Source organism: Somniosus microcephalus, chromosome 2 (assembly GCF_052327205.1).
Source record: "Somniosus microcephalus isolate GS21.2 chromosome 2, FLI_Smic_1.0, whole genome shotgun sequence".
Taxonomy (NCBI): Eukaryota; Metazoa; Chordata; class Chondrichthyes; order Squaliformes; family Somniosidae; genus Somniosus; species Somniosus microcephalus.
Genome location: NC_140988.1, coordinates 48,720,642 through 48,792,730, shown reverse-complemented (window position 1 = coordinate 48,792,730; position 72,089 = coordinate 48,720,642).

Genomic DNA, 72,089 nt, shown 5'->3' with positions numbered 1-72,089 from the left:
CGTCTCATTCACCGTCCGACCCGAACACACCTCATTCACCGTCCGACCCGAACACGTCTAATTCACCGTCTGACCCGAACATGCCTCATTCACCGTCCGACCCGAACACGTCTCATTCACTGTCCGACTTGAACACGCGTCATTCACCGACAGGCAGGTTGGGTTAAAATTAGGGCTAAAGTATTAAAATAATTTCTAAAAACACATTTCCTAACATGGGTGCTAAACTCCTCCCTGACAACTGTCTTGAATGGGTTAGAAAAGCAGGACCTGGGTAGGTGAAATTTGTTCCTTTAAAAATGGAAACACCAAAATAAACCCAAAATGTTTCAAGCTCAGCTATTTGGAAATGAATCAAAACTGGTCAAATTTGAACCTTTTTCCTAATATTTAAGGACTCACTGAGAATTCCTCCCTCCCCCAGCATTCTATCCTTAAATGCTGCAGAAATACAGGCAGAATTATAGCTTAATGCAGGATACATTGGTGGAGGTTTCCCCTATTCACTATTTGCAGGAAAATTGTGAACAAGGCCATAAAGAACATGTTTATGATTTGACTAAAAATAGCAAAGAGGGAATCTTCCCCCAAACTCAAATGTAGGTTTGTGCAGGTGAACAAACTTAAGATGCTCTGGATATGTAGAATAACAAAAGCAGCAATACAAAAAAAAACAAAAGCTAGAAATTACTATTGGTGATATTAGTGGGCAAACACTTAGAAATTAAGCCTTGGCTAAAATATCTGATGAAGGAAAATCATATTAACACATTAAGCATTCATCCATTAAAATAGCCAACAGTAGTTTCTAGGCTCAAAGGAAAATAAAGGGCAGTGGATAGTAGAACATTTTACATTTTGTGCAAAACATATTAGTGATATTTCACTTTTTTATGTTGGCCTCAATTACTCACCACAATATTGGAAGGCATCTGATTTGAATCTGCTTAACATAACTTTTCCCAAATGAGATCTGCCTATAATATAAAATTCAGATTTACTCTTTCGTCACAGTATCATCTTTTGGTTACAGTCCCTACCGGCCAGTTGTGGCCCTTTTGGTTCAGTAGTCTCTGTTACTCATTGTATTATAGGTTATTTTCAAGTTATTTTTGAACATTTGTATTTTGTTTTCCTGTCAGCCACCGATTGCTGTTTTATAAAATGATCCTTAACTTATTTCCATCAGGATCCATAAGCACAATCACAAATTTGGGCTGCACCTTCATGCAAGGTTTCATGACCTGTAAAGCTAAGAAATGCATCAACTGCGCTACTGCAATTCAGCATTTTTGACAGCCATGCATATACACCATGGGCTGGATTTTTCCAACCTCAACGGGTCCATGGCAGACGACGTCCGTGGCATGTTGGGACCCCGCATCATTCTCGATCCCGGTCTCCAACATGATTTTCCGTTGATTGGGCTTGTTAAGCCCGCCCTATGAGGTTCCCAGACAACTAATAGGAAGCGGGTCTGATGACATCATTTGATGACGCGCCATCAGCCGGTTTCCTTAAAGGGGCCATGGCCACATTCATTTTGACAGTTGTAAGACGTTCTGATTATCTGACAGTTTATAGAGTTCAGGCCCGTGGAACAGACAACACAAAACCCAATGAATTTGTGAAACTTCTTTCACTTAAAAACCAACAAGAGGTTACAAATAATTACCAGAATACAAACTGTACTCAATCCATGTACTTACCACAAGCAAACATCTAAAATCATTTACTTTAAGCTCAGATGATTATAAGCCAAACCACATACGTACTAACACCAGATGAGAGGCCAATTCAATGATGACTAGACGTATGACTTTAACTGACAACTGACCAGGTCTCCATCGACTACAGCCATGAATGTCAGTCCAAAATATCCCTTATACCCCAAAATTGGCAACTCGTCCACAGCATTTGTGTCCCAAACTGTGATTAATGTTGGTTTTCTCTCTCTCCACAGGGGAGAGGGGAGGCACCACAGAGCTACAGCACACCGGAGGCGATACCCCCAACACAGGGTATACAGGCAGAGGATGAGCTTCCTCAACATGACTGGGCGGCAGTCCTTCAGGAGGCTCAGGCTATCACGCCAGGTCATCGCAGACATTTGTAGCTTGCTGGAACAAGACCTGCTGCCCAGAGGTCCTGGTGGACACTCCTTACCAGTGGCTGTCAAAGTCACCACCACCCTCAACTTCTTCACTTCAGGCTCCTTCCAGGGATCAGCAGTAGATATTTGCAGGATCTCACAGTCGGCCGCCCACAGATGCATCACCCAGGTGACCGATGCTATTTTTCACAAGTCAGCCAATTATATTAACTTTGCCACAGATGGAGCCAGTTTTACAGAGCGGGTGCTCGGCTTTGCGGCTCTGGCTGTCTTTCCACAGGTGCAGGGCATTATTGACTGCAGACATGTGACCATGAAGGCACCCCATCACCACCCAGGAGTGTTTGTGAACCGCAAGGCCATCCACTCCCTCAATGTGCAGCCCGTCTGCAACCATAAAATGATCATCATGCATGTGTGCGCCAGATTCCCTGGCAGCTGTCATGACTCTTTTGGTCTGCGCCAGTCCACCCTCCCTCAGCTCTTCGCAATTCCAAACAGACTTACTGGCTGGCTGCTTGGAGACAAGGGCTATGCACTGAAGACACCCTTGAGGATGCCAGGTAATGAGGCCAAGGAGCGTTATAATGAAAGCCATATCTCCACCAGATGTGTCATAGAGCAAACAATAGGCATGCTGAAGATGTGCTTCAGATACCTTGACAGATCTGGAGGAGCCCTTCAGTACACACCAGCCAGGGTCTCCAGAATCATCGCCATCTGCTGCGCGCTGCACAACATCGTGCAGCAGTGAGGATTGGAGCTGCAGGAGGAGCATGGCACAGAGTGCACAGCCTCTTCAGAGGAGGAGGAGGAAGCTGAGGAGCAGTGGCACACATTGCTGCCAGGAGGCCCGGGATGGCCTCAACATGGCCAGATTTACTTAACTTGCTCCAATGCAGCCACATGCTGCCTCGTGCTGTACTAACTTCCCCCTCCCCAACAACACCATAAAGCATCCCTACAATGACCAAGCCATTGCTCTTACCCAAAGGCCAAATGCTCCAGTTTAAATAATATGTCACCATTCACTCCAAGTGACAAAGCCACTTCCAAGGTTTGAGGCAAACATGGACAAGATCAGAAAGTGGTGCAAAGAAAAACATTTATGAGTCCAATCAAAACAACTGAAAATTTGTTGATACACCCATGTGCTTACCGTTGTGCATCTACTTTGTGTCATTTTTTATTTGCGAGTGCTTCTATGAGGTGCTACCCCTGTGGCTTCAGCAGAGGTATAGGCAGAGTGCTCACTTTCCTGCTGCAACTGCGTAGACACTTTTGGCAGATGTCCTCTGGGTTTAGAACCTGTGATGGTCCCGCCAAGGTCTGCACCTCCTGCGATTGTGCAGGGACAGACTCGGTCATCGGGATCCAAGGAAGCATGTGGGGCTCAGACTGAGGGGGAGGTAATGGGGGAGAAGGGTGAGCGCTTTGAGAGGAGCCCCCACTTCCATGTCCCCTCTCAGCATCATCCATCACTCCCCTGCTAGAAAGGCGCTGGAGAGCACCTTGCTGCACAGCAGTGGGGCGATGAAGGCCCAAGTCAGCGTTTACATCCCTCCCAGAGAGGAGGTCTATGAGCATCTGCCATCTGTTGCCCACAGCTAGCATGTGCCCATGTGACTGGCGCATTAGATGCTCCATGCAGGTGACCAACCATTCCATGGAACAGCACATTGTCGCCATCGCCTGCGACATGGTGCTGCTCATGTTGGAGATGGACTCCTCCATTCTCTGAACATTTGCAGACATCGTGGCTGCAAAAGCTGCCAGAGCCTCATGCAATTGTTGCTGCCCCTCCAAGATCACCCTCTCTCCCAATGGCCACCGAGGTTCAGCATCTGCATGCAGCTCAGCAGAGCTTGGCGCATCTTGCGCCCTCCAATGAGGAGTCTCCACTGCTGTCCTTGTCAATGCCATCTGCTGATCATAGTCAGAGGAGGAAGAGGAAGAGTGAATTGTGAGTCACCAGGTGCAATTATACCCTATTGCACAAAGGACCCATGGAGGTGTGCATATCTGCGCTGGTGCTGGCTGCGTTTGGGGCTGCTGGCGATGCATCCTCAGAGGCTGGAGGTTCCTCTGAGAAGTCGTCTTCCTCCTCTGGCTGGACAGTGAGGGGGCAGTTGATGGACCTAAGGGAGAATAAAGAGATGAATTAGAAGTGTTATAATAAGAATTGGCAACATTACCATTATACACATGATGGCATTGACTGGCTGCTGACATCAGTCACCATATGAGTGACTGCTGTATGCCACATGGCTGTATGAGATGTGATTCTGTCACCAGGTTGCTGGGATGTCCCCCTCTCTCTGTCTCCCACCACCAGCCTCTCTCTCTCTCGAGCTCCTGAAATTTCCAAAGCCCCCTCCTCTGCTGCTGTGAGGTGTGCAATCACTGGAGGGCCACCTCCGGTTCTCTCCCTCTCCCTGTTGTTGAGGGCTCTCTTCTCCTTAAAGGAGGGAACGAAGATAAGTTTGAGTGAGAGTGATGGAATGAGTGTAAGGAATGGATGGGTTATATCTGTAGAGGGTGACTATGTGGGACTGGAGTGCCAAGGCCAAATGGCCTGCTTCTGTGGTGTTACTTGCTATGATTGCATTAGGATGAGGGTGAGTGTGAGGGGTGGTTAGTCAGAGGGGGATGTGCTGGCTGTGCTTGGGTCTGCTGACACTTCACCCTCATAGGCTGGAGGTTCCTCTGAGTAGTCCTCTTCCTCCTCTGGCTGGACAGTAGAAGGGGGGCGGGGAGAGGGCAGTTGATGGACCTGTGGGTCACATAGGATTACATAGGATATATGGCACAGAAGCAGGCCATTTGGCCCAACCAGTCCATGCCGGCATTTATGCTCCACTCGAGCCTCCTCCTGTCTTTCCTCATCTAAATCTATCAGCATAACCCACTATTCACTTCTCCCTCATATGCTTGTCTAGCCTCCCCTTAAACGTATCTATACTTTTCACTTCAACCACTCCCTGTGATAGCGAGTTTCACATTCTCACCACTCTCTGGGTAAGGAAGTTTCTTCTGAATTCCCTATTGGATTTCTTGGTGACTATCTTATATTGATGGCCTCTATTATGGTCTTCCCCACAAGTGGAAACATTCTCTCAGTATCCACTCTATCAAAATCTTTCATAATTTTAAAGACCTCTATTAAGTCACCCCTCCCCGCTCCCCTCCCACGGTAGGAGAGTAAAGAGATGAATTTGAAATGTTATAATAAGAATGGATAACGTTGCCATTATGCACATGATGACATTTCACTGGCTGCTGACATCAGTCCCCAGGGGTGGTTAGTCAGATGGGGACCTGAGTATGTACATAGAGAGAGAGAGTGCTGGGTGGACCCGGAAGGTATGTTGGTGTGTGGAATGGGCTTGACAAGGCAGAGTGATGGGGATGGGGTGACAGGCATGTCAGGATGAGGTTGAGTGTGACATCGCACTCACCTTTCCTGACCTCATCAGATCATTGAATCTCTTCCTGCAGTGGACCCAGGTCCTGCTTACGACCTTCCTGCTGTAGACCTCCTCTGCTATTTCCAGCCAGGCCCTTTTAGTCTCTTGAGGAGGTCTCTTGGGCCCATCTGCTGTGCTGTAGAATTCGCAAAATTGAACATTGTCCTATAAGGGTCTATTGGCAGAAAAAGGCCCTGATTTTAAAGACTGTTTTAAAAGAAGCCCAGGAAAAGGGGGCACACAAAATGGCCACCAGACCCCATGACCAGCCTTTTGGGACATTTTAAAATGGTTCCTGCAGTCCCCAGACAGCTTTTGTGGATTCAGCCCACAGTAAGTTCTGGAAGGCAGTTTTGGAGAAAACGAAACCAGACAGAGCCCCATACATATAGATTGGATGCAGATTCGATCAGATCGGCCTGTAGATAAAGGCCATCTAAATGTTTACCCAGACAAAGGGGAACAGATTCAAGTTCAAAGGGGGACATTAAAGACAATACAAGGTCATTCTAGACCAGAGATGGCAGTTACCGGCCATCCCGAAGATACTTTAAACACAAAGACTACCCCGCTGTGCTACAAGCCCGCCAAAAGTTAAACAAAGTATAACTGGAGACCTGGGGAGTCATCTTTGGACTGCGGAGTTGGGAGGCAGCTTCATCAGGTGGCGATTGAGGTAGCCATTGAGGAGCATCAGCTTCATTGGTGCAGAGTTCGAGTGGAGACGATCGAGGAGAGGATCGGGTTCGGAGGATCGAGATTCGAGTTCGGAGAGAAGCTCGAGAGGGAGAGAAAGGGAGAGAGGGGAGATCAAGTCAGCATCCAGCCCCGGGGTAACTGTCGGGAGATCATCAACCAACCCCGGGACGTTGACGAGACGAGAAGAAACCCATGTGATAATGGTAAAACAGATGGCCTCTCTCCACACCGATGTCCAGGCCTGCTAACATCCAGCCTGTCCGAGTCCATTACCTCGAGGGAGGAAAGAGTGTGTCACAGCCCGTTGCATTCCGCTGACCACGTGGAGACAGGACGCCTGAGAGGACCAAAACGCAGACTTCAAAACCTCTGTTTTCTAACTGGGATTGGCGAGCATGTTTCTGGCCCCTCATAATCTAATCTAGCTAGGCTTAGGGGGTGGGCAATTTAGGGGATAATTAGCAATGAGTTGTTGTCCCTCGATGTTCCGTGTGCTTCCCTATTTCCTGATGAACCTTGTAAAGCATAATATGCCTGTAGATATGTTGGTTAGTACTGTATTATGACTTGTTTTTCCCTCCCATGTACCTTATTTTGGCTTACATTCAATTTTTCCTTTATGAAATAAAATTTCATTTTGTTTCATTAAACTTGGTCTATAGAGTATTCTCTGCATTGTAGTTCCTGCCTCAAAGTCCAGTGTATAGAACCTAAGGGGTGAGTGGGTCGAACCACTCGGTAAATTACTGTGCAAGAGAGAGAGAGGCCTCTAAAGCGAGAGAGAGACCTCGGCGATCGAAAACCCCTTACAGTGCAGAGGGCCTCCCTGCATGCTCTTACTGCCTCGACCAGAATATACAGCGAGGCATCTGTAAAGCGGGGTGCAGCCCTCTGCCTTTCAGTATTCATACTTTTCACTTTGCACAATAACTGCAACCTTACCAATGCTCCTTCCACACTTCTTTACCAACCTTCAAATGAGCTATGTACAAAGCTGCTTTAAATATGGGTGCTGGAAATGAGTCATCGATGATGTCATCAGACCTGCACCCTTTAATAAGGCTGGGAAATGGGCATGGCTGGTTTAATTGGGGCCATTACGCTAAAGTCGCTCTGAAGAGTGGGCTGATCAAGTTATCGGGCCCGATTTTCTGGATCGTGCGGGAAATGTGCGGGTTCCCCGAATGTGAGGTTCCGACCCAAAAAAAAATGGGTCAGCCAGCTGCCTGCAATTTTCCCTCAAGTGGCCAATTAAGTTCCAGCGTGTGGGCAGCCTTGCTAATTGTCCATTTCCAGTCAGAAAGCCCCACAGTATGATGTCATCATTCGTGGTGCTTTCAAGGTCCACAGCAAGCATTGCTTCCTCTGTTGGCTTCCAAACGAACCATGCAGGATGGCAGAGGAGCCTGCAGCAGCTGTGGCCAGTGCCAGACCGCGAGCTGCCTCCAAATTCAACGAGACGTCACTGCTGACCTTGGTGGATGGGGTTAGGGCCCACAGGGAGGTCCTCTACACTCGCTCAGGGAGGCAGAGGCCTCCCAAAGAGTCCAGGGCTGCCTGGATGGAGGTGGCAGCTGAGGTAAACTCTCTGGGAGTCACCCGTCTCACCTGGATGCAGTGCAGGAAGTGCTTCCATGACCTTCACCGCACAGGGAAAGCAAGTACGAAGTTTCCATCACCCTCAACCTGATCCCCATTGCCTTTCCCCAACAGCACTCAGCTTCAGCAATCTCTTCCTCCACATCCCACTTCACAGTCACATCTATGCACCCTTATCCATTCCATTTCTCTCTATGCTCACATTCACATAACTATTCCACCATCCAGTCTTGTAAATAGTTTTAATGCCATCATTTTCCTGTACATAAAAAATCTGGTGGAAGCTGCTGCAGTTATGGCATCTGTCATTTGGCAAATGGGGATATCACATAGAGGCCTTAGGATAACTTGCAGATGTCAGCAAGCTTGTCAAATAGGTAGGAAAGTGTAGGCATTGGCCACTTTCCATGGTTAGTTAAGAAGCAGTGAGGCTGCAGTGTTTGATGTACCAGGCTACACAAATCTGCCCAGGATAAGTGCGTTCCTTACATTCTGCCCAGCAATGTTCTCGTACACTGGTGCCGCTGGTTGGCGGGCCTCTGCAGGATGCTTGTTTACGTCCTCCTCCTCCTCCTCCTCCTCAGCATCATCCTCATCTGAGACGGCTCTGTGAGGAGCCTCTTGGTTCTGCGGAATCGGCAAGCCACAACACTGTGCCATGTTGTGAAGCACACAGCATACCACGACGGTTTTGGAGAGCCTGGCTGATGAGTACTGCAGGGCTCCACCTGATCTATCGAGGCATCTGAAGCGCATCTTCAGCAATCCGATGGTTTGCTCGATAATGCATCTGGTGGTAATGTGGCTGGAGTTGTAGCGCTCCTCAGCTTCGCTGACTGGTCTCCTTAACGGCGTCATTAGCCAAGAGCGCAGGGGATATCCCTTGTCTCCAAGTAGCCATTCTTGAAGTTCACTTGGCGGACTGAATAGCGGAGGCACAGTAGACTGGCGCAGTATGAAGGAGTCATGGCAGCTGCCAGGGAACCTGGCACAAACATGCAAAATCATCTTCTTGTGGTCACACACCAGCTGAACGTTAAGGGAGTGGAAGCCCTTTTGGTTGACAAAAACTCCTGGATTACGGTGGGGTGCCCTAAGGGCCACATGTGTGCAGTCAATGATACCCTGCACCCTTGGAAAGTCTGCCAGCTGAGCTAATCCAAGCGCTCGCGCCGTCACGCTTGCGCGATCCCTGGTGAAATGGATGTGATTGTGCGCGAGGGCAAAGAGGGCATCGGTTACCTGCGTGATGCAAGTGTATGCGGCCACCTGGGAGATGCCGCTGATGTCTGCTGCTGATCCCTGGAAGGAGCCTGAGGCATAAAAGTTGAGTGCGGTGGTGACTTTGATGGCCACTGGTAAGTAGTGTGGACTGGTGCTCTGGGCTCCAGGTCTTGCTGCAGCATTGCGCAGATGTCAGTCACAACCTCTCGCGAAAGTCACAGCCGCCTCTGGCACTGTTGCTCAGTCATGTTGAGGTAGCTGACCCTGTGTCTGTAGACCCTGTTTGGGGGGTATCTCCTGCGCCAATGGCCTTCCATGCGCTGGCCCCTTCTGGCCTGTGATGCCCCAGGTCACTGAGCCGCAGCCTGCCGCTCCTGCTGGTGCTGCTGTTGTTGCTGGTGATGCTGTTGCTGGAGTTGCTCCAGCCTCCTCTGCTGTTGGAGATCCTCTAATGCCAGGAAGGGAAGGAACAAAAGGCCTCCCATGCTTCTGGCAGATGCCTCCGTTGAGGAGGCGCTGAGTTAGGGTGGTGAGAGGGGCTTCCCAGGAGCTCACACTGGAGAAGTGTGTGAGGCTCCAACCTTCCACAGCTGTGCCTAAGCCTTCAAAAAGTTGCCCCAAGCCTTCAGCAACAAGGTCCTGCAGCCTGCAAATGCTGCCTGTTTAAATCTCTTCAGTCCTGATTGACCTGTAGCTGAAAGCAAGCAAGCCAACTCTGTTCACGCCAGGTTTCATCAGCGGTGTTCCCGCCAGGCGTGTTTTACGCGGGGAAAGCCAGAAAATTGCAAGGGCCATTGCAAATAGGATTAAACATGCTAATAATTGATCATTAGGCTCCCGCCGACCATTCCCGCCTGTGGCTGGCGGGACTGATTCGGGTCCCGCTGAAACACGGGGGTGAAAGTCGGGCGGGGCGGGGAATCGGGCGGGGTCGCGACCCCCTATTTCTGCGATTTTCGGCTCCCGCCCGCCTGAAAACCCGCCCGACGGCTGGGAGAAAATCGGGGCCCTCGTGTCCAAATCCACTAAGCAACCTGCACGCACCCGACCCAACTCAGAAGTAAAAATTCCGGCCATCAACCCCAAATTCAGATAATGAAGCGGTCCACATACAGCAAGACCTGGACAACATTCAGACTTGGGCTGATAAGTGGCAAGTAACATTCGTGCCACACAAGTGCCAGACAATGACTATCTCCAACAAGTGAGTGTCTAACCACCGCCCCTTGACATTCAATGGCATTACCATCGCCGAATCCCCCACCATCAACATCCTGTGGGTCACCATTGACCAGAAACTTAACTGGACCAGCCACATAAATACTGTGGCAACAAGAGCAGGTCAGAGGCTAGGTATTCTGTGGCAAGTCTCACTTCCTGACTCCCAAAGACTTTCCACCATCTACAAGTCACAAGTCAGGAGTGTGATGGAATACTCTCCACTTGCCTGAATGAGTGCAGCTTCAACAACATTCAAGAAGCTCGACACCACCCAGGACAAAGCAACCCATTTGATTGGCACCCCATTCACCACCTTAAATATTCACTCCCTCCACCACTGGCATACCGTGGCTGCAGTGTCTACCATCTACAAGATGCACTGCAGCAACTCGTTAGGGCTTCTTCGACAGCACCTCCCAAACCCACGATCTCTACCACCTAGAAGGACAAGGGCAGTAGGTGCATGGGATCACTATCACCTATAAGTTCCCCTCCAAGTTACACACCATCCTGACTTGGAAATATATTGCCGTTCCTTCATAGTCGGTGGGTCAAAATCCTGGAACTCCCTCCCTAAGAGCACTATGGGAGTACCTTCACCACTCGGACTGCAGCGGTTCAAGAAGGTGTCTCACCACCACATCCTCATGGAAAACTAGGGATGGGCAATAAATGCTGGCCTTGCTAGCGATGCCCACATCCCAGTAACAATTTTTTTTAAATTCCCATTCACCAACAGTCCCACACTCCTTACCTTTCCTCTATCACTGACCTTCGCATCCTTCACTTTCTGACAACACAAAAATAAAAGCCACCAGAAAATGTACATTCCCATCCAAAATTTATAAATTAATCCTTGACATGTTGCATAAAAAATAAACTGATCACCGTTGTGCATTCCCTTAGTGCCTCTTCCGTGTGCCTTTGCTTCTCCTAGTGCTCGTATGAGGTGCTTCCACAGTGACTGTAGCAAGGATGGTGGAAGGCTGTTTACTTTAAGTGGCGAGACCGCAGATGGCCTTGAAGGGTGACCTTGAGCAACTCTGGTCCTAGAAGGCCCAGCTGCGGACTGCACCATCTCGGCCTGGGCTGCAGCGGTTTGTGCTGGCCAGCTGACAGGCAACCGCAAAGGCACTGGCGGAGCGACAGAGGTACAAGCACAAATGCTGTCATCCTGAGAGAGGACAGCAGGTTCGTATTCCATGGAGCCACTGCCACTCACCCGGGGCGACGCCTCTGCGTTCCTAGTAATCTGTTGGAGAGCAGATTGGTAGAGTGCTGCGAAACCCTGGAAGACCCTATGAACAGTGGTTTCCAGAGCCATGATGGCAGCAGTCTGAGCATGCATGGCAGCACTCAGATGTTGGGTGGCTGCTGCTTGTGCTGCAATGGAAGCTGAGACATCGGTATCAGATGCTTCATCCTGATTGGTTCCATAGGTCTGCTGCTGGAGGTAGCCAGCCATTCCATGTTGGACAGGGTGGGCTCCAAGCTCTGTGCAAATGCCTGTGCCAAGTTGATGCTGGTCTCCTCCATGCTCCTTGGCATTGAACGCAGGCTTTCTGGCAGGCACCAAGCATTCGGGTGTGTACACCCATCAGCCTTCTCTGTAGCCTGGCCCATCGAAGTCATCATCTGAGTCCTCCGCAGCAGAACTAGTGTGAGCCCTTGCCCTCCGGCAAGCTGGCACCTACATTACCTTTTCCCCCTGCCCTGGCTGCAGCGCACTTGTGCCTGGTGTCTCACCACATGCAGATCTCACCTTTATCCTATCCTCTAAATTATGTGCAGTGTCAATATCTAAGCTCGTGGTTGTGACTGTGAAATCAAGTGGGCAGGTTGCAGTTCTTGGTTATCTGAAAGGAGAAAGGGACAAGGGTAGGGTTGTGGTGAGGAAGAGGAGAAAGTAATCATAGAATCATAGAAAGTTACAGCACGGAAGGAGGCCATTTTGGCCCAACGTGTCCACGCCGACCAACAAAGAGCTATCCAGCCTAATCCCACATCCCAGCTTGAAGGGGGTGGTGTGGGGTGGCGTGTACGCCCAGTCAGTTATGCCTCTGACTGTTTATGAGTGGTTCAAATCGCTCCCACACCCCTGGGTTCTAGACATCGGACTTAGGTACAGGTGGCGATACAGAAAAGACTCGAGTAGACAGGTGGTTTGGATGTAAGCAAAACCAAGATTTTATTGAAATGGAAATTAACACAATCTTATGAAAAGTTACTAGTATAAAATTTACAGGCAAATACAAAATAACTATTATACTTATACAGGGAATGGGGAACACACAGCACAGTGAGGGGAAATGACTATCTTAACAATCCCCTTATCCTTATCCCACCCCCTATACCTAACTAGATTAAGCTATGAGGGGCCAGAATTCATGCTCACCAATCAAAAGATCTGCTGAATTCAAAACGGCGGAGCGGACCTGGGTGTGAGGAGCATGGCGAGGCGAGTATAAAAGCAACGGCATCAGCGAGGCTTACCAATTCAGCAGCGGGAGAGAAAGGTAAAAAGTAATCAAAGTGTGACGTCACCAGGAAGCAGCTAAGTGATTGGTTGGTGAGTATTTCTCTCTTTTTAAACTTAAACTCTGTGGTTTATAGTTGCTAAGGTCTCTCTGGTGTAGCGGGGACTGTTGGTAAACCATTTAACTGTAGTGTGATTAGTGGGATTGATTGATTTAATTTTATTTCAATTAATTCAAGTGTAAGACATGGCAGGACAGCCCGGCCATGTGGTATGCTCCTCCTGCGCTATGTGGGAACTCAGGGACACTTCCTGCACCCCTGACAACTACGTGTGCAGGAAGTGCATCCAGCTGCAGCTACTAACAGACCGCATTGCGGCACTGGAGCTGCAATTGGATGCATACTGGAGCGTTCATGATGCTCGGGACATCGTGAATAGCACGTTTACAGAGTTGGACACACCGCAGGTAGAGGTTGGACAGGCAGAAAGGGAAGGGGTGACCAACAGGCAGAGTACGAGGCGCAGGCAGGTATTGCAGGGGTCCCCTGTGGACATCCCCCTCTCAAACAGATACACCACTTTGAGTACTGTTGGGGGGGATGGCTTATCAGAGGAAAGCAGCAGCAGCCAACTTCCTGACAACAGGGGTGGCTCTGCTGCACAGGATGGGAGGAAAAAGAGGGGTAGAGCTATAGTAATAGGGGATTCTATTGTAAGGGGAATAGATAGGCGTTTCTGCAGCCACAAATGAGACTCCAGGATGGTGTGTTGCCTCCCTGGTGCAAGGGTCAAGGATGTCTCAGAGCGGCTGCAGAACATCTTGGAAGATGAGGGTGAACAGCCAGTTGTCGTGGTGCATATAGGCACCAACGATATAGGTAAAAACCGGGATGAGGTCCTAAAAGCTGAATATAGGGAGTTAGGAGGTAAATTATAAAATAGGACCTCAAAGGTAGTAATCTCAGGATTGCTACCAGTGCCACGTGCCAGGCAGAGTAGAAATAGAAGGATATTTCAGATGAATACGTGGCTAGAGAAATTATGCAATGGGGAGGAATTCAAGTTCCTGGGACATTGGAAACGGTTCTGGGGGAGGTGGGACCAGTTCAAACCAGATGGTTTGCACCTGGGCAGGGCTGGAACCGATGTCCTAGGGGGAGTGTTTGCTAGTGCTCTGGGGGAGGACTTAAACTAAAATGGCAGGGGGTTGGGAACCTGAGCAGGGAGACAGAGGAAAGGGAAACAAGAATAAAAGCAAAAGATAGGAAGGAGCAAAACAAAAGTGGCAGTCAGAGAAATCAACGGTTTAAATCAAACGTGGCCACAGTAAATAATAATTCTAATAATTAAAACAAAACAAGCCTGAAGGCTTTGTGTCTTAATGCGAGGTGCATTCGTAATAAAGTGGATGAATTGACTGCGCAAATAGAGGTAAACGAATATGATTTGGTTGGGATTACAGAAACATGGCTCAAGGATGGCCAAGGCTGGGAACTCAACATGCAGGGGTATTTGATATTCAGGAAAGGTAGGCAAAAAGGAAAGGGAGGCGGGGTAGCATTACTGGTTAAAGAAGGGATTAACACAATTGTAAGGAAGGATATTAACTCTGATGATGTGGAATCTGTATGGGTAGAATTGAGAAATACCAAGGGGCAGAAAACGTTAGTGGGAGTGGTATATAGACCTCCAAACAGTAAGGCGGAGGTTGGGGATGGCATTAAAAGGGAACTTAAAGAAGCATGCAATAAGGGCACAGCAGTCATCATTGGTGACTTTAATCTACATATAGATTGGGCTAACCAAATTAGTAACAATACTGTGGAGGAGGAATTCCTGGAGTGTTTATGGGATGGTTTCCTGGACCAATATGTTAAGGAACCAACCAGAGATCAGGCCATCTTAGACTGGGTATTATGTAATGAGAAAGAATTAATTAGCAATCTTGTTGTACGAGGCCCCTTGGGTCGGCGCGATCAGAATATGATCGAATTCTTCATTAAGATGGAGAATGAAGTAGTTGACTCAGAGACTAGGGTCCTAAATTTAAATAAAGGAAACTACGATGGTCTGAGGCGCGAGTTGGGTAGGATTGATTGGGGAATGTCACTCAAAGGGTTGACGGTGGATAAGCAATGGCAAACATTCAAAGACCGCATGGATGAACTACAGAATTTGTTCATCCCAGTTTGGCATAAAATAAAACAAAAAGGGTGACTCAACCATGGCTAACAAGGGAAATTAGGGATAGCATAAGATCCAAAGAGAGGACATATAAATTGGCCAGAAAAAGCAATAATCCTGAGGATTGGGAGCAGTTTAGGATTCAACAAAGGAGGACAAAGGGATTAATTAAGAAGGGGAAAATAGAATATGAGAGTAGGCTTGCAGGGAACATAAAAACTGACTGTAAAAGCTTTTATAGATATGTAAAGAGAAAAAGATTGGTGAAGTCAAGCGTAGGTCCCTTGCAGTCTGAATCAGGGGAATTTATAATGGGGAACAAAGAAATGGCAGACCAACTAAATACATATTTTGGTTCTGTCTTCACAAAGGAGGACACAAATAACCTCCCAGAGATGTCGGGGAACATATGGTCTGATGAAAGGGTGGAACTGAAAGAAATCAGTATTTGTAGGGAAATGGTGTTAGGGAAATTGATGGGATTGAAGGCCAATAAATCCCTAGGGCCTGATAATCTACATCGTAGGGTACTTAAGGAAGTGGCCCTAGAAATAGTAGATGAATTGCTGATCATTTTCCAACATTCGATGGAATCTGGAACAGTACCCATGGATTGGAGGGTAGCTAATGTTACCCCACTATTCAAAAAAGGTGGTAGAAAGAAAACAGGGAATTACAGACCGGTAAGCCTGACATCGGTAGTGGGGAAAATGCTAGAGTCCATTATCTATATATATAAAACGGTTGGTCTGTCTGTCTTTCTGTCTTTCTGTCTGTCTGTTTGTCTTTCTGTCTGTCTGTCCGGCTATACAATCAAAAGTTATAGAGCGTACCTACACATATGTTATATCAAAAGAAAGCTTATCATTAGGGGAGTCTAAAAGGTGTATTTACTTATTGGTCAGACAAAAATTGTTCAGACAGTATACAAAAAAGTTTCAAAAAACGGCAACATTCCGCTCATTAGCGTTTAGTGACGTGATGGTTGACCAATCATACAGGGGATTAACCTGATGGTTGACCAATTGGTGCATCACAGGGGGCATTTCATTGCGTGTGTCGGCGGGCCTAATCGTTCTGAGCTGAGGTGAGTGGCCGCCATCTTGATTCCTAACTATTCATTTATTTTTCACACTTTCTGCATGTTTATTTTCAAATATAGATTTCCAGCAAAAAAAAAAGTTGCTTTAAAAACACAATTAAATTGTTTTTAAAAAAGTTAATTAATTTGTAAATATTTTCTCTAACCTCATGAATTTTCCTACCTTTCACCCTTTTTTTTTCCTCTTGACTCGCTACCTCCGCCGGGCGCCACAACCTTCCAGGGTTACCCCGCTTGCAGGCCTCGAAGCCTCGGTCTCTCCTCCCCAGCCACGCCTGAGCTAGGCACCTTCCGTCCTGCTCAACAAGCGGCCCGCGATCGCCGCCATCTTTGTAAAGGCTGGCAGGGCGGGACTGAGCCGAGCGTAGCCACCGCCGCCATCTTTGTAAAGGCTGGCGGGGCGGTATGGAGGTCCGCGGAGCCATCACCGGTGCTGGGCTCGGGTGCTTTGCGGCCTGCGGCCGAACGGCGGCTGCGGAGCTCGGGCTGCCCGGGGCGCTGGGCTCGGCTGGGCCGTGTCAATGTGGGTGCCCGAGGCCCCGGGGCCTAGCCTTCTCCAACCGCCGGCAGCGCAACTCTCAACACTGGCAGAGGGGAGAGGGTCTGCTGGCTCACCCTCCCTTTCCCCCGTTCCCCCTCCTTCCCCCACACCCCCTTCCCCCCACACCCCATTCCCACCCCCCTTCCCCCCCACACCCACTTCCCACCCCCCTTCCCCCCTCCCACACCCCCTTCCCACCCCCCTCCCACACACCCCTTCCCCCCCTTCCCCCTCCCCTTCCCCCCCTCCCATTTCCCCTTCCCTCCCCCTTCCCCCTTCCCTCCCACCCCCGCTTTCCCCCTCCCCCTTCCTTCCCTCCCCCTCCCCCATTCCCTCCCCCTCCCCCTTCCCTCCCCCTCCCCCTTCCCTCCCCCTCCCCCCACCCTTCCCCCCTTTCCCTTCCCCCCCTTTCCCTTCCCCCCTTTCCCTTCCCCCTTTCCCTTCCCCCCTCTTTCCCTTCCCCCCCTTTCCCTTCCCCCCACCTTTCCCTTCCCACTTTCCCTTCCCCCCCTTTCCCTTCCCCCCTTTCCCTTCCCCCCTTTCCCTTCCCCCCTTTGCCTTCCCCCCTTTCCCTTCCCCCTTTCCCTTCCCCCCTTTCCCTTCCCCCCTTTCCCTTCCCACCCTTTCCCTTCCCCCCTGTCCCTTCTCCTTCCCCCCTTTCCCTTCCCCTTCCCCCCTTTCCCTTCCCCCCCTTTCCCTTCCCCTTTCCCCCTCCCTTCCCCTTCCCCCTCCCTCCCCCCCTCCCTTCCCCCTCCCTTCCCCTTCCTCCCCTTCCACCCCACCCCTTTCCCCCCAACCCTTTCCCCCACCCCTTCCCCCACCCCTTCCCCCCACCCCTTTCCCCTTTCTCTCCTTCCCTCTCTGTCTCTCTCTTTCCTTCCCTCTGTCTCTGTCTCTCTCTCCCTCTCTCTCTCTGTCTCTCTCTCCCTCTCTCTCTCTGTCTCTCTCTCCCTCTCTCTCTCTGTCTCTCTCTCATTCCCTCTCTCCTTCACTCTCTGTCTCTCTCTCCTTCCCTCTCTCTCTCCTTCCCTCTCTCTCCTTCCCTCTCTCTCTCCTTCCCTCTCTCTCTCTCTCTCTCTATCCTTCCCCCCCTCTCTCTCTGCTTCCCCCCCTCTCTCTGTCTGGCACAGGATTCTTGAGTTCCCTCGGCACCGCCGGGCACTCCAGCTAGTAAAAGATGTAATAGCAGAGCACTTGGAAAACAGTGACAGGATCGGACAAAGTCAACATGGATTCACAAAAGGTAAATCATGCTTGACTAATCTACTGGAATTTTTTGAGGATGTAACTGGTAAAATAGATAAGGGAGAACCAGTGGATGTGGTGTATCTGGACTTTCAGAAGGCCTTCGATAAGATCCCGCATAGGAGATTAGCATGTAAAGTTAAGGCACATGGGATTGGGGGCAAGGTATTGACTTGGATAGAGAACTGCTTGGCAGACAGAAAGAAAAGAGTTGGAATAAACGGGTCTTTTTCCGAATGGCAGGCAGTGACTAGTGGGGTACCACAGGGATCGGTCCTTGGACCCCAGCTATTCACAATATATATAAATGATCTGGACAAAGGAACTAGATGTAATAGCTCCAAATTTGCAGATGACACAAAGCTGGGTGGGCATGTGTGCTGTGAGGAGGATGTCGAGAAACTCCAGGATGATTTGGACATGTTGGGTGAATGGGCAGAACCATGGCAGGTGCAATATAACGTGGATAAATGTGAGGTTATCCACTTTATGGCAAAAACAGGAAGGCAGATTATTATCTAAATGGCAATAGATTGGGAGAAGGGAAAGTGCAACGAGACCTGGGTGTCCTTGTGCACCAGTCGCTGAAGGTAAGCATGCAGGTGCAGCAGGCGGTTAAGAGGGCAAATGGTATGTTGGCCTTCGTAGCGAGAAGGTTTGAGTACAGGAACAAGGATGTCTTGCTGCAGTTGTACAGGGCCTTGGTGAGACCACATCTTGAGTATTGTGTGCAGTTTTGGTCACCTTATCTGAGGAAGGATATTCTTGCCATGGAAGGAGTTCAATGAAGATTCACCAGGCTGATACCTGGGATGGCAGGAATGACGTATGAGGAGTGATTGGGTCGATTGGACTTGTACTTGCTGGAGTTTAAGAGAATGAGAGGTGATCTCATTGATACTTATAAAATTCTGACCGGACTGGACAGACTAGATGCAGGAAGGATGTTCCCGATTGTCGGGGAGTCCAGTACCAGGGGACACAGTCTAAGGATAAAGGGTAGGCCATTTAAGACAGAAATGAGGAGGAATTTCTTCACCCAGAGAGTGGTGAACCTGTGGAACTCTTTACCACAGAAGGCGGTGGAGGCCAGTTCATTAAATATATTCCAGAAGGAGTTGGATATATTTCTTAAGGCTAAAGGGATCAAGTGGTATGGGGAGAAATCAGGGACCGGGCACTGAATTTGGATGATCAGCCATGATCGCATTGAATGGCGGAGCAGGCTCGAGGGGCCGAATGGCCTACTCCTGCTCCTATCTTCTATGTTTCTATGTTAAAACAGCGGTGGGGTTTGGGGTTCGCGCTTTGTGCTCTCTGGAGACTGCCGTCGTCACGTGGTCTCGGGGTGCTGCAAGGGCGTTGTCCAGGTACAAGTACCCCAAAGTTAAAGTCTCTGCTCGGGTACTTTACCTCGCAGGGATGATGGTTCCTCTTCCTGGGCCGGCAGTTGGAGTTTACATGAAGATAGTTGACGGTGAGCTGGATTGAAGGCCTGATTATTCGAAGCTGTTCTTCAATCGTCTTCCCATTCGTCTTTTTCACCACCTCGCCTCGTCGCCTGGCCTGGTTTGTCCGTGTCCGCCTGGCACAATGCCGGGCGTCCCTGATGGAATGGGGAAGGCATGGGCAGTGGCCGGGCGGTAAGCGCGGGACGGGGGAAGAGCAGTAGCCACGAGGGCGAGGGCTGGAGCAGGAGCCGGGAGCAAGGGCAGAGAGCAGAGAGAGAAGGTTGCCAGTGGGCGTACAATTATACTCCTTCGGATGGCCCTTATCTGCGCGCCAAATCAGGTTAGTTGTTTGTTCCAATCTTGGCGGGCTAGTTTAAATAATTGTAGCAATCTAAACTAACTATTTTTAGATGGCCGGTAATCGCACCTACCGGCCCGATTCCTGAGTTGCTTTTGTTATTAATACATCTTAATCGGCCTGCCCAGCTTCGATGGCTTCCCTAAGCTGTTTCCGATTATTTATGCAAACAACTTGATGGCATTAAGTATAGGCCTCACCGGTTTTGATCTGTCTCCAATTTGACTTAATGCATAATTCAAAGTCCTGCCTGCTTTCAAAACACAAAAAGTCTCTCTTCACAGAAACTGCAGCTTGGGTTTCGATTTCCCAAGAACTGCTTGTCCCACTGAGTCCAAGCTTTTAAAATTTTGCAGGCTTTTAGCCACGAGGCGCGGACGCCATCTTTGGGTACCCTTTTCATTAAAATGTCCATGCAGGGTCCCTTTTATTAACAATAACCTTTTGGGAAATGTAGAAATTTTGCGAATCCTACAAGCTCCAGGCTACCTCCAGCAGCAGCTTCTCAATCAGAAGAGATTGTGGGATGAGGGAGATGTGGGATGAGAGAAGGAGCATTAGGTATGCAGACACCATCATCTTCAATCATTTCAGCCCTCCAGTGGCCACAGCTTCAGCAATGGCCCTTCTTATAATGGACAGCACTGTCTCCTCCATGTGGGTTAGAACATGCAGGCCGCCTCTCCCCCTCCGGTTTGTTCCTGCTGCATCCAGTTATGTGCCACATTCTCCTGCAAGAGAGAGGGAAGTGTGTCAGCGAGTGGCATGCAATCTGTTTGGGTGATGTGGCTGTCATGGTTGAATAGCTGCCAGTATGTGCAAGCTGTGAGATGTGAGTTTGAGGCTTGCAACAGTGCTAAGTTTGTGAGGGTGAGGTGAAACATATGAATGTTAGGTATGGGTCCTGATTGATAGAGATTGTGGGTAGGTGAGTGATGGGGGTGTGGTGAATTGAGCAGTGTGTGAGACTAGTGGCACAATTGGTAGGATATGACATTTGAAGATGCATTTACTGACCTTGACAACTCGTGTGAGATCATTCAACCTCTTCCTCCACTGCATCCATGTTCTTGGAGCTATACTCCTCGTATTGACCTCCGTGGCTTTCTCTTGCCACTGCCTTCTGATCAAGTGCCTGGAGGGCCTCCTGCCCACCAGCCCCCCACCCTAAGGATACAAGACATCTCTCCTCTGTTCCACCTCTTCAATCAAGGCCTCCAGTGCAGCGTCGGAAAACCTTGGTGCTCGCGCTCTCCCACGGTCAGCCATTGTTGATTGTTGCATAGCACACTATTCCCAATGATCTCAGCACCTCCAACAGCCACAATGCACCTCCCCTTTCAGAGGTGCCGGCTAACTTTAAGTACTGCTAGGCGCTCACGATATTTCCCCCGGCTGATGAAAAGTACAGGGAGCACTGGCTGCACGCAGAAATCAAGGTAATGTGCAGGCAGCGCGAAGCTGACGTCCTGCCTGCATTTCAGTCAACGTGCACGGGTTAATCACACATCATGGGAACCCTGTGTGATGAAATATGCCATTCATCACTCACAGTATTCTCTGCCTGTGACTGTGGTTTAGTTGCGGTTTCATTTCCCTTACCTCAGTTCCGTTTCCTCACCATTGTATTGTATATTGTAATGTATTGTGTGTAGGGCTCCGCCCATACCTGGCCCCTATGTAAGCTGGCTCAGCCTGCCTCGCATCCAGTACAGCAGACCTCTGGATGGAAGATACCTCTCCACTGTGTGTTACCTTCTAAGTTAATAAAAGCCTTGTTTTGTTCCGCTAACATTGAGTCTCGGATTTATTGAGGCACATCAATTTTATTAATTTACTTTTCAACACAATGGATCAACTCTTGAAACCCGAATGTTTGGATTTGGACCAGCATGCTTCGGACGCATCGGCACGCTTCGGACACTGGTTTATGTGTATGGAATTCTTCCTGGACAATTCCGCAGCCGTCAAAGGCGCCACGGACGCTGCAAGTATGAAACTCGGAATCCTGCGGAATTGGGTAAGCCACCGGGTTTACCCCCTCATCCAAGACGCCGACACGTACCCGGCCGCCTGCGACATCTTAAAGGCACATTACCAGCAGCCTACGAATGAGGTGTATACTAGGCATCTGCTCGCTACTCGCGCACAGCGACCTGGGGAATCGCTGGATGAGTTCCTAGGCACCCTGAAAACGCTTGGCAAAGACTGCAAGTGCCAAGATGTAAAAGCCGCAGTGTACACTGACGAGCTTCTTCGCGATGCCTTTATCACAGGCCTCAGCTCCACTTACATCCGGCAGAGACTGCTGGAAAAAACGGGATTGGACCTGAAACAGGCTGTGGACACAGCGCGATCCCTGGATGTGGCCCAGAGAAACTCGGACGCCTACTCTTCAGCCCGCGCCGTCCACGCCGCCACGTGTGCACCAAGGGCGCCGCCATCTTGGAAGGCATCTTCCCCGCCCGGCAGCCCGACACCGTCAGGGCCCCGCTCTCCCCCCAGAAGCCCTACGACAGCCGCGACGCGTCGGGGACCCAACTGCTACTTCAGCGGGCAGCCGAAGCACACCAGAAACCTGTGCCCGGCGAAAGGCACCACCTGCTTTAAGTGCGGTAAGAAGGGGCACTTCGGGAAGGTGTGCAGAGGGAACCCCGCCGGAAAACCCGCCACCGCCGCGTGTGCGCCGTGGGAGCGGCCATCTTGGACGCCATCTTGCCCGACCTCGTGGGGTCCGCCATCTTGTGAGCAGACAGCGTGGACGCCATCTTGTCTCGATCAGGGCCCTACAGTGGCATCGGTCACAGTGGACCAGACCAGGCCGCACCCGCTATCCAAATCAATGGTGGACATCGAGGTAAACGGGTGCGGGGTTAAATGTTTAATTGACAGTGGAAGCACGGAGAGTTTTATCCACCCTGAACTGGCACAACAACTCTCCCTAAAGGTGGTCCCTACTCGGGGTACCATCTCTATGGCTGATAAAACCCAGACATCGACCATTATGGGTTACTGCACGGTACAATTGTCCGTTAACGGAACTGTATACGATAATTTTAAAGTACTAATCATGAAGAATCTATGTGCGAGCGTGATCTTGGGCCTGGATTTCCAGTGCAACCACCAAAGCATCACGCTCAAGTACGGTGGGTCCCAGCCGCCCCTCACAGTGTGCTACCCTGAAGGTAAAGCCGCCTTCGCTATTCGCGAACCTTACTCCCAACTGTCGGCCAATAGCGACCAAAAGCAGGAGGTACAGCTGGGAGGACAGGCGGTTTATCGCGACCGAGGTAGACAGGCTCCTGAAGGAGCGCATTATTGAACGCAGCAACAGCCCGTGGCGCGCCCAAGTGGTGGTGGTAAGGGGTAGCGAGAAGAAACGGATGGTGATCGACTATAGCCAAACGATCAACAGGCACACCCAACTAAACGCCTACCCGCTACCCCGCATATCAGAAATGGTGAACCAAATCGCCCAATACCGGGTGTTCTCCACCATTGACCTCAAGTCAGCGTACCACCAGCTCCCTATCAGACCAGAGGACCGCCCGTACACCGCCTTCGAGGCGAACGGATGCCTCTACCAATTCCTCAGAGTCCCCTTTGGGTGACGAATGGGGTCTCGGTCTTCCAGAGGGAGATGGACCGCATGGTCGATGACCACCACTTGCAGGCAACCTTCCCCTACCTCGACAACGTCACCATCTGCGGTCACAACCAGCAGGATCACGACTCGAACCTCGAGAGGTTCCTGAAAACCGCACAAAAACTCAACCTCACCTACAACGAGGACAAGTGCGTTTTCAACACCACGCGCCTCTGCATCATAGGCAGCGTGGTGGAGAATGGGGAAATCGGACCAGACCCCGACCGATTGCGCCCCCTACGGGAGCTGCCCCTGCCCAACACTCCCAAAGCCCTGAAAAGGTGCCTGGGGTTATTTTCTTATTATTCCCAATGGGTCCCCAACTACTCCGACAAAGCCCGCCCCCTCTTGAAAGCATCCTCTTATCCGCTCTCTGCTGAGGCCCACGCCGCCTTGAAAAGCATTAAGCAGGATATTGAGCGGGCCACGCTACAGGCAGTGGACGAGAACACTCCATTTCAAGTGGAAAGTGATGCGTCTGACTTTGCCTTGGTGGCCACCCTCAACCAGGCAGGGCGGCCCGTAGCTTTCTTCTCGAGGACCCTCCAAGGGCCCGAGATCAGACACTCCTCCGTGGAAAAGGAGGCCCAAGCCATCGTGGAGGCAGTGCGCCACTGGCGCCACTACCTAGCCGGCAAACGCTTCACCCTACTTACCGACCAGCGGTCGGTAGCGTTTATGTTCAATAATAAACAGAAGGGGAAGATTAAAAATGATAAGATTCTTAGGTGGCGGATCGAGCTCTCCACCTTCGATTATGACATCATTTACTGGCCAGGGGCCCTTAACGAATCCCCCGACGCCCTCTCACGAGGGATGTGTGCCAGCGCCACCGGGGATCGGCTACAGACCCTCCACAACGACCTCTGCCACCCAGGGGTCACGCGGCTGTTCCACTTCATAAAGTCCCGCAACTTACCCTACTCGATTGAGGAAGTTCGGTCTCTGACCAGGAACTGCCGCACTTGCGCTGAGTGCAAGCCTCGGTTCTACCGCCCAGATAGAGCCCACTTAATCAAAGCTACACGGCCCTTTGAGCGGCTCAGCTTAGATTTCAAGGGCCCCCTCCCGTCCGTCGACCGCAATGTTTACTTCCTGAACATTGTGGACGAATACTCCCGGTTCCCATTCGCCTTCCCCTGCCCAGACATGACCAGCACCACGGTCATTAAATGCCTCAACAGCCTGTTCTGCCTGTTCGGTATGCCGAGCTACATCCATACGGATAGGGGGGCGTCCTTCATGAGTGAAGAGCTACGCCAGTACATGCTGTCCAGGGGGATCGCCACGAGCCGTACCACCAGCTACAACCCCCGGGGTAACGGTCAAGTGGAGTGAGAGAGCGGGACAGTATGGAAAGCAGTCACTCTAGCTCTAAGGACCAAGAGCCTCCCTATCTCCCGCTGGCAGGAAGTCCTCCCAGATGTGCTCCATTCGATACGGTCGCTATTGTGTACTGCCACTAATGCCACGCCTCATGAACGAATGTTTGTCTTTCCCCGGAAATCCACCTCAGGCGTATCCATGCCGTCATGGCTCTCCACCCCAGGTCTGGTATTCGTGCGAAGGCATGTGAGGGGCCACAAGACGGACCCTCTCGTGGAGTCAGTGCACCTACTCCACGCCAACCCCCAATACGCGTATGTCCGGCACGCCGACGGAAGGGAGGACACCGTGTCCATAAAAGACGTCGCCCCAGCCGGTAATGACAACAACCACGACAACAGCAGCAACAACGATCACAGCAACTCTTACCCACCCACTACTTACCCACCCACTACTCTTTCATCACCCCCGGAAGAACATCAACCAACGGTACCCCCACCAACTACCCCTTCAACAACCCTGGAGGCACCCCGGGCAGAGACCAAGGAGGCCACCGGGGACACCCAGCCGACACCCGCGGCACCACAACAGCCACGTCGGTCACAGAGGACTATCAAACCCCTGAACAGACTAAATCTATAGAAGGGGTGAATGTGATGAAATATGCCATTCATCACTCACAGTATTCTCTGCCTGTGACTGTGGTTTAGTTTCGGTTTCATTTCCCTTACCTCAGTTCCGTTTCCTCACCATTGTATTGTATTGTAATGTATTGTGTGCAGGGCTGGCCCCTATGTAAGCTGGCTCAGCCTGCCTTGCATCCAGTACAGCAGACCTCTGGATGGAAGATACCTCTCCACTGTGTGTTACCTTCTAAGTTAATAAAAGCCTTGTTTTGTTCCACTAACATTGAGTCTCGGATTTATTGAGGCACATCACCCTGCACCCGTTTTCGGGGGTTATCCAGTTTAACCCCCTAAGTCATTCTATAAAGAAAGCAATGATTACTGAAATGAATTGAGCAAATCAGAGTCTGGACTTGGGTGATGCATAGGTGCTTCGTGTGGCAGATGATGAAGAGTATATTGGTGCTCGTCTCCAGCTGAGGAAGCATGCAAGCAACAGAAGGCTTGCTCAGTGTAAGGGGAGAATGCCCAAGCTGGTAACACTCTGACCATGGGAACAGTTGGAGTGACAGCATTACTTACTGAAATTAACCTGCATCATTCGGGCAAATAATATGAGGTGTACCATTTAAGATCATAGGAAATAAGTCCCAGTTTATTGATGTATACAACTTTCTCTCTAGCATAGCTACTTAGCAATAATAAAAGTTTAGAAGGAAACGTTCCCTTAACAGTTCTAAAGGCAATGTAGACAACCAGGTGACCAACGGGTCACATTCTGTTCAAAAATCATTGACAGCAAATGTGTTCAAAAATCTATTCAGGATATGTAGAATAAAGAAAAGTAATATAAAGAAATCAGGAGAATAAAGGGCACTGGAAATTAGAATATTTTGACATTATACTTAAAATATGTTATTGACAGTCTACTTTTCATGTTGGCCTCAATCACTTTACCGCAATACTGAAAGGCATTTAATTTGAAACTGCTCCACAAAACTTTCCACAAACCAGATCTGCCCAAAGTATGAAATCCAGACAGTGCATTTCCCACAGAAAGGGAGGGGAAAATTGGCAAGTGAGTCACCATTGCACCATTCTCACTTTCCTCCTTACGGAAGGTTACGGTGCATCATTTGTGGAGACCCGTAGGCAGGCTGCAGGCCCAAGGTTTAGGCAAAGGAGCTGCATGTGAAAAAGAAGGATGCTCAAGAGAGGAACAAATAATTGCATTATACTGTATATTTTTTCAAGATTCTAGGGACTCGCTAACCATTGTTTGATGCTCTATTCTTTCAGCTCTAGGACCTGGGTTACATTCCAGCCTAGACTGATGGAAGGAAAGTCCCATTCCCAGGACCCAGTTAAAATGGCCTATAAATATGGACATACAGTGCCCAGTTTTTGGGCATGAAGCGGCCTACTAAGTCCCCAATATGACAGGAAGTGCGTACACATTTCCCTCTGGAAATGCACCACCTGCCATATTGGGAAAGGAGTTGATGCTGGCGGCAGGAGCGCACGCTGGCAACATTGAAAATGAAGAATAATTTATGTAAATTAGGGTCCTGCGCTTCTTGCAGGACCCGTTGTAGATTTTCGATGGCCCCAGCGCTTTACTCGCCAAGTGCTGAACTCGCACAGCACAACACGGTGCTAACCGACAGAAAAGCCCCCATACTTGCCCGAATGCGGAGCCAGGAGCAGCAGGAGTGCTCCTGCCAACCCCACATTAAAAGAAGACGGGCTGCTCCCCTCACCCAACAGGCCACCGATCCACCCCGACCCGCCCACCAATCGTACCCACCTTGGCTACTGATCCACCTAGCCTGAGGCCCCATTGCGCGCCCCCCACCGGCCACCACTACCTCTCCCTGCTTGCTGATTATCTACCTCCCTGGCCAATGATCAGTCACCCTTCGACCAACAATTTGACGGCCGGAGGGCCGTTGCAACGCCAGCAGCAACCCGGCCTTCATTGACGATTCACCGCCAACTCTACGCAGCACACCAGCTCCATTGACATGAGGCCTGAGGCCCAATATCAGGGGTGCCTCAGGCCGCACCATTGAAGCACAGGGTTTGTACCCTGAACCCGAATTTCTACCCCAAAATGTTCGGTCAGCTTCAGTCTAATTTCTCGAGGGTATAGGCATAATTTGACAGAAATGAGTGCACTTCCTGAGAGAGATTATAAAGATGGCAGGTGATACAAATGCACATGTCATACCAGTGCAATAGAGGATATTCTACACAGTTGGTGGTTAAGCCACGTTATTGAGGCTAAGTAAAGTAAGTTTTACTCTCCAAACTCCCTTTCCTCTCCAAAATTCTTGAATGTGTTGTTGCCTCCTAAATCCGTGCCCACCTTTCCCACAACTCCATGTTTGAACCCCTCCAATCAGATTTCCGCCCCTGCAACAGCACTGAAAAAGCTATTATCAAAGTCACAAATGACAGCCTATGTGACTGCAACCATGGTAAACTATTCCTCCTCATGCTTCTTGATCTGTCTGCAACCTTTGATATGGTTGACCACATCATCCTACTCCAATGCCTCTCCTCCGTTGTCAAGCTGGGTAGGACTCTAGCCTGCTTCCATTCCTGTCTATCCAGTCGTAGCCAGGGAATCAACTGCAACGGCTTCTCTTCCCGCTCGCGCACAGTTACCTCTGGAGTCCCCCAGGATCTATCATTGGACCCCTCCTAGTTCCCATCTACATGCTGCCCCTTGACAAAAACACAATAGGTTTCACATGTATGCTGACGACACCCAGCTCCATCTCACCACCACCTCTCTTGACCCCTCCACTGTCTCTGATTTGTCACGCTGTTTGCCTGACATCCAGTATTGGATGATCAGAAATTTCCTCCAATTAAATATTGGGAAGACTGAAGCCATTGTCTTTGGTCCCCGCCAGAAACTCCGTTCCCTAGCCAGTGACTCCATCCCTCTCCCTGGCCAATGTCTGAGGCTAAACCAGACTGTTCGCAACCTTAGCGTCCTATATGACCCTGAGCTGAACATCTGACCCCATATCCCCTCCATCATGATGACCACTTACTTCCACCTCCGTAACATCACCCATTTCCGCCCCTGCCTCAACTCATCTCCTGCAGAAACACTCATCTATGCCTCTGTTACCTCTAGACTCGACTATTCCAGTGGCCTCCAGGCTGGCCTCCCACCTTGCTCCCTCCATAAACTTGAGCTCATCCAAATTCCTGCTGCCCGTATCCTAACTCACACCGTCCCTTTCACCCATCACCCCTGTGCTGACTGAACTACATTCTCATCCTTGTTTTCAAATCTCTCCACGGCCTTGCCCCTCCCTATCTCTGTAACCTCCTTCAGCCATACAACCCTCTGAGATATCTGCACTCCTCTAATTCTGGCCTCTTGCACCTCCCCGATTTTATCACTCCTCCATTGACCACCGTGCCTTCAGCTGCCTAGGCCCTCAGTTCTGGAATTCCCTCCCTAAATGTCTCCACCTCTCTACACCTCTCTACATCTTTCTATATCTTCAAGACACTCCGAGTGTAACATATCAAAGTTTGCAGATGATACTAAGATGGGAGGGAAAGTAGTGAGTGAGGAGGACATAAAAAACCTGCAAGGGGACATAGACAGGCTAAGTAAGTGGGCAGAGATTTGGCAGATGGAATACAATACTGGAATGTGTGAGGTTATGCACTTTGGCAGGAAAAATCGTAGAGCAAGTTATTGTCTTAATGGCAAGAAACTGGAAAGTACTGAAGTACAAAGGGATCTGGGGGTCCTGGTGCACGAAACTCAAAAGGTTAGTATGCAGGTGCAGCAAGTGATTAAGAAGGCCAATGGAATGTTGGCTTTCATTGCTAGGGGGATAGAATATAAAAATAGGGAGGTATTGCTTCAGTTGTACAAGGTATTGGTGAGACCGCACCTGGAATACTGCATACAGTTTTGGTGTCCATACTTAAGAAAAGACATACTTGCTCTCGAGTCAGTACAAAGAAGGTTCACTCGGTTAATCCCGGGTGTAATGTCCATGTGTAATTGAGACACGGACTGCAGAAGTTGGTTATAACAGGTGTTTACTGAATGGAGACAAAACTGGAACTACTATACAAAGTTATTACACAGGCTTATATACAGGGGTGGTCACTACTGGTACTGCAGTATACAGGGGCTGCAGAATATAGTTCCTTCTTCAAGGTACATACACTACAATTCCTCCCCTTTTAGCTAAACAGTACATAACATTCGATTAATAATTAAATAACATATTTACAATTACAGTTGCTATATACATCAGCTGAAGTTAATCAATTATAAATTCAGTCTTTGAGGAGGCTTCCTGATTCTGTCTGGATAACGCCTCTTTGGGGTATCAGGTTCTTCTGGCAAAGTTGATTCGGGATCAACGTTGTTGTTTGGTTCATCTGCTTCCAATATCACTGATTCTGAGGTAGATGCAATTGGTACTTCGGTTTCATCACCAGGTGTATAGGATCGTGGTGTAGATTTGACGTTTTCCAGTGGACTCTAGAATCTGGTCAGCATGGCGTCTTACAATGCTCTCTCCAACGTCCATGGTATACATTAGAGGTCCTTGCCGTGTGCAGATCGTTCCTGGCTGCCATTTCTCTGTGCGGTAGTCCCGGGCCAAAACTGGCTGACCTATCTTGAAACTCCTGGTTGGCCTTTCATTCATATTCTGAAACTGCCTGTTCTCCACATCTCTTCTGATGTTTGGCTTAACCAAATCCAAGCGGCATCTTAGTCTTCGATTGAAGAACATCATGGCTGGAGTTTGGTTGGTAACCGCATGTGTCGCATTCCGGTAGGCAAACAAGAAGTTATCCACCTTGTGTTGTAGGGGTATGTCTTCATTATACATTGCCTTGATAGCCTTCTTGAATGTTTGAACGAACCTCTCAGCCAATCCATTGGTGGCTGGATGATATGGGGCGGATGTGTAATGCTTAACACCATTGTTCTTTAAGAACCTCCGGAACTCTTCAGACACAAACTGTGGTCCATTGTCGGAGCAAATCTGTTCAGGCAGCCCATTTCTGGCGAATATGGTTCGTAAGACTGTGATAGGTTTTTCTGTGGTGGTTGAGGACATTTTTATTACCTCTGGCCACTTTGAATGTGCATCCACCGAAATTAAAAACATCGAGTCCATAAATGGACCAGCAAAATCAATGTGTACCCTTTGCCATGGAGATGAGGGCCACTCCCATGGATGTAGAGGGGCTTGTGGTGGGGCGTTTTGGACCTTCTGGCATCCTGTACAGCTCTTGGTCATCTCTTCGATTTCTCTATCGATTCCCGGCCACCACACAAACGCTCTGGCTAAGTTCTTCATTTTTACCCCTCCCAGATGACCCTCATGAAGCTCATTGAGCACTCTATCCTTCAATTTGGGTGGAATTACTACTCTGGATCCACACATCAAGGTTCCTCGGCACACTAACAGCTGTTCTCTTCTCGGCGAGAATGCTGGCAACAGTGGTTCGCCATGTGCTGGCCATCCCTTCACCGTTAAGTCATAGACCCTGGAGAGTGTCGGGTCATTTCGTGTTTCCTTTTCTATGTTTGCATTCGTCACAGGTAGACCTTCGACTATGGTCGAGTGGAATATCTCCACAGGATCCACTGCAGGTGCTTCTTCCACCGTCGGCAATGGTAGGCGCGGCAATCCATCAGCATTCCCATGCTGTTTAGTTCCTTTGTACTCAATGTCATATTGGTGTGCCCCTAGGAAAAGGGACCACCTCTGTAGCCGGTGTGCTGTCATTATCAGGATGCCCTTCTTAGGGTTGAAAATGGAGACAAGAGGTTGATGATCAGTTAGTAGAGTAAATTTCTGTCCGTGCAGGTAGTGATTGAACTTCTTCACCCCCCACACCAGGCTGAGGGCCTCTCTGTCAATCTGGGCGTAGTTACGCTCGGTTGCAGTTAACGCGCGTGACGCAAAAGCTATCGGCATCTCTGAACCATCAAGGGATTTATGTGACAGTACCGCTCCAACGCCATAGGGAGACGCATCACACGCCAGTCTTATCAGTAGTGATGGGTTGCAGTGAGCCAATACTTCTCTTGAAGTGATCAGGCCTTTACACTTCTGAAAGGCCCGCTTACATTCATCGCTCCATTTCCATGCTACTCCAGTTTGTAGCAGGGCGTTCAGTGGGTGCAGAATTGTGGACAAATTCGGCAAAAACTTATGGTAGTAATTCACCAATCCGAGGAATGACCTCAGTTGCGACACATTTTCAGGTGCTGGAGCATTAACTACCGCTTCAATTTTGTCAGGGGACTTATGTAACCCTCTTCATCAATCACGTGGCCACAATACGATACTTGTTTCTTAAAAAACTCGCACTTGGGGTGATTGGCTCGTATCCCATGTTCTCTTAGTCTAGTGAGCACCTGCTCTAGGTTGGCAAGGTGTTCACTGTCATTTTCACCTGTCACTAGGGTGTCGTCCAAGTAACACTGAGTCCCCGGAATCCTTTGCAGGACTTGTTCCATCGCTCTTTGCCATATAGCCGGAGCTGATGCAACTCCGAATACCAGTCGATTATACTGGTAAAGACCTTTGTGAGTGTTTATCGTGAGATATTTCCTAGAGGATTCTTCAACCTCCATCTGCAAATATGCTTGCGCTAGGTCAATTTTTGTAAAACGTTTCCCTCCAGATAGTGAGGCGAACATATCTTCTATCCTCGGAAGAGGATACTGTACTGTGTGAAGGACTGGGTTCACAGTCACCTTGAAGTCCCCACAGATGCGAACCTTCCTTGGCTCCTCAGACTTATTGTTTAACGTTTTCTTCATGACAGGAACGATGGGTGTCGCCCACTCGCTCCAGTCTACCTTAGTTAACACGCCTGCATTCTCCAGATTCTCCAGCTCTGCCTCGACGGCTGGGCGAATTGCATACGGTACCGGTCTTGCTTTGAAAAACTTGGGAATTGCATTCTCTTCTATTTTTATCGAGGCGGTTACGCCTTTAAGAGTTCCCAGTTCTTGTTGAAATACCTCTTTAGCGTTAGCCAAGATTTTTGACAATTGGCCAGGTGTGACGTCGTCATCCTTTTTACCAGCCACAGTCAGTGCCTGAATGGGGTGCCAGTCTAAACTTATCTTTCTGATCCATTCACGTCCAATAACGGTGGTCCATCATCTTGCAGTATGTACAGATATAATTTCTGTATTTCCTTGCCATTGCATTCAACAGGCACCCTTATTTTCCCTCTGGGGTATACTTTCTGTCCCGTATATGTCTTCAAGACAATGGATGTGTCTTTCAAGGGTATGTCTGAGAATAGCCGCTCGTAGTCTCATCGATTGATGACGGTCAGAGCTGATCCTGTATCCAATTCCATTTTGACTTGGGACCCTGCTATTGTGAGGGTGACCCAAATGGTTCGGTGATCCTCTTTTGTGATTACGTTGTGTAGTTTGAGACAGCTTAGTCTCTTGTTCCCGGATTCACTATCGCTCTTCTGGTCTTCGGAACTACTGTCCGTCATCTTTTGTACTTTCCTGTACTTTTCCTTAGTAGTCTTTTTGTTGTCGTTAGTCTTCTTCCCAGACCTGCAAACTCGTGCAATGTGTCCCATCTTTCCGCATTGCCTGCATGTTTTGTCCTTAGACCAGCAGTCCTTCTGGTCATGGGTTGTTCTGCCGCAGCGATAACATTTTTCAAATCCCCGTGTCATTTCATGGGTGCCGTATTCCTGTGGCTTTTGCTGTATTTCCGCAGCTCCCCTTGCTGCTGCTTTGTACGATACTGCCACGCTGAAAGCCTTATCTAGCGTCAGCTCTTTCTCTTAGAGTAACCTCTTCTGGGTTCCTTCACTCAGGAGTCCACGGACAAATTTTTCCCGTAGGGTATCTGCCAGTCTTGCTCCGAACTGGCAGTGCTTTGATAGATTGCATAGTTCCGTAAGGTAATCAGCATTGCTCTCATCTTTATGCCGATTTCTCTTGTGGAATTTAAATCTTTCTGCTATCAGCAGCGGTGTAGGATTTAGGTGTTCCTGTAGGATATGAACAATTTCGTTAAAACTCTTCTCCATTGGGTTGACTGGAGTGATCAGGTTCCGCAATAGGCCGTACATTCTTGCGCCCATTAAGTTTAGTAGTACCGCTGCCGTTTTCTCATCGGCTACTTCATTTGCCTTGCAATATACTTCGACTCTTTCCACATACGTGGTCCAGTCTTCTATTGCATTATCGAAGGCAGTGATATTGCCAGTCTTCGGCATCTTGGAGATCTAAGATGGCGCCTCCCGCGCTTTGCCTTCTTCCCCGATGGATCAAAATGGCACCTCCCGCGCTTTGCCTTCTTCCACGCTGGATTAAGATGGCGCCTCCCGTGCTTTCTGCCTTTTCTGCTGCTGCCAGCGCTGTTGCTGGAGTTTTTATGCCTTGATGGTGATGCCCTATGGTCTTCGCGCGCTTCCCCCCGCGCTGCTGCCAACGCCGCTCTCCGCGGTCCCCGTGGCAAACTGCAGCTCCTCGTGGCTTTCTGCGCTTCTAATTTCTTTTTATTTTCTTTTAATTACTGTTCCCTTCGTCAGAGCAGACCCTATGGGACACTTCCCTCCCTCTTCTCGGGTCTGTACGCTGCCCGGCTTCGTAGCACCGGCCGCGCCCTGTGTGCTGCACCCTCTCTCTCTCTCTCCTCTTCCCGACAATGCTGCTCGGCCCCGTTGAAAAGCCACCCGATCGAGCTCTAGCCCGCCGCAGCCCAGGAAGGGTCAGTGTACTACCTGCCACCAGCCCGTTTAGCTGGAACACCATAGACTGGATAACCAAGTCCAGCTCTCGACAGCCTCTCCTGCAAATCTTCGAATTTGATGAATCAGAGGCGGTTGCGCACGGTTGACACCCGTTTCTTCTGTTTGTTTTTTGTTTCTTTTTGGATTTCTTCCTCCTGGCTTCGACCTCTAATAAATTCGCTTCAGGGATGGATCCCCGTGAGGTGGTGCAGAACTGTAGGTAAGTTCGGATCTGTTCGTCGCCAATGTAATGTCCGTGTGTAATTGAGACATGGACTGCAGAAGTTGGTTATAACAGGTGTTTACTGAATGGAGACAAAACTGGAACTACTATACAAAGTTACTTCACAGGCTTATATACAGGGGTGGTCACTACTGGTACTGCAGTATACAGGGGCTGCAGAATATAGTTCCTTCTTCAAGGTACATACACTACACCGGGGATGAGGGGATGGACATATGAGGAGGGGTTGAGTAGTTTGGGACTCTACTCATTGGAGTTCAGAAGAATGAGAGGCGATCTTATTGAAACATATAAGATTGTGAAGGGGTTGAATCGGGTGGATGCGGGGTGGATGTTCCCGATGATGGATGAAACTAGAACTAGGGGGCATAGTCTTAGAATAAGGGGCTGCTCTTTCAAAACTAAGATGAGGAGGAACTACTTCACTCAGAGGGTGGTATGTCCATGGAATATGCTGCCCCAAAAAGCTGTAGAAGCTACATCATTACATAAATTTAAAACAGAAATAGACAGTTTCCTAGAAGTAAAGGGAATAAAGGGTTATGGGGAGCGGGCAGGAATTTGGACATGAGTCTAGGTTCGGATCGGTCATGGCCCTGTGGGTAGCGGAGCGGGCCCAGGGGCTGTGTAGCCTGATCCTGCTCCTATTTCGTGTGTCTAATTCTGTTAGATTCAGGAGATGGTTCTGTGATAGTAGATTGGCGGTTAGGATCAGATCAGCCATGATCTTATTGAATGGTGGAGCAGGCTCAAGGGGCCGATTGGCCTACTCCTGCTCCTATTTCTTATGTTCTTATGTTCTTAAAACCTATCTCTTTAATCAAGCTGTTGTCACCTGTCCTAATATCTCCTTATGTTGCTTGGTGTCAAATTTGGTCTGATAATGCTCCTGTGAAGCACCTTGGGACGTTTTACTACAGGAAACTTTGGTTTATCCGGAGGTTGTATGTCCGGAATACTCGATCTAACGGCAAAAATCAGGAGCCGTTTTCTATAAGTTTTTTTAGTTCTCGTTTTTTTTTTCCCAGTCAGGCACTGCAAGGTCTGTAGCTATAGCAACAGCTTCAGCTAGAGACGCTTGTAGCTGCAGCCGACTCTTTAGAAGCTGTTGCTAAGCAACAGTGTTTGTTGTCAGATACGGAGATGAAAACCTCCGTCTGCTTCAACATTAACTTTGTATGTCCGGCAGTTTTGATAGATCGGCAACACGCCGGTCCCGTCAGTGCCGGATACCACAAAGTTTCCTGTATGTTAAAGGTGCTATATAAATACAAGTTATTGTTGTTGCATGAGCCTTGCTCACCCTGATCTCTTGATGTTGGCATCTGGTGCCCAAATGAAAAGTGTTCTACTTCAAGGCAGTAAAATCGCTCAAATCGATGAGTGCAAAATTAGAAAAAAAAAATTAGGAAAAGAATTGTAGCCTTCTTTACGATACCATCTTCCTCTCACATTTTATACTGCCTGCCAGGGATATGTAGCTTTATCTGTTACTGGGTTGATTAATTGCTTTTGCTAAAGGACAAGTAAGGTTACATCTCTTCCTTATTATCTCAGTAAAAATGATTGTTCTGGTTCCTTCAAAGCACATCAAGGAAGCTACCATCAGAAGATTTTGATTTAGGTGAAGTATTTTATTACTTAAATTACAAATGACTAAAATGCTTTTTTAACCCTCCCCATCTTTAGAAAATAGCTAATTATAAATCTGGTGCTGTCCATTTGGCAAAGACATAACCATTTGATACACAATAATTACATATTTGTTCAATTCAGCCCTTTTAACTGAATGATTTGGAAGCAACATAGGAAGTCTCACATAAATCAAGGTAGTAACAAAGAAGCAAATTATGATAATCACTTTCTGTGTGGCTATAATTTGTACCTAATTATAAGGCCCAATCATTACTTATGGAGGTATGTACAAGCAATCTGCGGTACCAAACTCAAACCATTGCCGACAAGAACAGCGCAGGAAGCATGACAGCTGCACTTTCCTAAAATAACTACTGTTTTAAAACTCCAATTGGTGGGTTACAGTGCACAAGCTGTTGAATGCTGGTTCCTTGCCATTTTGCCTTCCTGTTCAGAACAGTAAGTACAGGGCATTGTTTGAAGTATTTATTTTTTTCCTAATTTTCTCATTTTTAGAAACTTAAATTTGAAAAAGCCTAGTTCATTAAAAAAAAAACAGAAGAACCTTGATTGATGACCAACTGCTTTGTTAGACATTGTTAGTACATTACGTTCGCACACATTCAACTGTGCTCCTCATCATGTTTCTATAAATCTTGCAAGCCCTGCTTTTAATTACTTCCATATCTGGCCCCGAAACCAAGACTCCTGAAGCTGACGGAATAATGTGCCAGATCACTATCTTTTGATTCTTTCCAATATACATGTGGTTGAAATATGACTAGCATTTGCTGCCAAGCCACAGTACTTTAACAGTGTGCTGGCACTGAAAAATGAGTCATTGTTCTCTGTAGAATTTTCAGTAATAGGTCACAAATATAGGGTAGTGCGTGGATGCAGGTTCATGGCCAGGAGATAATCCTGTGTTAGCCCCACTCCGACACACCATGCCCCCCCCACCCCCTCACACCCCACAACACAAAAACAATGGAAACAAATGTTGTCTTCCTTTTAGAGCAATAAAAGTTCTACCACACTCGAGAAAACAGAAAATAAAACAGGACCAGAGCTCCATCTCACAAAATTCGGTGCAACTCATATTGTTGGCATTCCTGTTGTGCTTCAGACTGTTATATACTTACACAAAAGGTAGGAAAGAATAGCTCCAGAGAGGCAACTGTTGTGACCCAAGCACAGAAACAAAATGATTTCCTTTTTTGCTATTGTACTAAGGAATGGAATTGCCCATATTCTCAGGATTGATCTCCAATGAGGAGGTCATTTAGCCAATGAGGAGGTCATTTAGCCAATGAGAATGAAGCGTGCATTGTAGCTTCTACATTATCTATATCTCTTCCAGCGTATGGGATCCAAGTGCAAATTCTGGAGCAATTAATGAGGTAGAAGAGCATGATTCAGCAAGTTACTATGTTCTTCATGGATAAACATGCCGTTGCTCCTTGTTTTTCAGAGCAGCGTGTGTGTGTAAATAAAGTAACTCGGCGAATGCAAGTCCATTTTAAGCAACAAGCTGGAGACTAAAAATGGAGAAGGTTTGAGAATCAACTTACTGGATTCCTGGTGTAGCTGCAGTAATTATTATTAATGCAATGCTGTTTTGAACTGGAAGAAATAAAGTATGGTTATTTTGTTTCACAACCTGTTTCCAAACCATAGGCTTGACAATGAGATCAAGAGTTGAACATAACAAGTCCCAGTTAAGAATTAGTCTCCTGCCCCAGACTAGTTGTTAAAAATCAGCCTTCTCTTCATAACAATCAGCAAAATACGGTGTTGCTTGCATTTTATCCTGCACATGTGCAAGCATAAAAGTGTCAGTTCGGCTCAGTTGGCAGCATTCTCACCTATAAGTCAAAAGGTTATGAGTTCAAACCCCACGAATACTCTTGAGTACAGTACTGAAGGAATGCAGTATTGTCAGAGGTGCTGAGGCCGTTTTTTATGTGTAGCACAGATCAGACGGGTGGTGAGCGGAACATCTGCTAAACCCACTCGATGACATCACCGGGACGCAAATCAATTCTCATGGTCGGGTCTCACTAGCATTTCGCTGTCGGAAAAATGTACAGATCGCACCCAGTAGCAAGGAGTTGAAGTTAAGGTAGCCTTAAGGCTCAAAACTCCCAGAGGAATCAAGGAAAAATGAGTGCCGGACCTGTTTCCAGCTTTCCTTTAATAGCAGGTAATAATCCATTTAAGTCGCAAGGAAATTGTCACCTCACCCCACCCCCCCCACCCCCACCACCGACCTGCACCACCCAGGATTTGTGGGAGGGTTGAGGAAGTAACAGTGGCCACATTGATTGACATGAAAATTGTAATGTATGTACCTTTAAGGGGGAGAACTACTTTTTACAGCTCCTGTATCCTGTAGTACCGGCAGTGACCACACTTGTATATAAACCCTGAGTAGTGATCTGTACAGACAGTTGCAGTTTGAACCCTCATTCAGTAAACACCTGTTGATCGTTCCCTGCAGTCTTTTGTCTGATTATTGAAGGACACAACATTAAGATACACGGATCTAACATTGGCAACGACGCAGATTCGAACCTACCTGCAACTCTGCATCACCTCCCAGGGATTCGCTCCTGGAGAACAGTGGAAGGAGGTCGAGCCCAGAAGCACGGGCGTCGACCACGGGCAACTGCCCAGTCATCCAGTGGAGATTTGAGCATTGCAGGGGAGGCTGTCGAGAGCCAGGCTTGGCTTTCCAGTCACGGTGGTCCAGCGAAACGGGCTGGCAACAGGTACTGCGCAGACCCTTCCCGGACAGCGGCAGCTAGAGCCAACCGAGCGGCACAGAAAAAGGCTGAGCAGCGCCGACGGCGGAGAGAGAGAGGGCAGAGCGCACAAGGCGCAGCCGGTGTTCAGGACCGAGCGGCGTCAACGGAGAGAGAGACGAGAGAGAGCAGAGCGCAGCTGGTGTTCAAGGGCCGAGCAGCGTCAAAGGGGGGGAGAGGCACGCAGGAAAATGCGAGGCGCTGCCATTGCCATGAGGACCGCAGAGAGCGGCATTGGCAGCAGCGCAGGAGCAGCGCACGAAACCCACAGGGTGTCACCATTTGCCACGAGGACCGCCGAGAGCGGCGTTGGCAGCAGCGCGGGAGACACCATTTTAAGCCGCAGCGGGGAAGAAAGGAAAGCACGGGAGACACCATTTTAAGCCGCAGCGGGGAAGAAAGGAAAACGCAGGAGACGCCATTTTAAGCCAGTCTAAACACACCCAAAAATGCCAAAGAGTGGCAGTATCACAGCATTCGACAATGAAGTCGAAGATTGGACGACATATGTCGAACGTATAGAAGTATACTGCAAGGCGAATGAAGTGCCAGATGACAAGAAAGCGCTGGTATTGCTGAATTCAATGGGTGCAAAAACGTATGGCTTACTACGAAACCTAGTAACCCCAGAGAAGCCAGTAGAAAAAGATTTTGAAAACATAGTGTCAATCCTACAGGACCACTTAAACCCACACCGCTGATAGCAGAAAGATTTAAGTTTCACAAAAGGAACCAGCATAAAGATGAAAGTAATGCTGAGTATTTAACGGAACTGTGCAAGCTATCGAAACACTGCCAGTTTGGAACGGGACTAGCAGATACTTTAAGGGACAAGTTTGTGTGTGGGCTTCAAAGTGAGGGAACCCAGAAACGGCTTCTATCAGAAAAGGATCTACGCTGGACAAGGCTTTCAGCATTGCAGTATCACACGAAGCAGCAGCACGGGGCACTGCAGAGATACAATGGAGACCGCAAGAATATGGCACAAATGAAATGTCATACGGAACAGTGAAGTGCTATCGCTGCGGCAGAACAACACACGACCATAATGATTGCTGGTTCAAGGACAAAGTGTGCAGACAGTGTGGAAAAGTAGGACACATAGCAAGAGTCTGCAGGTCAGGAAAGAAAACCAGCAGCAAGAAATCTCCACAGGAGAAGTACAAGAAGGTACATAAGGAGACGGAGAGTAGCTCAGACGAACAGAAGAGTGATACAGACTCCGGAAGCAAGGAGCTGGGTTATTTGAAACTACATAATGTGATCAAAACGGAGGATCACCAAACTATCTCGGTCACGCTCAAGATAGACGGAGTCCAAGTGAAAATGGAATTGGACACAGGATCAGCCCTAACAGTCATAAACCGAAGGGACTACAAGCTGCTATTCTCACATATACCCTTGAGAGATACAGAGATTGCCTTGAAGACGTACATGGGGCAAAAAGTCTACCCCAAAGGAAAAATAAGGGTGAACGTTATATATAACAGCAAGGAAACACCAAAAATGGACCGATATGTATTGCCAGATGGAGGACCACCACTACTAGGACGTGAATGGATCCAGAAGATACAGCTAGGTTGGCATTCCATACAAGCACTGACTGTAGATGCCAAAAAGGATGACAACGTCACACCTGGACGACTGTCAAAAGTGCTAACTGACGCACAAGAAGTGTTCCAGCAGGGACTCGGAACACTAAAAGGCATAACAGCGATGATCAAAATAGAGGAAAATGCAAGCCCAAAGTTTTTAAGGTCAGACCGGTACCTTATGCGATCCGCCCAGCCATCGAAGCAGAGCTGGAAGGTTTGGAACGTTCAGGAGTACTGTCCAAAGTGGACTGGAGCGAGTGGGCTACACCCATCGTTCCTGTAATGAAGAGGTCGTTGAGTAATACGCCTGGGGAACCAAAGAAGGTTCGCATCTGTGGGGACTTTAAGGTGACAGTGAACCCAGTCCTTCACACTGTACAATATCCGCTTCCGCGGATTGAAGATATTATCGCCTCACTATCTGGAGGGAAACGCTTCATTAAGATTGATCTGGCCCAGGCGTACCTGCAAATGGAGGTAGAAGAAGCCTCGAAACAGTACCTCACGATCAACACTCATAAAGGTCTCTACCAATACAACTGGCTGGTGTTCGGGGTAGCATCAGCTCCGGCTATTTGGCAAAGGGCAATGGAACAAGTCCTGCAAGGGATTCCAGGGACCCAGTGTTATTTGGACGACATCCTGGTCACGGGCGAAAATGACAGTGATCACCTCGTCAACCTGGAGCTGGTGCTCACTAGATTGAAGGAATATGGGCTGCAAGCTAATCGCCACGAATGCGAGTTTTTCCAGAAGCAGATCGCGTATTGTGGCCACGTTATTGATAAAGAAGGGTTACATTAGTCCCCTGAAAAGATTGAGGCAGTAGTCAAGGCTCCAGCACCGGAAAATGTGTCACAACTGAGGTCGTTCCTCAGGCTGGTGAACTACTACCATAAGTTCTTGCCGAATTTGTCTACCGTACTACACCCACTGAACACCCTACTGCAAACGGGGGTACCATGGAAGTGGAGTGACGAATGTAAACGAGCTTTCCAGAAGAGCAAAGCATTGATCACATCAAAAGAGGTGTTGGCTCATTTCAACCCAGCACTACCAATTCGGTTGGCGTGTGATACATCACCCTATGGCATTGGAGCGGTGCTGTCGCACAAATTCCCGGACGGCTCGGAGAGACCAGTAGCCTTTGCGTCTCGGTCACTAACCTCAGCCGAGCGTAACTACGCCCAGATTGACAGGGAGGCTCTCAGCCTGGTGTGGGGAGTGAAAAAGTTCAATCACTATCTGCACGGGCAGAAGTTCACCTTGCTGACTGGCCACCAACCATTTGTCTCCATCTTTAATCCAAAGAAGGGCGTTCCGGTGATGACTGCGCAACGGCTACAAAGATGGTCCCTTTTTCTAGGGGCGCACCAATATGAAATCGAGTATAAGGGCACGAAACAGCATGGAAACGCTGATGGGCTATCACGGCTGCCACTGCCTACTGCGGAGGAAGCACCAGCAGTGGATCCTGTCGAAATATTTCATTCGACTATAATTGAATGCTTGCCAGTAACTAACGCTGGTATAGAGAAGGAGACCCGAAATGACCCGACACTGTCTCAGGTATATGATTTGACGGTGAAGGGATGGCCAGCACATGGCGACTCACTGTTGCCAGCATTCTCATCCAGAAGAGAACAGCTGTCAGTATGCCAGGGGACCTTGATGTGTGGATCCCGAGTGGTAATTCCAGCCAAGTTAAGGGAGAGAGTGCTCAATGAACTTCACGAAGGTCATCTGGGAGGGGTGAAAATGAAAAGCCTTGCTAGGGCTTATGTGTGGTGGCCGGGGATCGATCAGCAAATCGAGGACCTGACAAAGAGCTGCTCAGGATGCCAGAAGGTCCAAAATGCACCACCACATGCCCCTCTACACCCATGGGAGTGGCCCTCATCTCCATGGCAACGGGTGCATATTGATTTTGCTGGTCCATTCATGGACTCAATGTTTTTAATAGCCGTGGATGCGCACTCGAAATGGCCTGAAGTGATCAAAATGTCCTCCACCACCATGGAGAAAACTATTGCAGTCCTACGGACCATTTTTGCCAGGAACAGCTTGCCAGAGCAGATTTGCTCTGATAACGGATCACAGTTTGTGTCCAAAGAGTTTCGAAGATTTATGAAAAGGAATGGGGTAAGGCATTGCACATCCGCCCCGTATCATCCAGCCACAAATGGATTGGCTGAGAGGTTCGTACAAACCTTTAAAAAAGCAGTAAAGGCGATGTGCGATGACGACATTCCACTGCAGCATAAGGTGGACAATTTCCTGTTATCCTACAGAAATGCGCCACATGCAGTCACCAACCAGGCCCCGGCCAAGATGTTCTTTAACTGAAGGTTGAGATCTCGTCTGGATTTGCTCAGACCAAATGTACGAAGAGATGTTGAGAGTAAGCAATTCCAGCACATCAATGAGAAGCCGACAAGGAGCTTCAATGTAGGGCAACCAGTCTTGGCCCGCGACTACCGAACAGAGAAATGGCAACCAGGAACGATATGCACAATGCAGGCGCCACTAATGTACACAGTGGATGTTGGGGAGAACATTGTGAGATGCCATGCTGACCAGATCCTAGAGTCACAGGAACGAGTCAACCCCATGTCTCGGCCGTACGTACCTGGTGAGGAACCCAACGTACAGGTCGCATCTACCTCAGAAACAATAGCATTGGAAGCTGATGAATCAACTGATGACAGGGTGTTAGGATCACCTCTGCGCCAAGAGCGAGACACTCGGGAAAGGCGTTATCCAGAAAGAATCAGGAAGCCTCCCCAAAGACTGAATTTATAAATAGACTATTTTCAGTTAATGTTGCATGTTAAAAGTGTTAATTGTAATTAGTTTGATATTTAATTGTTAAATGAGTGTTATGGTACTGTTAATCTAAAAGGGGAGGAATTGTAATGTATGTACCTTTAAGGGGGGGAACTCCTTTTTACAGCTCCTGTATCCTGTAGTACCGGCAGTGACCACACCTGTATATAAACCCTGAGTAGTGAAACATAGAAACATAGAAGATAGGAGCAGGAGTAGGCCATTCGGCCCTTCGAGCCTGCTCCGCCATTCAATGAGATCATGGCTGATCATCCAAATTCAGTACCTTGCCCCTGCCTTCTCCCCATATCCCTTGATCCCTTTAGCCTCAAGAAATATATCCAACTCTTTCTTGAATATATTTAATGAACTGGCCTCCACCGCCCTCTGTGGCAGAGAATTCCACAGGTTCACCACTCTCTGGGTGAAGAAATTCCTCTTCATTTCAGTCCTAAATGGCTTACCCCTTATCCTTAGACTATGACCCCTGGTTCTGGGCTCCCCGGCCATCAGAAACATCCTTTCTGCATCTAGTCTGTCCAGACCTGACAGAATTTTATAGGTTTTGATGAGATCCCCTCTCAATCTTCTAAACTCGTGAGTATAAGCCCAATTGACACAATCTCTCCTCGTACGTCATTCCTGTACAGTCAGTTGCAGTTTGAACCCTCATTCAGTAAACACCTGTTGATCGTTCCCTGCAGTCTTTTGTCTGATTATTGAAGGACGCAACATTAAGATACACGGATCTAACAAAAATCACGTTGGGGCCATAACTACATCACTTGACCCCTATTTCAATATTTTAACTGGACCTCCTGGCAGAGCACTGGCACCTAAATCGAGGTCCACCCAAAAATCTGAACGGGAAGACTTCCAGCTATAAGTCGGAGTTTTTATTTTACAATTTTCATCACTCTACCCCTCCATTTGCACATCCTTGTTGGGGTAACATAACACACTCTGGTGGTGAAATTGGTCTATGCCAGTGGCACGAAACAGGCCCAAAGAGAATTGGCAGCCTCCTTTACATCATGCCCCACTTTCTTTTCAATTGACTTCATTTTCTGAAAATGTAGTTAATAGACTACTTTCACAACTCAAGGTAGGTTGGAATAGCTCCTCTTTCCAGTAACATTCCCAGAATCCCCTCTTAATGTGAGATAGCAGGAGCAATCAGTGCTATTTAACACAGTGGTATGGTCAGTGGCTGGGATTGGAACTTGGAGGCACAACAGTTGAGGTAGGATTATAAAAGCAGATGAAGCACAAGGGGCAGGATTCAGAAGGACATTGTCTGGCAGCTATCTTTAGAGATATTAGAAGGGAAAACGTGCTGTACACATACTGTTCCTCACAGAACCCAGATGCCTACATATCCAAACAATGCAGGAAGACTCCTAGAGTTACTGAGGCACATACCCAATCAGGAGGCCATTTTGCCCTCCCTTCTAATGATGTTGAACCAAGCACTAATACTATAGCAATAAAGTTATTGAAATATCAGGACTACAAAAAGAAAACTATAAAAGTGGATTCAAATTTAAAATGCTAAATGCTTTAATTGTTCCTTTCCCCTTTTATGTCTCTGTCCGGTTCTAAGTATTTTAACTTCAACGTTACATTTTTGTACCATACCTTATTTAATCAGAAGATTAGTTTGCTATAAGCAATTTGTGCATTAAAGGTGCAATATTTTTATTAGTGTTAATTGAGTGAGCTCTAAAATTTGCCCTCACTACTAGAATTTCAGTAAACAGTATAATGCACATTAATGTGGTTTTGTTTGCTTGTAATCTCCTTGTTAAGCAGCAATTAATGGGGAATATTCAAACTTACTCAGAATGGACTTGATTACCATGTCACAGAAATTTTATTCAATTGAAGCTGGTGTAGAGGGAGAGGCAGAGTTCAAAGGGTAAACAGTGTAGAAGATAGTTTACTAAGGAGTCTTTTGGTGAATATGGTAACATGAGTATTATGTCTGGCATCTCACTGCTACATATATTAGAGGAGAAGCAGCAGATGCTCATGGCTCAGTAGGAGTCATACAGTTATAGAGTCATAACGGCACAGAAGGAGGCCATTCGGTCCATCAAGTCTGTGCCGGCTCTCTGTAGAGCAATTCAGTCAGTCCCATCCCCCCGCTCTATCCCCGTAGCCCTGCAGGTTTATTTCCCTCAAGTGCCTATCCAGTCTCCCCTTGAAAACATTGAGGCCTAGAAATTCTGTGGGCTGCGCCATCCATTAGTACCTTAAGAGGGCGCTAAGTGGGTTGCAAGCCACTGTCCACACCTCCCGCTAAATTTAGCGGGACGCTAGTGGGGGCGCTAGCCGTTAGCGCGGCACCACTACCGATGAAATCATCGATGTGCGCAGCACCCCGCTGACGCCCCGGCCACGATATTTAGATGCACCCCCTGATTTAACGCCGGACGCTATTTGTGACCGGTTCAGGAGGGCCGACCTGCGGCGGTGGAGGCGCAACTTAAAGGAGAGGTGCGGGGCGGCCATTTTTGTTGCTGGCCACCTGCCAGCACCTCTCCACGCTGCCGTCCCCGGCCTCCTGAGCCCCCCCCCCCCCCCCCGTGGAGTGCCGACTGCGTTCCAAGAGCCTGGCACTTCTCCTCGGTGCCGGGCTCTTTTGCCGGCACTCGCGATCCTCGGGGGCCCAGCTGGGCCCCAGATCGTGCTGCACAAGGCCCCTCCCCTTTAAGAAGGGGAGGAAGGCCTGCAGTACCGCAGCGCGATGTGCCACAGCGTGTGGTGCTGCGGCACGTTGCGCAGCGATATTCAGTTGCAGTGCCCCAAGAGGGATGCGGGGCGCCTCCAGTAGCGCCGCGCTTCCCTTTGGGGCGCTCCAACTGAATTTCCGGCGGGCGGCCGCGACTGCTTCCTGGGCGCAGCTTTTAGCGCCCTGGCGAGGCTAGCGCCCCAAACGGGGCTATAGTCAATTTCTAAGCCTGAGTGTCTCCGCTTCCACTACTTCCGTCGGCAGCGAGTTCCGGGTCCTCACCGCTCGCTGCGTAAAAAAGTTTTTCCCCGCATCCCCCCTGTAGCTCTTGCCCAAAACCTTAAATCTGTGTCCCCTAGTCCTTGTATCATCAACTAGTGGGAAAAGCTTTTCCCAGCCTAGCCTATCCAAACCCATCATAATCTTGTACACCTCTATCTAATCACCCCTCAACCTCCTTTGCTCTAATGAAAACAAATCCAGCTTCTCCAACCTGTCCTTGAAGCTAAGATCCCCCATCCCCAGAACCATTCTGGTAAATCTCCTCTGCACCCTCTCAAGGGCCTTCACATCCTTCCTAAAGTATGGTGACCAGAACTGGTTGCAATTCTCCAATTGTGGCCTAACCAGTGCTTTATTAAGGTTCAGCATAACTTCTCTGCTTTTGTACTCGCTATCTCTATTTATGAAGCCCAAGATCCCATATGCTTTGTTAATCACTCTCTCAATATGTCCTGCCACCTTCAGGGACCTATGCACATTAACTCCCAGGTCCCTCTGCCCCTGCACATGCTTTAAAACTGTGCCATTAAGTGTATATTGCCTCTCTCTGTTCCTTCTGCCAAAATGCATCACCTCACACTTCTCCGTATTAAATTCCATCTGCCACTTGTCTGCCCATTCTGCTAGACTTTCTATGTCCTGTTGCAGTCGATTGGTATCATCCTCATATAGAAACATAGAAACATAGATGATAGGAGCAGGAGTAGGCCATTCGGCCCCTCGAGCCTGCTCCGCCATTCAATGCGATCATGGCTGATCACCAAGTTTAGTACCCGGTCCCTGCTTTCTCCCAATACCCCTTGATCCCTTTAACCTTAAGAAATATATCCAACTCCTTCTTGAATATATTTAATGAATTGGCCTCTACTGCCTTCTGTGGTAGATAATTCCACAGGTTCACCACTCTCTGGGTGAAGAAATTCCTCCTCATTTCTGTCCTAAAAGGCCTACCTCTTATCCTTAGACTGTGACCCCTGGTTCTGGATTCCCCGACCATCGGGAACATCCTCCCTGCATCTAGTCTGTCCAGTCCTGCCAGAATTTTATAAGTTTCAATGAGATCCCCTCTCATTCTTCTAAACTCCAGCGAGTACAAGCCCAATCGACACAATCTCTCCTCATACGTCATTCCTGCCATCCCAGGTATCAGCCTGGTGAATCTTCGCTGAACTCCTTCCATGGCAAGACCATCCTTCCTCAGATAAGGTGACCAAAACTGCACACAATACTCAAGATGTGGTCTCACCAAGGCCCTGTACAACTGCAGCAAGACATCCTTGTTCCTGTACTCAAACCCTCTCGCTATGAAGTCCAACATACCATTTGCCTTCTTAACCACCTGCTGCACCTGCATGCTTACTTTCAGCGACTGGTGCACAAGGACACCCAGGTCTTGTTGCACTTCCCCTTCTCCCAATCTAGTGCCATTCAGATAATAATCTGCCTTTGACACCAAAGTGGATAACCTCACATTTATCCACGTTAAATTGCATCTGCCATGCTTCTGCCCAATCACCCAACTTGTCCAAATCATCCTGTAGTTTCTCGGCATCCTCCTCACAGCACACATGCCCACCCAGCTTTGTGTCATCTGCAAATTTGGAGATATTACATCTAGTTCCCTTGTCTAGATCATTAATATATATTGTGAATAGCTGGGGTCCAAGGACCGATCCCTGCGGTACCCCACTCGTCACTGCCTGCCACTCGGAAAACGACCTGTTTATTCCAACTCTTTGCTTTCTATCTGCCAACCCGTTCTCTATCCAAGTCAATACCTTGCCCCCAATCCCATGTGCCTTAACTTTACACGATAATGTCTTATGTGGGACCTTATCGAAAGCCTTCTGAAAGTCCAAATGCACCACATCCACTGGTTCTCCCTTATCTATTTTACTAGTTACATCACTGTTTGCCACACCCCCACGTTTGATGTCATCAACTAATTTAGAAATTCTACTCTCTATTCCAATATCCAAGTCATTCATATATATCAAAAAAGTAGTGGCCCCAGCACTGACCCTTGGGGAACACCACTGTCTACCATCCTCCAGCCGGCGCTACTGAAGGGTTTTAGCGCCTGAAAACTGGCGCAACGTGCCGCATTGTGGCGCTATTCCGGTGCTGCGGCGCCCGCTGCGGCGCCCGCTGCGGTGCGGCAGGCTCGGGAAGTGCAGGCCTCCTCCTTCCGTTAAGGAGGAGCTGCCTGCACCCGGCCGCGGCCCGCGCAAATCTCTTCAAAAATGAGCCCGGCACCTCGGACAAGTGCCGGGCTTGCATCTGTTCCGGGGGGGGGGGGAGAAGTCCGGGGAGGGAGCTGCGGGCAGGCGGCCGGCGGGAAAGCAGCCGGCCGCCGCGCCTCCTTAAAGCGCCGGCGCAGACTCCGGCAACACTCGTTTGCCGGAGTCTTAGTTGCGGCTGCCACTGGCGAGGCAGCCGCAACTGAATTTCGGCTTGGGGCCGGGTTACCACGGCAACCGGGACGCTGCGCACACCGATGACGTCATCGGTGCCGGCGCAGCGCTACCGGTCTACCGCCGCGGAAGGGCCCCAGGCAATTTAGGAACCGGTGCCAATTGCAGCGCTAGGCCCTCTAGCGCCGCAAAATCGGTGCTAAGGGCACTGAATTTCTATGCCACAGGCTCTTGAAGCATCTAATAACACCAAATAAACCAGCGGATCATACATTCAAAGAGATTGTGGCTGTGCTGAAGGACCACTTGAACCCCACACCGTTGATGCTGGCTGAACGATTCAAATTCTACGCAAGAACGCAGAGGAAAGACGAAAGCAATGCGGAATACTTGGTCGAACTGCGTAGGCTAGCGAAATACTGCCAGTTCGGAGGGAATCTGACAGAAGCGCTGCGGGACAAGTTCGTATGCGGATTGTCCAAAGAAGGGACGCAGAAGCGACTACTGGAAGAGAACGACCTCACACTGGACAGGGCTGTCCTTATAGCTGCATCGCACGAAGCCGCAGCGAAAGGAACGGCGGAAATGCAACTAAAGGCGGCGGCACTCGGGGTGGACCAAATTACTTCAAGCACAACAAAATGCTACCGTTGTGGGAAGGCACGCATGATCAGAATCAATGCTGGTTTAAGAACCAAGAGTGTAGGAAATGTGGCAAACTGGGTCACATCGCGAAGGTATGCCGGTCCGGGAAAAAGACCAACAATCAAAGGAAGCCACCACAAGAAAGGTATAACAAGGTACACAAGGTGGCTGAGAAGAGTTCAGACGAACAGAATTCAGACTCAGACCCAAACAACCAGGAGCTGGGTAGTCTGAGAATCCACAATGTGGGTAAAGAAACGGATCTACAGACCATCTGGGTCATACTAAAAATAGCTGGAGTCCAAGTAAGAATGGAGCTGGACACTGGATCAGCTCTATCAGTCATCAACCGAAGGGACTACCACCGGCTATTCTCTCACATACCTTTAAGAAATACCAAGTTCGTATTACAGACATACACGGAGCATAACGTATACCCCGTGGGGAAAATAAGAGTCAAGGTGAGAGGTAGGGGTAAAGAACACCCAAGAGTGAACTTGTACATATTACCTGAGGGAGGACCACCACTTCTAGGGCGGGAGTGGATTAAGAAAATAGACATGGAAGGGCATTACCTAAAAACCATAATGAGGGAGGACTCGGTGCAAGCTATTAGCTCAGATTCTGAAATGGATGATGATAAGACCAATTCGAATATGGAAGACAAGGCAAAAAGGGACTTGCCGACGATGGGGAAGAAAACGAAGACATGCAGAAGGACTTATGTTACCAAGAAGAATAAAGCTGCAGAGCAGAACTCCAGGTTGACAAAGAATTCTGAGCCTGTTCAAGCAAAGGATTCATCCACGACGGAAGAACACCGAGTTCGGACTCAAACTTATGTCAAAGTACGACAACAATTAGAACAGTTGAGTGACTGTCTCGTACAAGAGATGAAAAATATGGAAAAGTTCTGGGACACCGAATGGGAGAACCTGGAAAGACAACAGAGACAGCTAGCTCAAGCAGAGAGCGACCATAGAGCCATCGTGGCCAGATACCAATCACATTCCCCTGATGCTGTTCAGGAACTAGAATATTTACAGAACGAACCAAAGGAAGAGGAATCTCAGTTCTTCTCTACGACTCCTTACAAGCAGAGTGTGAGAAGTTGAAAGAACAGTATGAACAGGCCCAGGCTACAATTCTGGAGGGGGTTAACTCGGCAACCTCCGAAAAGCTAGTTTCAGTAGAAGCATATGAACAACTAAAGGTTGAACATGAGCAAGATGTCCAAAGGCTGCAGGAAATTCTTGATGAGCTCAAGGCCAAGACAGACTCATCGGTAGAAGTTCCATCCATAGATGAGAAATTAGAGGTGAAAAACATGGCAGAGCATGAAAGACAGGATGTCCAAGAACTCATAAAAACATTGAAGGACACCCATGACAAATATGAGGCGGCAATGACCGAGGTTCAACAACTTGAAGAACAGATTCAACTGGGAATCCTTTCAGTGGAAGAAAAGGAAACTGTAAGAAACTCAGAGACTTTATAATGGTCCCTGAACATGAACTAGAGAGCATCAGGGCGCAACTTTTCCGAGCGCTGAAAGCCAAAGTTCAAGAGGAACAGAAGGTGGAAGTATTGGAGGAAAAGGTGGATGAAATGGAGAAGACTCTGATCCACCATGCTCCCAGGGAAGAGTTAACGGTCAGCCAACTCCTTCATATGCTGAAGGACAAGACTCTGCAAGAGGAACATCTGAACATGAGCTTCAATCTTCAGGGGGAACGAGTTCGGAGCTCTCAAAGCTGAGGTGGCAACACAAATTGTACAAGGATGCCAAAAGTACATGGAATCACGTCAAGGTGAACAGAAGAATGTGGAAACCGTTACTTCAGTAGAAGGATTAAATAGCCTGATAACGCAATTCCCGATGGAAGGGAAGGTATTGAACTCACAAATGAGGTCCGTCGTGAAGGAATGGCAGATAACCCAGGAAGAGCGGGATGAATATGAATGCATGAAGAAGTCTTTTCAAGAAAGATGTCTAGGGAAGGAACCTCGGTCAGCTAACGTCCAGACGGGTGAGGAGGAAGAAGAAGGCTCTCTCGCTGGCCTAACTCAGGACGAACCCGAATATTACCATGACCTGTTGAGTGACACTGAATATTACGAGGATGTGGTCTGCCCAGCTTGTGATGAAAACTCCCGAAGTGCTGAAATCCGGATGAAGCACTTAAGGTCTAAGGAACATAGAGAGTTGGTGGCACTACAGCTGGCAGCCGAGAAAGGAGCTCCGAGAGTTTCAAAAAGGCAGAAAAGAAAAAGAAGAAGCAGAAGATAATAACTGTCTAAAATATTAGCACTTCTACCATCTCAGGCGGGACACTACGAGAGGAGCTAAATTAGTTGAAAAACTGGAAAATGTCAAGACAGCCAGTTGGTTGTAAAAGTCCGCACTGCTGGTTCAACAGGACGAAAGTTCAAGCTGTTACATCAAGAAAAAGGCTATGGAGGAGTCACTCTAGCCATGTGAACCGGCTACACCAAAGAGATGTTGTTTGGAACGAGTCAAGATCAGAGACTGACTCTATGAACTGTTTCCGCAGAGACTGAACCTGTGAACTGTTCCCACCAAGATTATATCTGTAAATTGTTTTATATGACATTGACTCCACCGAGATTATATCTGTAATTTGTTTTATAGGAAGTTGAAGTTATGTATGTTTAACGGGGACTCTGTAAGTAATAAGCTAAAAAAGGAGGATTGTAGTGTATGTACCCGTCTACCTTTAAGGGAACTATTGAATGCAACCGTTCACCTTTAAGAGAACTACTTTAGGTGTGGCACTATTTGTTTGGCTTCTGTATACTGTAATACCGATAGTGACCACACCAGTATATAAGTGTTGTGGCAGGATTGCTGGGGCAGATTCGCCCGGACCTTCGAATAGTAAAGACCTGTTTGTTTGTTACTTCTGAAGTCTGTGTATTTATTAACTGCACAACCCACAGACTTTACAACCACCATATTAAATGTCTATGGCACTCAATGCTTCTGAGCACCAAGAGATGATACCAATCCAATCAGCCAGTATGTAGTCACCACAAGGCAGGAAGAGAATGAAGCAGAACACCAGTTCAGAAAATGGCACTGTGCGGAATTTAGAGGGTAGAATAGAGGTGGGATCTGCACATAGTGAGGCACCAGGCATGAGTGGGCTACAGCAAGGCCAGGGGGAAAGGGTAGCTCGGGTGCTGATAATGATGGTATGGTCATAGCTAATCCTTCTCACATCCCACTTCCCCCTCATCCCACAATCTATCACTTTCAAGCTGCTGATGGTGTATGCGTGGATATCTTGCTTTCTCCCCCTCCCCTCACCACATCCCACCCCTTGTGCCTTTCTGCTTTCAGATACCCAAGAACTGCCAGCAAGCCAGCCTATCTCTGAACTTGTGGAGGAGAGTGATGGAGGAGAAGAAGAAGACACACCATCACAGCATCTGACACTCACAGAAACCCGCTCAGAAAATGGCACTGCATGGAATTTAGAGCGTAGGCTAGCAGTGGGATCTGCACATGGTGAGGGACCAGGCACGAGTGGGCTGCAGCAAATCCAGGGGGAAAGGGTGGCTTGGGTGGCACCTCCCCAGAGGGCGAGTTCACCCACGAATTCTGCTGCGCACAGATGATGACCTCAATATGGCAGCCTTCAGAAAAAGGATGATGGGCATGTACACGGAAATTCTAGGTGCAATGGCAAGCCTGCCAGAGAGCCTCTTGTCACGGTCAAGGAGCATGGAGGAGTTCGGCTCCAACATTGGATGGGGCTTTGCGTAGAGCTTAGAGCACATGATTTCCAGGATGGAAATGATGGACAACTCCAGGAAAGACCTTGTGGTCCCAGCCATGATGCTGTGTGTGATGGGTAATGTCGCAGCTTTCATTGCAGCACAGGCGGAAGCGACCCAACGTCTCACTGCAGCAGTGGAAGCTCGGACTGCTGGGTTTAAGAGTCTCGAAGGGGGCTTGCAGGGTGTCGCACCAGGCCAGCAATCCGTCCTATAACAGATTGCTAGGAATGCTGAGGCACTGCCCTGGGGGAGTGGCAGTGGATCTGTAGAGCAAGAACCTGCTGTCCTCTCTCAGGATGACAGCATTCCTACTCCCACCACTGCCACTCTGCCATTGCCCTTGCCGCTGCCTATCAGCTAGCCAGCCCAGACTGATGCTACCCATGCCAAGGTGGTGCAGTCTGCAGCCGGTCAAGGACATTGTACAAGGCCATCTGCAGTCATCCCAACTGAAAGTCAGCAGCCTTCCACCAGTCATGCTGCAGCCACTGGGGGAGCGCTGCGTAGGAGTACTAGATTAGGTAAAGGCACACGAATGACAGCCACTAAGGGAATGCACAAGGGTGATTCGTTGATATTGTAACGTTGATTGGATTCGGACAAATTTATGATTTTTGTTTCAAATGTGTGTTTTGTGGTGGCTTTCATTTCAGCTTTGTGCCCAGGAGGATGCTGTGATTTCCATGACAGAGGGATGGTATGATGGGGAAGTGCTGTGCAATGGGGATCTGGGGTTTCATTCAATGGAATTGGAGTCTGATGAGACGTTCATGGACAGCCCATCTGGAATGGGGATTTGCTGCCTGCATCCTCCCTCCCTCCTCCTCATCTTCCTCTTCCTCCTCCTACTCCTCTCCCTCCTTCTTCTCCTGAGGTGGCCCCACAACCCCTGTAGGCAAGGGCTACACTCTCATGATGGCCAAGTTGTGAAGCATGCAGCAGACCACCATGAAATGGAATACCTGCTCCGGTGAGTACTCGAGATCTCATCCCGAGCTGTCAAGGCAGCGAAACCATTGTTGTGCACCCTGATGGACTGTTCAATGATGTTCCTGGTGGCAACATCAGCATTGCTGTCATTATATGAGTGCTGGGCATGAGTGGTGGGTTTGCGGAGGGGAGTCATCAGCCAGGTACAGAGCGGATAGCCCTCGGGTTTGACATGGTGACTGGAAGATTGCTAGTACAATGGACTAGTGCAGGATGAAGGCATCATGAATGCTGCCAGGATAGTGGACATTCACCATCATGATGCGCTAGGCGTGGTTACACACAATAACTGCACATTTAGTGAGTGGTAGCCTTTACAGTTACAAACCATCTCAGGATTTGTATACGGTGCCCACAAAGCTATGTGTTTGCAGTCAATGGCCCCCTGCACCATGGGGAGCCCTGCTATCCAGACAAAGCCACGTGCACCCTCGCCCTGCTTCTCTTTGTTCAGAGACAAGAAAATGTCGTCCCATCTCCTGGAATAGAGAGTCTCTGTGACCTCCCGGATGCAGCGATGGGTTAGCATAAGAACATAAGAAATAGTAGCAGGAGTAGGCCATGTGGCCCCTCAAGCCTGCTCCGCCATTGAATAAGATCATAGCTGATCATTGACCTCAACTCCAATTTCCTGCCCGATCGCCATAGCCCTTGATTCCCCTAGAGTCCAAAAATCTATCGATCTCAGCCTTGAATATACTGAAAGATTCAGCATCCACAGCCCTCTGGGGCAGAGAATTCCAAAGATTTACAACCAATTCCTCCTCATCTCAGTCTGAAATGGGTTACCCCTAATCCTGAGATTATGTCCCAAGTTCGAGACACTCCAGCCAGGGGAAACAACCTCTCAGCATCTACTCTGTCAATCCCCTTCAGAATCTTGTATGTTTCAATGAGATCACCTCTCATTCTTCTAAATGCAAGAGAGTACAGGCCCATTCTACACAATCCCTCATCATAGGACAGCCCTCTCATCCCAGGAATCAATCTAGTGAATCTTCGTTGCACTGCCTCCAAGGCAAGTATATCCTTCCTTAGATAAGGAGACCAAAACTGTGCACAGTACTCCAGGTGTGGTCTCACCAAGGCCCTGTACAATTGTAGCAAGACTTTCTTACTCTTATACTGCAACCCCATGCAATAAAGACCAACATGCCATTTGCCGTCCTAATTGCTTGCTGTACCTGCATGCTAGCTTTCTGTGTTTCTTGCACAAGGACACCCAAATCTCTCTGAACACCAACATTTAAAAGTTTCTCACCATTTAAAAAATATTCTGTTTTTCTATTCTTCCTACCAAAGTGAATAACCTCACATTTCTCTACATTATATTCCATCTGCCACCTTACTGCCCACTCACTTAGTCTATCTATATCCCTTTGCAGACTCTTTGGGGGAAAAATTCAGTTGTTTGCACCTCCCATTAGCGCCTTAAGAGGGCGCTAATGGGACGCAAAGCAACTAGCGCCCGGGCGCGGCGATGTTTGCGCCGCTCGCGAAATTAACTAGACGTTTTGCAGCGGCAGAACATGACGTCAGTCGAGTGCGCAATGCCCCGGCAGCGCCCCGGACCGGATATTGAGTGGCACCCCCTGCCTCACCGCCTGCCGCTAGCAACGACAGGTTGAGGGGAGCGTTTTGCAGTCAGGAAGGGACTGAGGGAGCGCTATTTAAAGGCGACTGCTTCCTGCCTTTTTTTGTTGGTGACATTTTTGCACCACGCATTTTGAGAGAGAGAGAGAGAGAGACTTCTGGAGAGATCCAACACTGTGTGAAGGAGTTTGCATACTGAGCAGCACTTTGCAGGTCCATTTTGATTTGCCCTTCCTGTATCTATTTAGAAGAGACAGTGGGGGCTACATTCTGAGCTCTTTCCCTGGGGCCCTCCATTGTTCATTCCAGCAGATTTGATGTACAGGTCTCTCCGGGCCGAGATTCAATGCTGCAATGAGCAGGATGTGGATGGAGTGCAAAATCAACCCTCCCCTTTAAGATAAAAACAGAAAAATGCTGGAGAAACTCAGCAGGTCAAGCAGCATCTGTGAAGAGAGAAACAGTTAACGTTTCAGGTCGATGACCTTTCGTCAGAACTCCCCTTTAAGAACTGGCCGGAGACAGTGTGTCTGTGTTCCATTACTGACTGACATCAATTGAGCTTCGCCAGCGCTCTGAGGTAGCGCCTCACTCCTCAGCCTTTGCACCTTAAGACAGGTGTGAAGCTTCTGATTTAGCGCTCCAATCACCTCCAGGGGTGATAAAAGCCAAGTTTGACATCGGAGGCGATAATTAGCACCAGGCACTAAACTTTGTGCACGGCCGCTAATGGCGCCCCAAATGGGGCGATACTGAATTTTTCCCCCTTTGTGTTCTCCTCACAGCTCACTGTCCCACCTAGCTTTGTATTGTCAGCAAACTTGTATACATTACACTCAGTCCCTTCATCTAGGTCATTAATATAGATTGTAAATAGCTGAGGCCCCAAAACTGATCCTTCCGGCACCCCACTAGTTATAGGCTGCCAACCTGAAAAAGACCCGTTTATCCCTACTCTCTGTTTTCTGTCATTAACCAGTCCTCTATCCATGCTACTATATTACCCCCAACCCCATGAGCACTTATCTTATGTAATAACTTTTTATGTGCCACCTTATTGAATGCCTTTTGGAAATCCAAATATACTACATCAACTGGTTCCCCTTTATCTACTCTGCTACATCCTCAAAAAATTCTAATAAATTTGTCAAACACGATTTACCTTTCATAAAACCATGTTGACTCTGCCTAATCATGTTATGCTTTTCTAAGTGCCCTGATACCACTTCCTTAAAAATGGATTCCAGTATTTTCCCTACTACTGATGTCAGGCTAACTGGCCTGTAGTTCCCTGTTTTCTCTCTTCCCTCCTTTCTTGAATAGCTATATTAGTTACATTAGCTACATTCCATATAAGTAGAGAAAAAGTACTAGAGAAACTAATGGGACTAAAAGCCGACAAATCCCCTGGATCTGATGGCCTACCATTCTACTGGGACCGTTCTACTCAGGGAATTTTGGAAGATCAAAACCAAGGCACCCACTATTTCTCTTTAGAACCCTAGGATGTAGGCCATCAGATCCAGGGGATTTCTCGGCTTTTAGTCCCGTTAGTTTCTCTAGTACTTTTTCTCTACTTATATTAATTACATTAAGTTCCTCACCCTCATTAGACCCTTGGTTCCCCACCATTTTTGGTATGCTTTTTGTGTCTTCTGCGGTGAAGGCAGATACAAATATTTGTTTAACGTTTCTGCCATTTCATTATGCCCCATAATAATTTCTCCTGTCTCAGCCTCTAAGGGGCCAACGCTTACTTTTGCTGCTCTCTTCCTTTTTACATACTTGTAGAAACTCTTACAATCTGCTTTTACATTTCTTGCTAGTTTTCTCTCATTCTATTTTTTCCCTTTTTATCAATTTTTTGGTCACCCTATGCTGGTTTCTGAAACTCTCCCAATCCTCAGGCTTACTACTGTTCTTCGCAACATTATAAGTTTCTTCTTTCAATCTAATGCTATCCTTAACTTCTTTAGTAAGCCACAGATGAATCACTTTTCCTGTGGAGTTTTTGTTTCTAAATGGAATGTATTTTTGTTGAGAATTATGAAATATTTCTTTAAATGCTAGCTACTGTTTATCTACTGCCATACCTTTTAATCTATTTTTCAATCTACCTTAGCCAACTCACCCCTCATACCTATGTAATTGGCTTTATTTAAGTTTAAGACTATAGTTTTGGACTTAGACAAGTCACTCTCAAAATTAATGTGAAATTCTATCATACTATGATCACTCTGCCCCAGAGGATCCTTTACTATGAGATTGCTAATTAACCCTGTCTCATTACACAATACAAGATCTAAAATAGCCTGTTCCCTGGTTGGTTCCATGACATATTATTCCAGGAAACTGTCCCAAATGCATTCCATGAACTTGTCCTCCAGACTACCTTTGCCAATTTGATTTGTTCAGCCTATATGAAGATTAAAGTCCCTCATGATTATTGTTGTGTCTGTGTATAATTACAATTATTGCATTACCTTTGTTACAAGCTCCTACTATTTTTTGATTAATATTCTGTCCAATAGTATAGCTACTGTTAGGAGGCCTGTATACTACTCCCACCAGTGTTTTCTGCCCCTTGTTATTCCTTATCTCCACCCATACTGATTCTACTTCCTGATCTTCCAAACCAAGATCTTTTCTCTCCATTGTCCTTATGTCATCCTTTATTATCAGGGCTACTCCACCTCCTTTTCCATTCTGCTTGTCTTTTTGAAATGTCAAGTACTCTGGAACATTTAGTTCCCAACCTTGGTCGCCTTGCAACCACATCTCTGTAATGGCTATTAAATCAAACCCATTTATCTCTATTTGTGCCACTAGTTCATCTATCTTGTTACAAATGCTTCATGTATTCAGATAAAGAGCCTTTAATTTAAATGTTTTACCATTATTTCCTGCTTTGACCTTATTCTCTGCTGCACTGCTGCTGTTTAACTCTCTGTCCCTTCCTGTCACACTCTGCTTATTTTTACCCAAATCGCTACACTGCTCTATTGCCTTGACCTTTCTCTTTAGATTTCTAAATTTCCCCTCACATGACCCCCGCGTTTTTAGTTTAAAGCCCGATCTGCAGCCTTAGTTAATCGATTTGCCAGGACGCTGGTCCCAGCCCAGTTTAAGTGCAGCCAGTCCTGACGGAACAGCTCCCTCTTTCCCCAGTACTGGTGCCAGTGCCCCATGAATTGAAACCCCTTCTTCCCACACCACTCTTTGAGCCACACATTTAACTCTCTTATCTGCTTGGCCCTATGCCAATTTGTGCGTGGCTCAGGTAGTAATCCAGAGATTATTACCCTTGAGGTTCTGCTTATTAATTTAGGCCCTAGCTCCTCAAACTCCCTCAGCAGAACCTCATCCTTAGTTCTACCTACATTGTTGGTTCCTACATGGTCCATGACAACAGGATGCTCCCCCGCCCACTCCAAGATCTTCTCCAGCTGTGAGGAGATACCCTTAACCCTGGGACCGGGCAGCCAACACAGCCTTTGGGACTCTCTTTCGCAGCTACAGAGAACAGTATTTATCCCCCTGACTATACTGTTCCCTACCACTACCACATTCCTTCCTTCGCCCCCCACTTGGATGGCCCCCTGTACCACAGTGCTGTGGTGAGTTTGCCCATCCTCCCTGCAGTCCTTTTCCTCATCCATACAGGTAGCAAGTACCTCGTACCTGTTGGACAAGGTCAAGGGCTGAGGCTCCTCAATTATTACATCTTGGGTCCCCATACCAGCCTGACTCGCACTCACACTCTCCTGCCCCTGACCACTGATGAACACTAAAGTAACCTAAAGGTGTGAATGCCTCCAGGAACAAAGTGTCCAGGTAACTCTCCCCCTCCCTGATGCATCACAATTTATGCAGTTCGTACTTCAGCTCAACAACTCTGAGCCAAAGTTCCTTGAATTACAGACACTTCCTGCAGATGTAGTTGCTCGGGATCACGATGCTCTCCACACACTCCCATATGCTGCAGTTACGACACACCACCTGCCCGGTCATCTCTAACCATGTTTTATTTATTAATTATTTAGGTAAAGCTTTTATTCAAGCGATATTTTAGTTTTGTTTGACTATTTTATCTAGTTTAGTTATTAATTTAATAAGCACTAGCAAGTTATAGTTTCTCAGCTCTTATTTTAACCCCCTTCCCTAACATAGAGAGCAAAAAAAGCTGTAATACTCATACATAGATACATAGATATATAGAAGATAGGAGCAGGAGTAGGCCATTCGGCCCCTCGAGCCTGCTCCACTATTCAACAAGATCATGGCTGATCATCCAAATTCAGTACCCTGTCCCTGCTTTCTCCCCATATCCCTTGATCCCTTTAGCCTTAAGGAATATATCCAACTCCATCTTGAATATATTGAATGAATTGGCCTCCACTGCCTTCTGTGGTAAAGAATTCCACAGGTTCACCACACTCTGGGTGAAGAAGTTCCTCCTCATCTCAGTCCTAAATGGCTTACCCCTTATCCTTAGACTGTAACCCCTGTTTCTGGACTCCCCAACCATCGGGAACATCCTTCCTGCATCTAGTCTGTCTAGCCCTGTTAGAATTTTATAAGTTTCAATGAGATCCCCTCTCATTCTTCTAAACTCCAGCGAGTATAAGCCCAATCGACACAATCTCTTCTCATACATCATTCCTGCCATCCCAGGTATCAGCCTGGTGAATCTTCGCTGCACTCCCTCCATGGCAAGAACATCCTTCCTCAGATAAGGCGACCAAAACTGCACACAATACTCAAGGTGTGGTCTCACCAAGGCCCTGTACAACTGCAGTAAGACTTCCTTGTTCCTGTACTCGAACCCTCTTGCTACGAAGACCAACATACCATTTGCCTTTTTAACCGTTTGCTGCACCCGCATGCTTACCTTCAGCGACTGGTGCACAAGGACACCCAGGTCTCGTTGCACTTCCCCTTCTTCCAATCTATTGCCATTCAGATAATAATCTGCCTTCCTGTTTTTGATACCAAAGTGGATAACCTCACATTTATCCACATAATATTACATCTGCCATGCTTCTGCCCAATCACCCAACCTGTCCAAATCATACTGGAGTTTCTCGGCATCGTCCTCACAGCACACACGCCCACCCAGCTTTGAGTCGTCTGCAAACTTGGAGATATTACATCTAGTTCCCTCGTCTAGATCATTAATATATATTGTGAATAGCTGGGGTCCAAGGACTGATCCCTGCGGTACCCCAACAATCACTGCCTGCCACTCGGAAAAAGACCCGTTTATTCGAACTCTTTGCTTTCCGTCTGCCAACCAGTTCTCTATCCAAGTCAATACCTTGCCCCCAATCCCATGTGCCTTAACGTTACACGCTAATCTCTTATGCGGGACCTTATCGAAAGCCTTCTGAAAGTCCAAATACACCACATCCACTGGTTCTCCCTTATCTATTTTACCAGTTACATCCTCAAAAAATTCCAGTAGATTAGTCAAGCATGATTTACCTTTTGTAAATCCATGTTGACTTTGTCTGATCTGTAGAAAGAGGGGGGCTACTGGGGTTATTGTCTCTGGCCAGTCAGGAGTATCTGAGCTGCTCCAGAGCCCCGTGCGGTTTCGAATCGCTCCCCCTTCTGGTTCTGACTGCCGGACTTATTCCAGTAGCGATGTAGACAAAACGAGACTCGTGGTTGGGTGCAAAGAAGACCAGTATTTATTGAAATAAAAAAGTAAATTGAAAATAAATGAATACAGCACACTTTTACTTAATACAGCACACCTTTGCTTAATACAGCACACTTTTGCTTAATACAGCGCACCTTTGCTTAATACAACACACCTTTGCTTAATACAGCACTCTTTTGCTTAACGGGAGGAGAAACGAACACATCGAGGGAAAATTGACTAAAATTACAATTTAACAAAATTCCCCTTTAATTCCCACCCCTAATACCTATCTAGTTTGCCTTGTAATGGGCCAGAAAGTTTTATGCTCACCAGTGAACGCCTGCTCCATGCCCCTGCAGATTGTCTTAGATTCTTCACTGCCCCGAAGGAGAGATACCCCAGTAATTCAAAAGTAACTGCTGGTATTCCACTTCTTTGGGCGGACTGCTGAGCTGTTCTTCTTGTAGGCAGGGCATTGGAGGCAAGGCGGCAGAGAGAGAGAATGGCTTCCTGAGGGGCTATCTTTATACCCCATTGGGAGCCGTTGTCTTCATGCCCAAATCTGGATGTATCTGGGCTATACAAAAGGGACCAAACTGCCCCCATTGACTGTAATGGGTTTGAATGTGTTACTCATTCATTTAACTGGTTTGCGACCAGTTTGAAATGTCCCACTGATTTCTCAAATCCTTACGTGTTCAGTCAACAGCACTCAAGTGCTTTGTAAACAATCCATTTCCTGCGGTCACCGCCCAACCGCAATTGATTGACAGCATTACGTACTTAAGCCCTTGAGTCAACATTGTAGAGGGCTAGTAAACAAACAACCCTTTGTCCTGTGAGTGAAACTTTCTAAACTGCAGTTGATTGACAGTTTCAAGTACTTCAACAAATTCGCACAGGCTGGTGTTTTTTTTTCAAAGCGATGGTAGATATACAGGCAGGCTGTCTTTGTCTTCTGCCACGAGGCCTGACAACCATTTTGATACCCTGGGTTTATAAGGTATATTCCACCCAGATTTTCTTTAATCAAAAATAATCTTCGGGGGCTGTAGAAATTTTCTGAAATTTTTGTGAAACCTTACAGTCCCTCATCGGATACTAAAACTTGCTTGTAGTATCCTGTTAAAAGCTGAGCAATAATTTCTGACCCCCCACAAACAACCTTCCCTTATACTTATCTATATCTACCTCTGATCCCCCGACACCTCCATCTCCCCTACACAGAGGGAATCGCAGTACACGATAGGCATCTATCGAAAGAAAAACATGATTAGTTAATAATTCAAACATGGAGGGGGTCCAATGCCCCTGCACCACTGAATATTTACAATAATTCAAGCATGGAGGGGGTCCAATGCCCTGCACCACTTGTGACATAGTTTTAACACGATACAACATCTTTATTGGGATTACCACAAAGTCAAAACATATCTGTTAAAATACAAATGGAAGAAAATTAGCTTCCTTTTTTTTATAATACAATTGTCTGACACTTCAATAAATGGCACCATTCTTCAGCCATAACTGTATTTCAAACTTTCACAATCTATGGACACAACAATTCATAGGCATATGCAATTTGTTCAACTGACTCTAAACAAATAGTACAATCTCACAGTTAGGAACTAAATTCACACATTATTTTCTTTGGAGTTGGGACCAGTACATAATACAAAACATAAAATAATTAATAAGCTTTTGTAAACTCTTGATCTTAATCTGGATTTCCAATAACAGTTTAATAGCTGTGGGCATCTGTCTCCTGCAGACCCCTCCCTTCATGGGCTAGGGGTGCTCCCTTCCCCGAGCATCCAAAGACACGATGGTCCTCTGTACCTCCCGAAACTCTGAAAAAGACTTTAAAAAAAAAAAAACATCTAGCCAGGTTCCCTGGCTCGAGGAATGTGATCGGGTCCTGCGACCTCGGCTCACATAGACAACACTCTGGAATGGTACCATACTTAAAATTATACTCTAATAGTTAACATTACCGAATTGCAATATAAAATTAAAATTAACACATTCTAACTTAATCCTCTATACACGTTATTTAAACAAAGCTATATACAAGCACTGCCCCTCTCCAGGCGGCCAGCCTAATCTCTGTTTGGACTGTTGCAGGCTACTCCCTGCGGCATGGCTGGACTGGTCCCAACTTCCTGTCCCTCGCAGCTTATGGCTGCTGGTTGGGGACTTCTGTCTTTTAGCTTCTCCCTGACTCGGGAGGCCACCCTATTCCACTGGAAAGTGGGTGACCATACTTTCCTGGGCTGGGGTACCCGAAGAGACCTCCTAGTGAGTGTTGTTGGTGGGTCTACCCTGGCGAGCGGACCCTTAGCTCGGGTCACAGTCCTTGCTGGCTGGGGACCTTCTCCCTCGGGTTCCTCCCTTCCCAAACCTGGGCTGGGGACAGGCAATCCCTCGCCACCAGCTGCCTGTGGCTGAGAGTCTTCCCCTTCAGGTCTAAAACCTGGTTCAGGCTCCTCCCCGGAGTCCCATAAGAGAGGGGGAATCGCCCAGGCCAAGTGCTGGGGAACTTCTCCTCTCACGCATGCGACTGTGCCTGCATGTGCAGTCTGTGTGAGTGTACGCGCTGCAGGCTGAGGATTTCTAATCTCAGGTACAATCCCAGCTACCTGTTTCCCTGCCTCTGGCTTAAACAACCTGCATTGTTTAATATAACTGCCAGTAACCCTGTTCTAAATCCTTTTCCCTTACCAGGGCGGCCTTAAAGGTGGAATCTTGGGCCTGGACCTGCTTTTGGTCCGGGGCCAAAACTATCCCCTGTGTGCCTTCCTTGTCCCAGATTGCTGCTATGGGCCTGCTCTACAGGGGTCCCAGAACTCTTCTTCCCTGTCCCCCTGCATGGCCACCTCGTCGGTATTGTGGTTACCCTCCCACATGGTATGGAGGGATCCTAAACCGTTGGCCAAAGGTTTTGACCTTTCCCCAGCTTGCTCGTTCCCTGTGGATCCCATTAAGCTAAATGGGACCTTGTTAGACCGGGGTGAATTGGTCAGGTCCTCCAAATGGACCACCATGCTGGAAGCTCCAGTGTCCACCGAATATCTCCCCTGCACCGTCTTCACCCCCATCTTAACATAGGGCTGCTCCCCCAGCATTTTTGCGGGGACACAGGTCGACAGGCTGTGCTGGCTCTAGTCATTGCTGGGAGTGGGATGGGGCAGATGGGATCAAAGCACCGGTGGTGGCTGCTACTCTCCCCTGGCCAGTCAGAAGAGACCGTAGAGACTGTAAAAATGACTCGATCGCAGCGGGAGGGATATCTGGCCCTGCCTTTTGGGCTGGGGCTGTGTGATCCTTTCCCTTGTTATCCTCCAGGGATTCTTACAGTCTTTTCTCCAGTGACCGTCTTTCCCGCACCCATAACAATTTAACCTAGCCTGGGAGGGACGGTTCCCCTCCTGGTGCCACGCTTTCGTACTCTGGCTCTCAGCTTTAACCTCGTGGACTTTTCCCTTGGGTTGGGGCACCTCGATACACCTCATGTTTCTAAAGGCTACTGTGAGCCGGCGGATCACCGCTTCTTCGGTGGTCTGGGGGTTTCGGGGGTCAAACCAAGCCGCGACCTGGGCTTGGATTTCGGTAGGCTGTTTGTCATAAGACAACGGAGCCAGTGAGTCAATTGGACTGGGTTCAGTGCTGCCCGCCCAGGCATTCCCGGGCATGTGCTCTGGTAGACTGGCCACAGCCTGTCTGCGAATGCCTGCGGGGACTCCCCTGGGAGTTACATCGTTCTTTCTACCCGGGCGAACGGACTACCATCATTGAGTCCCATGGCTTCCAATATCTCATTCTTCAGATCCTCATAATCCTTCTGCCCCCTTTTGCACTCGCCAGATAGGGCCTGGAGGAGATCACCTCCCAGGGAAAACAGCAGCATTTTTGCTTGCTCTGCATCATCGCAGTCATTAACACAAGCTGCTTGTTCTATCTCCCTGAAGTGCAGTGAGGGGTCTCCCTTTTTAGCGAGCTTGGGGATGTGGCTAACCATGTCCCTGAGCTGGTGGGTGCCATACGGCACCACAAACTGATTCTGGATGGCCCCTGGGTCATCTTCATCAACGGGCAGACCGTACCTCCGTTGTCAGAGGGGGTACACTGGTCCTGGTCCCGGCCTATCTAGCGGGGCCTGCTGTGCTTTCTCTACCACCTCATCCTCCACCCCCCTTTGCTGCCAGAGCTCTTGAAAGCTCGGAACTGTGGGTGCTGGTCGTGGGACCTCTGATTCCCTGACCAACTTTGTTCTGAGTGTTGCCTGTGGGACGGTTCTATTTGGGTTGCCGGTAAAGTCCAACTGACCTGCCTTCGGGCTGATAAGACATATCATCCCCTTTGCCTTTTTTAAAGCCATATTCAAGCTTTCTACCTCTTCCCGACAGGGGCCATGATCTGCTTCCTCAAACCCTTGGACGCAGGCCAGCTTATACGCTGCCTTTACCTCCCTAACCTTTTCCTCCTGCTATTTTACTTCTTGTATGAGGTGGGTGTTCTCCTCCCACACCCTCATCTCATTGCCCTTGGCCTCTGCAACTAGGCACTTCAGGTACTCTAATTCGTACCTCATGTGGCTTTTGCCCTCACTAAGCTGGTTCACCAGGCGCTCTATCTTGGCCTGGTATTCTTCAATCTCCGTTTCCCTATCCCAACTCTCTGCTCTAACTTCGCTAAGCTTGTGGGAACCTAACCACAAACAGATCAGTGGGATAAAAAGAAAACCAATAACTGCTGCTCTCTCCAGACCCAGACCACCGTCTGCTGCATCGCATACTGTTGCCGACGGTCCTGCCACGATCGCCATTTTGAAGAAAGAGGGGGGTACTGGGGTTATTGTCTCTGGCCAGTCAGAAGCATCTGAGCTGCTCCAGAGCCCCGTGTGGTTTTGAATCGCTCCCCTTTCTGGTTCTGACTGCCGGACTTATTTCAGTAGTGATGTAGACAAAACGAGACTCATGGTTGGGTGTGATATACCTATCAATTCATTCCATGAAAAGCGACGAGTTAAGATAGTAACTATAGGTTTTTATTGGCTAAATAACAGAGCCCACCTTCGTGGGTGATCGGTTCCAACAAGGAAGAATACTAGCCAAGCGGTCACCTTTATACCTGGGCAAGCAGGCGGAGCCATGGGTGGAGTCAGCTGAGGTATGCCTAGGTATAACAGCGTGCGTGGCAAGAGGTAACCTTGTGTAGTGATAACAACAATGTAAACAGTGATAACAACAGTGTAACAATAGTGAACGGTTGTGAACGATAACAGTGGTTTACCACATTCACCCCTTGTTTAAAATTGAGTCCAGCGGGGTGAAGTGTACTACCAGTTCGTGTATGTCAGTCTATCAGGAGGCCTCGTAAGCCTTTCTGACCGGCGCAGCAGCGGCGGCGGTGGTGCAGTATCCGATGTTAATGCTGGTGTCTGCGTGGTCGATGAAGGCCCCTGGGGTTCCGGCATGCCGCCTACAGGAGCTGGATTTAGGGGAGTGGTGGGGGATAACGGTGGTGTCTCAGGGGTGCCCGAGGGTGCGAGGTCTCGCAAGGAGACTGTGTCCTCCCGCCCGTCTGGGTATTCCACATAGGCATATTGGGGATTGGCATGCAGGAGGTTCACCCTCTCGACCAGGGGGTCTGTTTTATGCGTCCTCACGTGCTTCCGCAGCAGGACGGGCCCCGGAGAAGTCAGCCATGTTGGTAGCGAGGTTCCCGTAGTCGACTTCCTGGGGAAAACGAACATTTGCTCATGAGGGGTGGCATTAATGGCAGTACAAAGCAGTGACCGGATGGAATGGAGTGCTGCCGGGAGGGCTTCCTGCCAGCGAGAGGTTGGGAGGCCCTTAGACTTTAGGGCTAAGAGGACGGCCTTCCAAACTGTCGCGTTCTCTCTTTCCACCTGGCCGTTCCCCCGGGGGTTGTAGCTGGTGGTCCTGCTCGCAGCAATACCTCTCGCGAGCAGGAACTGGCGAAGTTCCTCGCTCATGAAGGATGAGCCCCGGTCGCTATGTATATAGTTCGGGAACCCAAACAAGGCGAAGAGGTCATTCAGGCATTTGATGACCGTGGTACTGGTCATGTCTGGGCAGGGGATGGCGAAGGGGAAACGGGAGTACTCGTCAATAATGTTGAGGAAGTACACATTACGGTCAGAGGACGGGAGGGGCCCCTTAAAATCGATGCTCAAGCGCTCGAAGGGGCGGGTGGCCTTGATCAGGCTTGCTCTGTCCAGCCTATAGAAATGCGGTTTGCATTCGGCACAGACTTGGCAGTTCCTGGTCATGGTCCTGACCTCCTCGATGGAGTAGGGCAGGTTGCGGGCCTTAATGAAGTGGTAAAGTCTAGTGACCCCGGGGTGGCAGAGGTCGTTGTGGAGGGTCCGCAGTCTATCACCTTGCACGTTGGCGCATGTACCTCGTGATAGAGCATCTGGGGGCTCGTTGAGTTTACCAGGCCGGTACAAGATATCGTACTCGTAGGTGGAGAGCTCAATTCTCCACCTCAAGATCTTGTCGTTCTTGATTTTGCCCCTCAGCTTGTTATTAAACATAAAAGCAACCGAACGCTGGTCGGTGAGGAGGGTAAATCGTTTGCCTGCCAGGTAATGCCTCCAGCGTCGTACCGCTTCCACAATCGCCTGGGCCTCCTTCTCGACAGAAGAGTGTCGGATCTCAGGGCCCTGGAGGGTCCTTGAGAAGAAGGCCACAGGTCTCCCCACCTGGTTAAGGGTTGCAGCTAGGGCGAAGTCGGATGCATCGCTCTCCACTTGGAAAGGGATGGACTCATCCACTGCGTGCATTGTGGCCTTCGCAATGTCTCCTTTTATGAGGGAGAAGGCTGCGCATGCTTCTGCTGTCAGGGGGAAGGAGGTGGACTTCATGAGGGGTCTGGCTTTGTCCGCATAATTGGGCACCCATTGGGCATAGTAAGCGAAGAGCCCCAGGACTCACATGAGGCACTGCTGGCGTCTGTGGCCTTGATCAAAGATGGCCGCCCCCACAACTCACATGAGGCACTGCTGGCGTCTGTGGCCTTGATCAAAGATGGCCACCCCCACAACTCACATGAGGCACTGCTGCCATCTGTGGCTTTCCCTCTGCAGGCGTTCGCGAAGTGGCCTTTTTTTCTGCAGCCGGAGCAGGTCGTGTTCCTTGCAGGGCAGCGCGCCCTTTGATGTCTCGCCTGGCCACAGAAATAGCAGCTGGCGGCCCGATCGCGGGGCTCCGCTGCCGCAGCAGGTCCCGGGGGTGGCGGTCCCGATCGATTCCGGGACACCGACGCCGTAGTAGGTCCCAGGGGCGGCGGTGCGAGGGGTATTGCGGCCGGAGTCGGGCCCAAGTCCCATGGTCGCGCGGCACTGTACCCGGAGTACGCCTCGAGGTCCCGATGGGCCACTTCCAGGGAGCGAGTGAGGGCTGTAGCTGCTTTCAAGTCGAGGTCCTTTGATTCAAGCAGTCTTTGCCATGAGTAGTCGGACCGAAGACCTTTCACGAAGGCATCACGGATATTTCCTTCAGCATGTTGTGCAGCCGATACAGCTTTAAAGTCACAGTCCCTGCCGAGTGTTTGTAGCGCCCGTAAAAATTCATCTACAGACTCTCCTGGCTGTTGCAAGCGGGATCTTAGGAGATGTCTGGCATATATTGAATTTACTGGGCTCCGGTACTGCTCTTTTAGCAGGTCGAGGGCCTCCTCATATGTATCAAGGTCCCGGATGAGTGCAAATACTTTAGGGCTCACCTGGGCGGTCAGAACTCTTAGTTTGTCGGCTTCCGATGGCACGCCGGAGGCTACCAGGTAGGATTCAAAGCAGCTCAGCCAGTGATCGAAGTCGAGGGCTGAATTCGCTGCCTGTGGGTTTAGATCCAGGTACGGCGGTCGGAGGGCTCGCAGCCAAGTCAGCTGGTGGGGCTGGTCAGTCATTTCAAAATTTAGCCAATAAAATTGATATACCTATCAATTCATTCCATGAAAAGCGACGAGTTAAGATAGTAACTATAGGTTTTTATTGGCTAAATAACAGAGCCCACCCTCGTGGGTGATCGGTTCCAACAAGGAAGAATACTAGCCAAGCGGTCACCTTTATACCTGGGCAAGCAGGCGGAGCCATGGGCGGAGTCAGCTGAGGTATGCCTAGGTATAACAGCGTGCGTGGCAAGAGGTAACCTTGTGTAGTGATAACAACAGTGTAAACAGTGATAACAACAGTGTAACAATAGTGAACGGTTGTGAACGATAACAGTGGTTTACCACAGGGTGCAAAGAAGACCAGTATTTATTGAAATAAAAAAATTGAAAATAAATGAATACAGCACACTTTTACTTAATACAGCACACCTTTGCTTAATACAGTGCACTTTTGCTTAATACAGCACACCTTTGCTTAATACAGCACACTTTTGCTTAATACAGCACTCGTTTGCTTAATGGGAGGAGAAACGAACACATCGAGGGAAAATTGACTAAAATTACAATTTAACAAAATTCCCCTTTAATTCCCACCCTAATACCTATCTAGGTTACCTCATAATGGGCCAGAAAGCTTTATGCTCACCAGTGAACGCCTACTCCATGCCTCTGCAGTCTGTCTTAGATTCTTCACTGCCCCGAAGTAGAGATATCCCAGTAATTCAAAAGTAACTGCTGGTATTCCACTTCTTTGGGCGGACTGCTGAGCTGTTCTTCTTGTAGGCAGGGCATTGGAGGCAAGGTGGCAGAGAGAGAGAATGGCTTCCTGAGGGGTTATCTTTATACCCCATTGGGAGCCGTTGTCTTCGCGCCCAAATCTGGATGTTTCTGGGCTATACAAAAGGGACCGAACTGCCCCCATTGACTGTAATGGGTTTGAATGTGTTACCCATTCATTTAACTGGTTTGCGACCAGTTTGAAATGTCCCACTGATTTCTCAAATCCTTAAGTGTTCAGTCAACAGCACTCAAGTGCTTTGTAAACAATCCATTGTCCTGCGGTCAACGCCCAACCGCAATTGATTGACAGCTTTAAGTACTTAAGCCCTTGAGTCAACATTGTAGAGGGCTAGTAAACAAACAACCCTTTGTCCTGTGAGTGAAACTTCCTAAACTGCAGTTGATTGAGAGTTTCAGGTACTTCAACAAATTCGCACAGGCTGGTGGTTTTTTTCAAATCCTTTGTCAGCCAGCGATGGTAGGTATACAGGCAGGCTGTCTTTGTCTTCTGCCATGAGGCCTGACAGCCATTTTGATACCCTGGGTTTTTTAAGGTATATTCCACCCAGATTTTCTTTAATCAAAAATAATCTTCGGGGGCTGTCGAAATTTTCCGAAATTTTTGTGACGCCTTACAGATCCTGTCACTGTTTTCCAAGTGCTCTGCTATTACATCTTTTATAATTGACTCTAGCATTTTCCCCACTACCGATGTCAGGCTTACCAGTCTATAAATCCCTGTTTTCTCTCTAACACCTTTTTTGAATAGTGGGGTAACATTAGCTACCCTCCAATCCATGGGTGCTGTTCCAGAGTCTATCGAATTTTGGAAGATGACCAGCAATGCATATTTCTAGGGCCACTTCCTTAAGTACCCTAGGATGTAGATTATCAGGCCCTGGGGATTTATCGGCCTTCAATCCCATTAATTTCCCCAACATCATTTCCCTACAAATACTGATTTCATTTAATTCCTCCCTCTCATTAGACCCTATGTTCCCCGACATCTCTGAGAGGTTATCTCTGTTCTCCTTTGTGAAGACAGAACCAAAGTATATATTTAATTGGTCTGCCATTTCTTTGTTCCCCATCATAAACTCCCCTGATTCTGACTGCAAGGGACCTACGCTTGACTTCACCAATCTTTTTCTCTTCACATATCTGTAAAAACTTTTACAGTCAGTTTTTATGTTCCCTGCAAGCTTACTCTCATACTCTAGTTTCCCCTTCTTAATTAATCCCTTTGTCCTCCTTTGTTGAATCCTAAACAGCTCCCAATCCTCAGGTTTAGTGCTTTTTCTGGCCAATTTATATGTCTTCTCCTTGGATATTATGCTATCCCTAATTTCCCTTGTTAGCCACGGATGAGTTACCTTTTTTGTTTTATTTTTATGCCAAACTGGGATGAACAAATTCTGTAGTTCATCCATGCGATCTTTGAATGTTTGCCATTGCCTATCCACTGTCAACCCTTTGAGTGACATTCCCCAATAAATCCTACCCAACTCACGCCTCATACCATCGTAGTTTCCTTTATTTAAATTCAAGACCCTAGTCTCTGAGTCAACTACTTCGCTCTCCATCTTAATGTAGAATTCTATCATATTATGATCGCTCTGACCCAAGGGGCCTCGCACAACAAGATTGCTAATTAATCCTTTCTCATTACATAATAACCAGTCTAAGATGGCCTGATCTCTAATTGGTTCCTCGACATATTGGTCCAGGAAACCATTCGTATACACTCCAGGAATTCCTCCTCCACAGTATTGTTACTAATTTGGTTAGCCCAATCTATATGTAGATTAACGTCACCCATGATAACTGCTGTGCCCTTATTGCACGCTTCTCTAATTTCCCTTTTAATGCCATCCCAAACCTCTGCATTACTGTTTGGAGGTCTATATACCACTCCCACTAACGTTTTCTGCCCCTTGGTATTTCTCAGTTTTACCCATACAGATTCCACATCATCAGAGCTAATATCCTTCCTTACAATTGTATTAATCCCCTCTTTAACCAGCAATGCTACCCAACCTCCTTTTCCTTTTTGCCTATCTTTCCTGAATATTGAATACACCTGGATGTTGAGTTCCCAGCCTTGGCCA